The following is a 71,923-nucleotide window of genomic DNA, read 5'->3' as shown; positions in this document are numbered from 1 at the left end:
CACAAGTCCCAGCACCAGGGGCTGCTCTGCTTTGGGACAATCCCAGACTCGAGCATGGATTGGGAGCTGCGAGTTTGCAGCCCCCAAGTTGGGCAACTCCCCGGGGGCTGCCCTGGCAGGGGAGACCCTCCTGGAGCAGTTCTGTGTCAGGAGCCAGAGACGCGTTGGACTTTTTCGGTCTCCAGCTTCTGTTTGTTGTTATCTTATCAAAACTTCAGCGCTGTCTGCACCAGACTCTGCGTGCGGGAAAAGCAGCACAAAAATGGCAACGACCTCGTGCTGCAAGGCCTTTGGAGTCCAATCAAAAACTGAGCTGCCCAATTAAGAAGTGACACCTAAATTATTTCCCTTTCTAACCCAATGACTGACCCCTAAAGATTCACAATGTGGATTTTTCTGCCCAATTACAAGATACCACCCAAAACCAAGAAGAAAGAGGAAGAAGAAGAAAGGAACTCGAGACAACACCCTGTACCCTCCACCTTGAACCCATCTAGAACATCCTAAAAACCCTAAATCCTAAATTTCTCACCCCTGTGACACACTACACTGCTCTCTACAATCCCCACAATCCATTTCACACTTCTGTGGTTTCTGGTTCACCTTGAGGCTTTGGAAGTTTTCTCCATGGATGAGGGTCAGGGTCAGTGCTCCCCTGGGGCTCAGGACACCCCAGAGCAGACAGAGGAATATTCCCGGTGCCCTGGGTTTCCACAGGGAGCAGCTCTGGGGGAAGGACCTGAGGGTTCTGATCTCCAACCCTGCCCTGGGAGCAGCAGGAAAGGGATTGGGACTGGGATTGGGATTGGGATTGGGATTGGGATTGTGCCCCCTCAGGTGAGAGCCCACCTGCAGAGCTGTCCCAGCCCAGGGAGGAGCTGGAGCTGCTGCAGAGAGCCCAGAGGAGGCTCCAGGATGAGCAGAGGGCTGGAGCAGCTCTGCTGGGAGGAAAGGCTGGCACAGCTGGCATTGTTCACCTGCACAGGAGAAGCTTTGGGCTGAGCTCAGGGTCCTTGCAGGGCCTGGAGGAGCCCCAGGAAAGCTGGAGAGAGACAATTTCCAGGGGATGCAGGGACAGGAGCCAGGGAATGGCTCCCAGTGCCAGAGGGCAGGGCTGGATGGGAGATTGGGAATTGGGAATTGTTCCCTGGCAGGGTGGGCAGGGGCTGGGATGGAATTGCCAGAGCAGCTGGGGCTGCCCCTGGATCCCTGGCAGTGCCCAAGGCCAGGCTGGACACTGGCACAGTGGGAGGTGTCCCTGCCCTGGATCTGGATGATTTTTAAGGTCCCTCCCAACCCAAACCATTCCATGATCTGTGCTCCTTCCCTGCCCTGGCGCCACTCCTGCTTTTCCCAAGGGCAGTTTGACCTCTCCAGTCAGTGGCTCCTTCACAGGCTTTGCCTGTTCTTTGCTGCATCCCTCCCGAGGGCCTCATGTCCTGGGATATTTCCCTAAAAATCCTGCCCAGCAAAGTCTCCCCTCTACCTTTCTGAGGTGCTTTTCCCGTGCCAAGCAGCCCCTCTGGGCTCATTTTTCTCAGACAGGTCCTTCCCCCTAAGAGTCTCCCACAGACTGAGGTCTGAGCCTCCCCAGCACAAGCCAGACTTTTAAAGGGAATTTATAAACTCCCCAAAATCCCAGTATTTTAATTTAACCTCACTTGCAGCAAAGCTCCTGCCCTCCAAAAGAAAAGAGACTTAAAGGAAATCCCCGGCCTCATTTAACAGTTTATTCTGATGCTAAATGTTGTTGAAGTTGTGTTTTTATTTCTTGTTTAAATCTGCTTAATCACTGGGGCCATTTGTTCTGTTTAGCTGGAGCCTCTCCTCACTATTCTTTTTGCTCAGCCAAGCACATCCAGCCCTGAAAACATCTCAGGAGTGGTTTGTTGTTTTTTTTTTTTTCCTCTTCAAGCTGCTAAAAGTGGTTTCACACCTGGTCCAAACCTCTCCCCAAGGAAAATGTTCATCTTGCAATAACTCAGGTTTCTTTTTTTTTAAATTATTTTTTAGCTTTTTTTTTTTTTTAATAGATCACTATTTTTTAATAGATCACTATTTTTTAAATTAGATCACTAATTTCTTTTAAATAGATCACTTTTTTTAAAATAGATCACTATTTTTTTAATAGATCGCTTTTTAAAAATAGAACACTATTTTTTTTAATAGATCGCCTTTTTTTTAAAATAGATCACTATTTTTTAAAATAGATCACTAATTTTTTAAAATAAATCACTATTTTTTAAAATAGATCACTATTTGTTTAAATAGATCAGTATTTTTTTAATAGATCACTAATTTTTTTAAATAGATCACTATTTTTAAAAATATTTAAAAATCACTATTTTTAAAAATAGATCACTATTTTTTAATAGATCACTATTTTTTAAATAGATCACTATTTTTAATAGATCATTTTTTAAAAATAGATCACTATTTTTTAAAATAGATCACTATTTTTTTAAATAGATCACTTTTAAAATAGATCACTATTTTAAAAAATAGATCACTATTTTTTTAATAGATCACTATTTTTTAAATAGATCGCTTTTTTAAAAATAGATCACTATTTTTAAAAATAGATCACTATTTTTTAAAAAATCACTTTTTAAAAATAGATCACTATTTTTAAAATACATCCCTATTTTTAAAAAACAGATCACTATTTTTTAAAAATAGATCACTATTTTTTAAATAGATCACTTTTTAAAATAGATCACTTTTTAAACAGATCACTATTTTTAAAAATAGATCACTTTTTAAAAATAGATCACTATTTTTTTAAATAGATCACTTTTTAAAATAGATCACTATTTTTAAAAACAGATCACTATTTTAAAAAATAGATCACTATTTTTTTTAAATAGATCACTATTTTTAAAAAGAGATCACTATTTTTAAATAGATCACTATTTTTTTAACACAGACGACTATTTTAACCTTTTCTGGTGTTTTTCTCGGCAGCATTGAGGGAATTCTCCGTTTGCATTCCCAGTTTCCAGCTGCGCTGGCTGAAAACCCCTCATGACTTTCAAAGCCAGGTGTCTGGAGCAGCACAAGGTGAGGGTTCCGAGTGGATCTCAGGAGGAAATCCTGCACAGAGTGGTCAGGGCTGGCACGAGCGGGCGGCACAGGGGGTTTGGAGCCTGCATCCCCCGGGGCAGGGATTGCTGCGGATGGGAAAGGTCCCTTCCCACCTGGATAGTGCCGGCACTCTGGGATGGATATTCTTTCCCATTGAACGACAACCAGGCCTTTTATTTTATTTTATTTCATTTTATTTTATTTCATTTCATTTTATTTTATATTATTTTATTTTATTTTATTATTTTATTTTATTTTTTATTTTATTTTATCTTATTTTATTTTATTTCATTTCATTTCATTTCATTTCATTTCATTTCATTATTTCATTTTATTTCATTCCATATTTTATCTTTTTTATTTCATTTCCTTTGCTATTTTATTTTATTTCATTTTATATTTTATTTTATTTCACTTTATATTATATTTTATTTCATTTTATTTCATTTCATATTTTACTTCATTTTATATTTCATTTCATTTCATATTTTATTTTATTTCATATTTTATTTTATATTTCATTTCATTTTATATTTTATTTTATTTTATTTTATTTCATTTTATATTTTATTTCATTTCATATTTCATATTTTATTTCATTTTATATTTCATATCATATTTTATTTCATTTTATATTTCATTTCACTTCATATGTTATTTTATATTTAATTTCATTTCATATACTATTTTATATTTCATTCTATTCCATATATTATTTTCTATGTAATTTCATTCCATTCCATGTATTATTTTCTATTTCATTTCATTCCATGTACTACTTTATATTTCATTTCATTCCATGTATTATTTTATATTTCATTTCATGTCATTCCATGTATTATTTTCTATTTCATTCCATTCCATTCCATGTATTATTTTCTATTTCATTTCATTCCATTCCATGTATTATTTTCTATGCCATTTCATTTCATTACATGTATTATTTATATTTTATATTTTATTTCATTTCATATATTATTTTCTATGTAATTTCATTTCATTCCATGTATTATTTTCTATGTAATTTCATTCCATTCCATGTATTATTTTCTATGTCATTCCATTTCATTTCATATGTTATTTTCTATTTCATTTCATTCCATATATTATTTTCTATTTCATTTCATTCCATTCCATGTATTATTTTATATTTCTTTTCATGTCACTCCATGTATTATTTTCTATGTAATTTCATTTCATTCCATGTATTATTTTCTATGTCATTTCATTCCATGTATTATTTTCTATGTAATTTCATTTCATATGTTATTTTATATTTCATTTCATTTCATATATTATTTTCTATTTCATTTCATTCCATATATTATTTTCTATTTCATTTCATTCCATTCCATGTATTATTTTATATTTCTTTTCATGTCACTCCATGTATTATTTTCTATGTAATTCCATTCCATTCCATGTATTATTTTATATTTCATTTCACGTCATTTGATTTGATTTCGTTCCACGCCGGCCCGCGGGAGCAGCCGCCGGCAGGCGCCGCTGCACGGAGGCGGCAGCTGCAGGCGGGGAAATCAATCGCTGCCCTTCATCTCCCGCACTCACAGAGAACTGCTATAAACTGAGCTGAGTAATTACTCAGCCCTTCGAGAGTCAATTAGAAATTTATTGATTACAGCAAGCGATGGCGAGCAAACAGCGCTGGGTGCAGCCGGGGAGTCAGCGCTGCGCTAACTCTTCTCACAGGTTTTTTATACTCACAGATTTTATACTCACAGTTTTTTTATACTCACAGTTTTATACTCACAGATTTTTTATACTCACAGTATTTTTATACTCCCAGTTTTTTTATACTCACAGTTTTTTATACTCACAGGTTTTTTATACTCAGTTTTTTATACTCACGGGTTTTTTATACTCACAGTTTTTTTATACTCACATTTTTTTATACTCACAGATTTTATACTCACAGATTTTTTATACTCACCGGTTTTTTATACTCACCGTTTTTTATACTCACAGTTTTTTTATACTCACAGTTTTCAATAGTCAGTTTTTTAATACTCACAGTTTTTTATACTCACAGTTTTTTATACTCACAGTTTTTTTATACTCACCGTTTTTTATACTCACAGTTTTTTTATACTTACAGTTTTTTTATACTCGCAGTTTTTTTATACTCGCAGTTTTTTTATACTCGCAGTTTTTTATACTCACCGTTTTTTATACTCACGGTTTTTTATACTCACAGATTTTTATACTCACAGTTTTTTTTATACACACAGTTTTTTTATACTCACAATTTTTTTATACTCACAGATTTTTTCATACTCAGTTTTTTTATACTCACAGTTTTTTATACTTACAGTTTTTTTATACACACAGTTTTTTTATACTCACAGTTTTTTTATACTCACAGGTTTTTTATACTCACAGTTTTTTATACTCACAGTTTTTTATCCTCACAGTTTTTTTATACTTACAGGTTTTTTATACTCACAGTTTTTAATACTCACAGTTTTTTTATACTTACAGTTTTTTATATTCACAGTTTTTTTATACTCACAGTTTTTTATCCTCACAGTTTTTTTATAATTACAGTTTTTTTATACTCACAGTTTTTTATACTCACAGTTTTTTTATACTCACAGTTTTTTTATATTCACCATTTTTTATACTCACCGTTTTTATATACTCACTGTTTTATACTCACAGTTTTTTATACTCGCAGTTTTTTATACTCACAGTTTTTTTATACTCACAGTTTCTTTATACTCACCGTTTTTTATACTCACAGTTTTTTTATACTCACATTTTTTTATACTCACAGTTTTTTTATACTCACAGTTTTTTTATACTTACAGTTTTTTTATACTCACAGATTTTATACTCACATGTTTTTTATACTCACAGTTTTTTTATACTCACCGTTTTTTATCCTCACAGTTTTTTTATACTTACAGTTTTTTTATACTCACAGTTTTTAATACTCACAGTTTTTTTATACTCACAGTTTTTTATACTCACAGTTTTTTTATACTCACAGTTTTTTTATATTCACTGTTTTTTATACTCACCGTTTTTATATACTCACCGTTTTATACTCGCAGTTTTTTATACTCGCAGTTTTTTATACTCACAGTTTTTTTATACTCACAGTTTTTTATCCTCACAGTTTTTTTATACTTACAGTTTTTTTATACTCACAGTTTTTAATACTCACAGTTTTTTTATACTCACAGGTTTTAATACTCACAGATTTTTTATACTCACAGTTTTTTATACTCACAGTTTTTTATACTCACAGTTTTTTTATACTCACAGTTTTTTATATTCACCGTTTTTTATACTCACCGTTTTTATATACTCACCGTTTTATACTCGCAGTTTTTTATACTCACAGTTTTTTTATACTCACAGTTTCTTTATACTCACAGTTTTTTATACTCACAGTTTTTTTATACTCACAGTTTTTTTATACTCACAGTTTTTTTATACTCACAGTTTTTTATATTCACAGGTTTTTTATACTCACAGTTTTTTATACTTACAGTTTTTTTATACTCACAGATTTTATACTCACAGGTTTTTTATACTCACAGTTTTTTATACTCACAGTTTTTTTATACTCACAGTTTTTTATACTTACAGTTTTTTTATACACACAGTTTTTTTATACTCACAGTTTTTTTATACTCACAGGTTTTTTATACTCACAGTTTTTTTATACTCACAGGTTTTTTATACTCACAGTTTTTTATACTCACAGTTTTTTATCCTCACAGTTTTTTTATACTTACAGGTTTTTTATACTCACAGTTTTTAATACTCACAGTTTTTTTATACTTACAGTTTTTTATATTCACAGTTTTTTTATACTCACAGTTTTTTATCCTCACAGTTTTTTTATACTTACAGTTTTTTTATACTCACAGTTTTTTATACTCACAGTTTTTTTATACTCACAGTTTTTTTATATTCACCGTTTTTTATACTCACAGTTTTTATATACTCACTGTTTTATACTCACAGTTTTTTATACTCGCAGTTTTTTATACTCACAGTTTTTTTATACTCACAGTTTCTTTATACTCACCGTTTTTTATACTCACAGTTTTTTTATACTCACATTTTTTTATACTCACAGTTTTTTTATACTCACAGTTTTTTTATACTTACAGTTTTTTTATACTCACAGATTTTATACTCACATGTTTTTTATACTCACAGTTTTTTTATACTCACAGTTTTTTATCCTCACAGTTTTTTTATACTTACAGTTTTTTTATACTCACAGTTTTTAATACTCACAGTTTTTTTATACTCACAGTTTTTTATACTCACAGTTTTTTTATACTCACAGTTTTTTTATATTCACTGTTTTTTATACTCACCGTTTTTATATACTCACCGTTTTATACTCGCAGTTTTTTATACTCGCAGTTTTTTATACTCACAGTTTTTTTATACTCACAGTTTTTTATCCTCACAGTTTTTTTATACTTACAGTTTTTTTATACTCACAGTTTTTAATACTCACAGTTTTTTTATACTCACAGGTTTTAATACTCACAGTTTTTTTATACTCACAGTTTTTTATACTCACAGTTTTTTATACTCACAGTTTTTTTATACTCACAGTTTTTTATATTCACCGTTTTTTATACTCACCGTTTTTATATACTCACCGTTTTATACTCGCAGTTTTTTATACTCACAGTTTTTTTATACTCACAGTTTCTTTATACTCACAGTTTTTTATACTCACAGTTTTTTTATACTCACAATTTTTTATACTCACCGTTTTTTTATACTCACCGTTTTTTTATACTCACAGTTTTTTTATACTCACAGTTTTTTATATTCACAGGTTTTTTATACTCACAGTTTTTTATACTTACAGTTTTTTTATACTCACAGATTTTATACTCACAGGTTTTTTATACTCACAGTTTTTTATACTCACAGTTTTTTTATACTCACAGTTTTTTATACTCACAGTTTTTTATACTTACAGTTTTTTTATACTCACAGATTTTATACTCACAGGTTTTTTATACTCACAGTTTTTTTATACTCACAGTTTTTTTATACTTAGAGTTTTTTTATACTCACAGTTTTTTATACTCACAGTTTTTTTATACTCACAGGTTTTTTATACTCACTTTCTTCCGTGTCTGCGCTATCTCTGGGTGTACTCTGCGCTTGTACTCTCTGTTGCTAGGGGGTCTTTTACTCTCTGGTGGTCGTTTGAGGAAGGCTCCTCTCTTCTTTTTCGGTGGAAGTCCACGGCCTTGTAATGGTCTTTTCTATATAATATGCTATATGTGCTTAAGCTCAAGTCTTGTCACCTACACAAGGTTTCTCTTTTGGATGTTTGTTATTTACACAAGGCTTCTTCTGTGGTTTTCTGTTATCGACACAAGGCTTCCTCTTTTTGTCTTGATGAACAAAGAGCCTTTTCTAACTTATCACACGAACGATCGCCCCAAACACTGCGGGGAAAATGCTTTTGTGGTTTTTTTTTCCTCTCTCGCCACCTCTTCCAGTCAAAAGCGGCTGTCGCGTTCCCTTCCTGCGAAAAAAAGAAAGGATTGTGAAAAATGCCAATCACTTGGTTTTTAAAATTTTTAAAGTTTAATAATAATAAAATGGTCATAAAAATAGTAATACGATTAGAGTAATAACAATTTAGAGTTAGGACAATTACAAGACAATAAAAAGCAAAGAATTCCCGACGTCCGGATGCTCTCGGGCACTCAAGCCACGACAAGAATGCCTTGGGAACAAAGGAATCACCTTAATAGCCTGTTGCATATGCAAAACACTTCATGATTATGCAAATATTTTATTTAAAACAAGAACTTTATCTGGTACTTGTCAAAAAGTTTCTGTTAATTCCCAGGTGCCTTTGAGTCTCAGTCAGGCTTGAAGAAGTTTGTTTCTGTTGATAGGGAAAGCCATAAATTCATCTTCTCTGGAAAATTTAGGGGTTTCTGTAATTGTTATCTCTGTGTGAAGAATTCCTTGATTATCTTCTCCTTTTCTAATAAAAATAATATCTCACACACATAGTTTCTATTTTAACTACTAATGCTTAATTTTGATTACAAAACTACATTTACTATATTATTAGAATGTTAATACAGCATAACTTTCAGCATAATACATATAGTAAATATCTGCGTAGAGCCATATAATATGCATTTTTCACAGGATGCACAATTAAATCATCAGATTAGGGAGATTCAGGGTTATTTATTTAATTTTTTTTCCTGACGTCTGCGGCTGAATTAATGCTTAAAACTTTGAAGCTCTTAGGGCAGAGAGGCTCTGGAGCCTTGCAGAGTGATCTCAGCTGCCCTTTTGGCCTCAGTTAATGTGAAAAATGCATATTTTATGATTGGCTTTTTCGCAATAGTTACAATGAATATTGTATGTGTAATGTTGGAGAGTTATGCTGTATTAATTCTCTCAAGTAAGTATTTTTAGATTCTAAATTCTCTAAAATTTTAGATTTTAATTCTCTCAAGAATGTATTTTGAGGTTATAACATGTGAAAAATGCATATTATATGGCTCTACGCAGATATTTACTATATGTATTATGCTGAAAGTTATGCTGTATTAATATTCTAATAATATAGTAAATGTAGTTTTGTAATCAAAATTAAGCTTTAGTAGCTAAAATAGAAACTATGTGTGTGAGATATTCTTTTTATTAGAAAAGGAGAAGATAATCAAGGAATTCTTCGCACAGAGATAACAATTACAGAAACCCCTAAATTTTCCAGAGAAGATGAATTTATGGCTTTCCCTATCAACAGAAATGAACTTCTTCAAGCCTGACTGAGACTTGAAGGTGCCTGGGGATTAACAGAAACTTTTTGACAAGTACCAGATGAATTTCTTGTTTTAAATAAAATACATGCATAATCATGAAGTGTTTTGCATATGCAACAGGTTACCCCTCTTAAGGAGCAAATTCTCTTTTAACGGGGTCCTTTTTCTGGCTCATTTTTGTCCCCCAGCCCGGGCTGTAACTCTTTGCTGTTATTGTCTCATTAATTGTCCTAACTCTAATTGCCTATACTTGTATTATTATTTTTATAACCATTTTCTTTTTATTAAACTTTTATAAATGTTTAAAACAAGTGATTGGCGTTTTTTCACAAGGGAGATTCGGGGTTATTCATTTAATTTTTTTTTTTTTTCCTGACGTCTGCGGCTGAATTAATGCTTAAAACTTTGAAGCTCTTAGGGCAGAGAGGCTCTGGAGCCTTGCAGAGTGATCTCAGCTGCCCTTTTGGCCTCAGTTAATTACATAAAATGGAATTAACGACGCCTTTTCCCCTTCAGCCCCGACAGCTGGGTTGCAACAAGCACCTTGTGCCAGGGAATATTTCCTGCAGCAGGGAGGTGCCAGGCTGCAGGGACAGCTTTTGCTCCTGGAGTTTCTGAGTTCTGGTGGAAAACGTTTCACCAGATTTCTGGTGGAAATCCCTCGGGTGGAATTTCTCCAGGGGGTTGGAGGTGCTGCTGCAGAGAGAGAATCCAGAGATGCTCCTCAGGGAGGAAAGCGTCACCAGCCCTGTCAGGAGGCAGCTCTGGCATCAAAGAATTTGCTTTAAAAATTGATTTATTTTGGCTGGATTCAGCATTAAGCACTCAGGGCTTGCTCAGAGAAGTTCCTTTTCTTTTAAGAGACCATTTGTCTGGATCTGAGAAGGTGAAGATTTTATGTCACTTAGCACAAGTGACAAATTCTTGTATTTTATCATATCCCTCAATGGCTCCAAACCCATTTAGAGAGGCTGAAGGAATTTGGTGTGGGATGTTTGGAGGTGTGTGACTGTCACAAGAACTTCAGGGGAAAAAAAAAAAAAAAAACTTCATAAAAAAAGTCAATGACAATACAATAACTTCATTAAAAATAACTTCACGAAAAGAATACCTTAATAAAAAAAAAAAACCAACAACTTCATAAAATCTCTGTGACCTTTGAAGCTCATTCTTGGGCCTTCCCCTAGAAGGTGGTGCTACGTATATATAAAAATAAATAAGAGCATAATATTATATCCAATATTTTATATAGATACGGCACATATACAATAAAATATTAAAATATAATAAATATATAATCAAATATTTGTCTAGGTTTCTTAGGTCAGACTAAGCACACCAAGGGTGGGTCAGCTTGTCCTCAAGGCAGATAAGAGAATTACAACACAGCTTTCAGCTGATTTGTAAGTCTCTGAGGGAGGAATTTTTATATTCATGTGGCATTTTTATATAAATATTTAATATTTATATTACAGACCATCCAACCTAGCCTTGAACACTTCCAGGGATGGGACATGGAGCTCATGTTTTTCTCTCTCTAGAAATAATATAGCATTAAATACAGCAATTTATATATAAATATATATATATACATACAGTATATTATTATACACAGCGTATTTTATATGTATTATATATACTGCATGTTATAGCTATTGCCACATACACATACATTTGTTTGTGTATGTGTATTTATGTAACATTTATTGTTACAAAAAGCAACTTTTTATATACTATATATTAGATATATACTACACAGACATAGAGCATATTATACACAGGATATTTATATATATATATTACATATAATATATAAAAATAGTGTATATACAGTACACACGCTATAGGGCGCATATATATGTGATGTGTTACAGACGGTATATTTCCATCTATAACACATTATATATAGTGCGTACGTGTAATCCATACACAATACATACTACGTAAACAGTATAGGCGGTAAATCTAGTAAATTTTATACATAAATAGTTTATTTTGTGGGTGGGAGCGCTGCCGCACCCTCACGGCGCTGCCCTCACCCAACATGGCGGACGCGGCCTCGCCCGCCACCTGTTGCCGCGGCGGCGGCGGCGGCTTCCGATTGGCTGACACGGCCGGGAGGGGGCGCGGCGGCGGCTCCCGATTGGCTGCTGCGGGGCGAGGGCGAAGGAAACAAGATGGCGGGCGGGGGGTGGGAGAAGCCGCCTCAGCGACGTCGCCGCGGCCGCCTCCGCTCGCCTCCGGCCATGGAGGAGCCGCCGCTCCGGCAGCCGCTGCCGCCCGGGGAAGACGAGGAGGAAGGGGAGGAGGAGGAGGAAGAGGAGGAGGAGGAGGAGGCGGACGCGGAGTGGAGCTTCGTTGACCGCGAGATGGAGGCGGTGGCGCTGCGCGACCTGCCCACCGCCACCATCGCCTGCAACCTGGACCCGCGCGTCTTCCAGGACGGCCCGTACCGGGTGAGGCGGGCCGGGAGCCGTGAGGGGAGCGCGCCGTGCGGGGCCGGCCGCGGTTCTCTGTGGGAGAGGAGCCTCCGTGGGGGATGAGGGGGCGAGGCTGTGGCTGCGCGTCCCCCTCGGTGCTGCCGGGAGTCCCGTGCCGAGCCGGGGGTGAGGCGAGCCCGCTCCGAGGGTGGAGCCGGGGGGGGGATCGGGCTCTGCTGCCAGAAAACGGGGACAGGAGGAGAGGGAACGGCCTCAGGCTGGGCCAGGGCAGGCTCAGCTTGGCCAGCAGCAGGAATTTCCCCATGGAAAGGCTGCTCAGGCCTTGGCAGGGGCTGCCCAGGGAGCTTTGCAGTGCCCATCCCTGCAGGTGTCCCCTGGAGGTGGCACTCAGAGCTCTGGGCTGGGGACAAGGTGGGCACGGGGCACAGCTGGCACTGCCTGGGCTGGGAGGGCTTTTCCAGCCTCGGGAATTCCATGATTCTGGGGCTTTCAGCACCAACAGCTCTTTTACCTTCACTCCTCTGACTCCTGAGCCTGTAGCCCAGGGTGAAGCTCTGCATGAAAACGAAATAAAATATCCCTCCCTGGACCACCCTCGCCCGAGCTTTGTCCTTAAGGTTTTGTTTGGTGCACCCCATGTTGTTGTTTTGCTTGGGTTTTATTTGTTTATTTTTGTCGTTGGTTTTGCTGTCTAACCCTTTCATACCGAAGGAGGTGCTTAGTTTTTAAACATATTTGAATTGAACTGAATGGACTTGAAAAATTAGGCCGTGGTAACAAATGAATTTGAATTTCATAATCTCAGCATAAACTGTGTTGTCTTCACCATGGATGACATCATCAACAGATACTGCATAAATTCGATTTCTAAGGTAAAGAATGGGAGAACTGTCTTGAACTTGAATAAATATCTGTCTCCAGGAGGGAAGAAAAGTCTCACAGTTGTAGAAATAACACAAAATTAAAAAAAAAAAAGAAAAAGGCAGGTGGAGGTCCTTGGAAGGTAGGCGCACGCAGACTTTTAATGGATGAAAAATCAGTTTAGATGTGTGCTCACTGAATTTCAGCACTGAAATGCATAATTTAGCTTCTTTTAATAAAATTACAGAGCTAGCAAGAGCTGGTAACTCTTTAAAGCTGGAAACGAGTGACATTTTTAGGAACACACATGCACTGGCTACGTTTTAATTTATTTTGTTGGCCCAGTGTCAGGAAGGTGCAGAGAGAGAAAATGGAAGGAGGCCCTAAGGCTGTATCCCAGATTTTGGAGGTGTGAAAGGTGCTCTCAGCATTTGGATGATTTAAGAAAAACAGAGTTCTGTTAGAAATGAGGAAATTACTGCATTGTCCCGTGGTGTATCCAGTTTTCCAGAGCATTTGGTGGTTCTGGTGTCCAAGGAAATGCAGGAGTTTTGTCACTCAGGTGAGTGAGGTGACGTGGGCACACTGAAATTTGCACCACCTGAGGAGGATCCCAAGGTAATTTCAAAAGGCTGCACTTGGTTAGGGGGTGAATTTAAAGAAAATTCTTTGGGTTTGGTGTGGAATGTGCCCAGAAAATTCCAGCTTGTGCAGCAGAGGTGTGGAATTTGGTGCTGATGAGGATCCTCACACACGGTGTTCATAAATCACTCCGAATTTTGCCGTGAACACCGCTTGGTTCTGCTCTCTGAACATTCTGCTTTGCCCAGCAGATGTAGCACTCCTAAAATACCTTTTCTCTCCAGTTAAATGGTTTTTTTTTTTCCCTTCAATGGGCCCCTTAATAATCCTGGATTGCCCTATTTTAGGAGGGTTGATCCAATCAAAGGTGAGACAAGACAGCCACTGAAAATTATTTCTATTCTGTCCCTCCCAAATCATGATTTCTGCTGGAAGTGCTGCTTGAATATTCCTCTTCTTCCTCCTTTCCAGTTTTTGAATGTTTTTTTATTTGAGGTGTTGATAATTTAAAACCACTTTTAAATGGTTTGTGATCAGTCTCTTAAAATCAGACCTTCCTGTGAATTCTGCTTAAATGACAGTTAATTCTCAGAAGAAACAAAAATTCTTCATGACTGTTTTGTTTTTTTTTTTAATATCAGTCCCAAAGTCTTCCAGAGAACATAAATGACAGTTAATTCTCAGAAGAAACAAAAATTCTTCATGACTGTTTTTTTTTTTTTTTAATATCAGTCCCAAAATCTTCCAGAGAACATAAATGACAGTTAATTCTCAGAAGAAACAAAAATTCTTCATGACTGTTTTTTTGAATATCAGTCCCAAAATCTTCCAGAGAACATAAATGACAGTTAATTCTCAGAAGAAACAAAAATTCTTCATGACTGTTTTTTTGAATATCAGTCCCAAAATCTTCCAGAGAACACCTAAGTACTTATTCTCAAATTTTCTACAGCACAGTTCAGGAATTGCTTTAAATTCTGTATTTTCTTATTGAAGTACAGGAAATTACCACAGATAAAATCCTTTTTTCTGATCTTCAGGTTGGCAAATTACCTTGGAAAAATTTGGATTTTGTGAACTGTCTTTTACATTGAATTCTGGCACAAGATAAAAGTTTTAAAACAGAAACTAATCTTTCTTCTTCATAGGTAATATTGTGTAATTAAATAAAAAAATCCACATTATAAACCACAAGTTTATTAACTTTTAACTTATTAAAAGTTAATACTTTTAACTTAAGTTAAAACTTTTAACTTATTAAAAGTTAAAAGTAAAAATAATTTAAGTATCATTTCTTAATTTAAAAAAATTATCCTTAATAAAACCTTACAAGAGTACAACTCCATTTTTAATTTTCTGAAAATAAAATACTACAAAACTCAGAGTTTGTGAAACTGTAATAGAAATAAAAACTAATGAATAAAAAATACCATCTCACACATTTAATCCCACCCTTAACAGAAAAACCCCAAAGCCAGTTTCCATTTCCCCTTCATGTGGGCACCTCTCAGCTGGGCAAAGAGGAGCACCAAGAGCTCCTACAAAGAATTTCATTTCTCAGAAAATCCCTGGGGTTCAGGGCTGGGAGGGGTTTTTGGAGACAACTTTCCCTTAAATTCCTTGAAAATATTTCTGAGATTTTTGAGGTGGTGGAGCCTCTGGGAGTGTTCTGGATGTGGCACTTGGGGGCATTTTAGGTGTTTAAAAGCCATATTTTAAACCTATTTCCATATTTTACACCATGTTTTGTCCTGTTTCCATGATGGTTCTGCTGGGAAAGTCACTTCCACCTTTAATGATTCTGTGATAATTACCATAATCTGCTAATTTTTGCAAATTAATGAACATAGCAGCAAGTTTTCCATAATTAACAACAACTTATATTCATAGAGAAACTGAAAGCAGGCAGTTCTGTCATGGGAACAGCTTTTCTCTGGGAAAACCTCACTGGAAAACTGAATTATTAAAGAAATTCATCTTGCTGGAAGTGCCTGTGTCCTCACATAACCCCCAGAACTGGCTGGAAACAGTCTCTGCAATTATTTATTTAAAAAAAATATATATAAATATTATATTTGTGCTTGAAGAGAAAGCTCAGCAAGGTGAGTTGTGTAACCCAGGAAAAGCAGAATCCTGGGAATTGCAGCTCCCAAATTCTGCTTTTCCTGTGCAGAAAAGCCTTTGGTGAGCTCAGCTGCAAATAAAGCTGTTAAAGGAGCTTTTTTTAATTTTTTTTTTTTTTAATTGCCTTGCAGGCCACTGAACTAATCATGAGGTGGATTTGGGGTTTTTGAGGTATTTACAGAATTATTTGTGCTTTGCAGGAAGTTTAGCAGATTTCTCAGGAGTATTCATAAAAATAATCTCGATTTTCTGGTAATCTCTTCCTGCCTCAGCCACATGCCTTGTAATCCTTTTACTTCACGTTTTTTAAGCCTCTTAGAGCATGTTAAAAAGAAAACATTTTCAAAGTAGATTTCAAAAAAAAAAAAAAAAATAAAGTGGTTTTACACATTTATAGATTCTTGTGACCACAGCTCTGGTTTTGACAAAATATTCCCTGATGGGAATGTAAAACTTAATTATTGGCACCTGCATATATTGTGAAGGTTTTCATTCTTTGCCAAAAAAATATTCTCTTTTTTTTTTGTGACAGTGCTTATAGTTTTTAATGCTTTGGTTTCCAAACAAAGCTCAGGGTTAAGAGTGTGGTTCAAAATCACATCTCAATAATCTGGGTTTACTTTCAACACTAAAACCATTACAAGAAAATGAGAAACCTTCCATTGTGAAAAGTTTTTTAATAGAACTTCTAAAGATACTTAGTTAAGTGGAGGCATTTTGAGCAGCTTCAGGTTTATATCACACTTAGACCTTCTGCAGGTCTCCAAAAGAATGATTTCTGTGTCAAAAATCTATCCTTGAAGTCCCCAAAGTGAGCTGATGCTTCAAGCAAACAATACAAATACTCCTATTGGTAGAAAAAAAAATGGAAATATATAATATTTATATATCTATTTAAATATTCAAATAACTCTTGCTGCACAAAATACTTGTTGGGTGCCTTAAAAATACCTAAAGGTAGAAAGGCCATGTTGTACAATTGTCATGAAGAGCCTCAAAGTTGGAGCTGTTAACAAAAATGACTTTGTTAACAAAAAGTTGGTAACAAAAATTGGATCCGGTGCTCCAGTCTCGAGCTCGGAGTCTGGAACAAGGATCCCACACGAGGTCTGAGCTGTGCCAGGATCAACAATTCCATCCTCCTGGAGAGCCCGAGGGAAACTTAGGGAAACACTGGGGAAATCCCTGGTGGTGCCTTGGGAAGGCTGGGCTAGAGCAGAGGCTGAAGAATAAAGCAGGGATTTATTAAAATAATAAAGGCTAAATAAATAATAATTTAGTAATAAATTATTATTATATAATACATACAACATTATATACTACAATAATATTATAAGAATGATAATAATTTAATAATAAAATTTAATAATTTATTGAAATACATTTTTATAAATATTTATTTAAAGGATCTCCATGGATCCACCTTGGGCAGCAGCAGAGCCCAGCCAGGGCTGCAGCCAAGAGGAACCAAAATGGTCCCAAAATGCACGAGCGCTCCCGGGGGCTCTCACTGGGATCAGCTCTGCTCCATTTGCACCTTGCAGTTCATTGTCCCATTCCAGCTTTAGCCCAGGCACTCCCATCCTGCTTGTTTTTCTCTCTCCAGCCCACGCTGTTTGTGCTCCTGGGCCTGAGCTTTGGATCATTTGTCCTTGGTGCCCAGCTGGAGCAGTAATTGTTTTGTCTCCCTGCTCTGTGAACAGAGCTCACCATCCCATAATATGAAGCTAGACCCACACACTAAAGCAGCACAGAATATGAAAAATAGAAAAACCAAAACCTGAGGCACCACTGGGAACACCAAACCTACATCACAGTGCTGTGGAGAGCTTCTCCTCATTTCCTTGCCTTCTGCCTTTTGTAGGAGCAAGTGGAGCTTTGTCCCCAGGATTATTGTCCCATTCATTAATGAAAAATATGAAAATAAGTGCAGTGGTGCAGGGGTGAGACTGGCTTGAAACCCAGCCCAAGCACCCCTCAATAACATCAGCATTTAATAATTATTAATATCAGCAGTCACTGAGCTGTCCCATGCAGAGCAGGCTTCAATTACAGCACCCAAAGTTTAATTCTCTGGCAGTTTGTTGCTGAAGTAGTTAATTCAGTGTGTTATTCAAGTTTTAATAAGCAGTGTTTATAAATTTATAAATAATATTAGTTAGTAATAAATAGCTTTACTTGGTGTTTTACCAGAAGAACTGAAGATGAGGGAAATAATTAAAAACCAATGATGCAAATTGATATGTTGGTGTTAACCAGAAATTCCAGTGAAGTCTGGAGGTTGTTCTTGTGTGAAAACAGAAAATCCTGGCATGGGTTGGGTTGGAAGGGACCCCAAGGATCATTCAGCCCTGACCTGAGTGGGTTTGGTTCAATTCTGGGGTTTATTAGTGGTATTTAAACACTTTCCTCAGTGGCCATTTGGGGTCGTTTGCATTGGGGTTTTTATCTCTTGTTCTGAGCAGGTCTCTTCTTTTCCTCATAAAATATGGAAATGTGCTGGGGATGATTGAAATATGGGCTGTGTTCAGTGAACCTGAAGTTGGGACTGAGGTCTAAAATACCACTTAATTTTTTTTTTTGTGTGTGGGTGTAATGCATAATTAAACGATGGAAGTCATTGTCCTAAAACGTTTGGGAATCCTGATATTAAAAATGAGGTGGTTGGTGAGTGGTGTCTGCCAAGAACAGGGATTTAGGATGTGACAATATCCTAAATAGAGTCTGTGAGGCTCTGCCAGCTTTAGATGGGAGCAGAATCATCCATAAGTTCCTGCTTTAGACCTTTGGTCTCTTCCTCCCAGCATTTTTTTCCTGCCAGAGGTAGCCAGAATTAATTTCATTAATTGTGGCAGTCAGTGATTGATTACTCACAAAAGCTGAGCTGTCAATACTCAGTGAATTTCATTGATTAAAATGTAACTTCTCTCTTCCCTGGGCAGCTTTTCAGAGGGTCACAAGTGAAGAGCTGGATTTGATTTTGCTTTTTGAGGTTTTCTTTGGAGTTATTTTGGTGCTGGCAAACAGCTCTTGGTTCCTGAGCTCTCAGGAGCTGGATTTGAGTTGCTTTGTGTTGCTGAAATGCAAAAGGCAGCAGGGAAATTGAGAGAGCACCTCTGGTACAGCAGTGCTCTGGGAGTTCAGGGCTTTTTGATAAACTGATTTCTTGATAATGTCTGTATCACACAGCTTGGGAAAAATAATCATTGAAAAACCCATAAATGGAAGCTTTTGGCTTTTAGGTACAGCCAAATACACCAAAATCACTTTATTTTCTTTCATGGACTGAAAACCATTCTGGAAACTTCCCTGAAGGTTTGGTCCTGATTTCAAAACAAGTGGCTGTTTGTGTGGAGGAAGCCTTTTAAAATTCAGGCTGTTTTCCAGGAAGAGCTGGCTGAAAGGCAGGAGAATTGTTCCTTTTTATTCCTAGAGGTGCTGGTTCCTTTCTCTGAAGGTAGGAAGCTGAGCTGGTGAAGAGCCAGAAGAGCCAAGCTGTATTGTTGCAATAAATGGATTTTTTCCTGTTTGTATTTTTTTTTTTGCCATTCATAATCCATATAGTTAAACAAATCACTTCTGTGGGTTTGTAGTTAAAATATCCTCCTCCTTTCTGATAACCCAAGTGAGATATTATTAATCATTAAGAACAACTCCCATCTGTCATTATTTTAGTATAGAATTGTTGATAATTCCTGAAAGCTGCAGTAGGAATATGTCCATACTATGGAAATAGAAGACAAAATAAGAAGATAAAATAGAAGACAAAAAAAAATGTCCATTACTGTGGAAAAAGAAAATAAGAACTAAAATGTCCATTACTATGGAAATAGAAAATAAGAACTAAAATGCCCATTATTGTGGAAAAAGAAAATAAGAACTAAAATGTCCATTACTATGGAAATGGAAAATAAGAACCAAAATGTCCATTACTGTGGAAAAAAAATGATGAAATAAGAACTAAAATGTCTATCACTATGGAAAAAGAAGATTTTTCCATAGTAAGAACTGAAGTAGGAACTAAAATGTCCAATTCTTGCAGGTTGTGGTGTAATCATAAGAAATAATAATAATAAATAATAAGAATAAGAAGAAAGAGTTTCTTGTGGCAGGCAGAACTCGTGCAGGGAGAATCAGTGGGAATTGCTGGGGGTGTTTGCCCAGCTCTGGGCTGTGTGGCCATTCCTTTGCAGGATTCCTTGGCCCTTGGGCCAGGGCCCATCCAGCTGGGAGCCAGCATTGCCTGGCTCATGGAAACTCTGATGAAAGGCTTGAATTTTCCTGAGGCTCCAGGATGAAGCAGCTGCAGGGGCAGGCAGTGGAAAGTATGAACAGCTCCTGCCTGGGGTTGTGCAAGGCAGAGAAAATCAGCTCCGAGCAGGTGAGATCAGCAGGGCCTCTCAAAACCCCACTAAAAACAGCCCACCCCATAAAGGTTCCCATGCCAGTGGGTATTCTCCCCCTGGGAAAGGCTTAGAATCTATATGAGCTATAAATAAACACATTTTGGAAGTTTTTCAGGGATCTGTCCCAACATAAAAGCTCCTCACCTCGCCCAGAGCAGCTGAAGTGCAGGAATTCTTCACAGGAGGTGTTGTCAGGAGAGCTTGTTCCTTAATGAGCATCTGTGTCTTCCTTCCTGAGCTGCCAGAGTGGAATTCTGTTCTTAGCCAGTGCTCTGCAGTGATGTTTTATCTCCCCTGCTGGAAAAAACCAAATCAGACATTTCTCTAGCAAAACTTAGAAGGAGATGCAGAAGCGTGTTGGCTTTCAGCAAGTGGGAGTTCCTAACCCAAAAACCACTGCCTGGAAAATTCAGGCATTTAAAATGCCTTCAAGAATTATTTTCTAGTGCTGACTTTTTTGCCCCTTTAATCAAAACTGGTGGGTTCTTTCCATATGAATAAATAAATAAATAAAATGCATCCTCAAAGCTCTGTTGTTATACACCTTAAATGCCAGTGTGCTCCTGATGTGTCACTAATTAATGTCCAAGATAATTACAATGTATCAGGCATTAACCTCACCAAAAATGCAGGTTATTTGGGATAAATTCCAGACTCTTCTGTGCCTCCTTTTATTATCTTTTATTATTTTATCAAGGGCTTGGATGGGATAGTGGAAGGGGTTTGGAATTAGAGGATCCTTAAAGTCTCTTCCAACCAAACCTTTCCATGATCTTTATTGAGGTTTTTGAAATCCTTTTGAAATTTCCAGGTACACTTAATTTGTTCTTTGAAATGCAGAAACTTCTTGTAATTGCTTTGACTTTTTTCCTACCCTCTCAGAACATTCTTAGAAAATATTTTTGAAGTTTATCTTCCATTCTTCCTTCTGTGACTGCAGTGGAAAATGTCATTCTTTAAAGATCATGGAAATACCAGCCTGCTCTGACCAGCTCCTGTTGTTTTCCAAAGCCTCCTGTGTTAAAGTTTAATTTTTTTGATTTCCTTTTGTTTTTCCCTTAGTCACAGAGGATGTGTCAGAGGATGAACACGTAACTTCTGCTTGCCTGGGATGATATCTTTAATATTTGAGTTAAACAAATCCTGCTGTCATGTTAGGAGGAGCTAGAAATTAAAACAACCCCAAACACCTGCTGTTTTCATCCTTATCTTTGCTCTCCCTCAAGTCATAGTTTTGGCATAATACAGCTGCATTTTTAATGGTAATAAATTGTTAAGTGCAGAAGTCTTTGTCATCCTACTCCATCAGGATTATGGTCATATCTTCACTCAGTGGGACAGTTCTTGGACCTGTCACAGCTGAAAAAAACACCGTAAAAATTTAGAAAAATACTTCAGGGACAACTGCTTTACCTCTTAGATTTTTTTTTTAAACTTTTCAGAACTTGCAGTTAAACAGGAAAAGAAAAAAAAAATCCTAACCCTCTGACCCCACAGATGATACAGTCCTGAAGGTGTGTGGGAAGCACAGAATGGCTGCGAAATGTTAATCAGAGTAAATTAATGAACCAGTATAAAACAATGAGCAGCTGAAGAATTCTTAGGCACTGCTGGGAGTCCCTTCCGTGGTTCACAGGGGTGATGTGGAAATGCTGAGAATGAGGTTTTTATTGAATGGAATCAGAATGGCTTGGGATGGAAGGGAGATCAAAGATGGTCTCATTGCCACCCCTGGCATGGCAGGGACACCTCCCACTGTCCCCAGTGTCCAGCCTGGCCTGGGACACTGCCAGGGATCTGGGGGCAGCCACAGCTGCTCTGGGAATTTCATTCCAGGGCTTTCCTACCCTGCCAGGGAACAATTCCTGATTCCCAAAATCCCATCCCTCCCTGCCCTCTGGCAGCTTCAGGCCACTCTCTGTGTCCTGTCCCTCCATGCCCTTGTGGAAGAGTGGACTTGGGTTAAATTAAGATTATTCTAGTGACTGTCTCTGGCAGATTGCTGTGCAGTCTTCAGTGCAGGAAGTAAATAAAGAGTGAAATCCAGCCCCATTGCACTTTGGAATTCAGGGGATGAGGAGGAGCTGGGACCTGGCTTGGTGCTATTTAGGGACCACTTTGGGCTGGAAACAAATGCTGACAGTGGGGGCTATTTTTGAGAGGTGTTTATTTCTCACTGTTCATCAGCTCTGGAGTTATTTGTAGTAGATCCATCCTTTTCAGTGCCTTGGTGAGTAATGATGCTTTAAAAGGTAAAAATCTAGAAAACTCCTAAAGGAATAAATGTAAAAATTGGTTCTAGAAGGAGCAGATGGCGTTGATCACTTGGTGATTGTAAATTAGAAAGCAGAGTTACTTAAATCCTGCCTCTGTGTCACCCTGTCCTGGACTAAGCCTGGTTTAAACTGCCCCAGTTCAGTGTTTGGTGCTGCTGGTATAGGAGAGCAGTTCCCCCATCATTTTATCCTTAAAAACTGCCCAAGGGAAAGGATCCTGTGAAAGCTGAGTGAGAGGAGAACAAAATCCAGCTGCAGCGTGACAGACCATGAGGATTTGGGGGAAAACAGCTGCATCAATAAATCTAAACACAAACAATCACCATGAGCAAAGAAATGCTGAAAGATTTTAATGTGTCAGCCCAATCAGACCAGCCTGAAAGTGAATCATTTTTATTTTTTAAAGTAGATTGGATGTGGGACACCAAATTCAATAATGAGCAGAGAGCTCTGACTGTATTTATTTCATGTATTTGCAAATTATTGTTTAATCTCTCTCCCCCCCCAGTTATTTGAGTCTCCCTTTGTTGCTGTCTGTCCTGATCAGGGCTTTGCCTTGCAAATGCTCTGATTTGAAGACTCTCTAATTTGGCATTTCAGTCCTTGCTGTAACATTGAGGTTGCAGAGATGGAACTGGAAATGCTGTTTAAGCTCTTTCCTTGCTCTGCTGGGCAGGTTGGAAATGTCAGCTGTGATTTTCTGAGTTGGCTTTAGACACTATCAAGGTAGAGGCTGTTGGATCAGGTCACTTTGAGAAGTGATCCGTTTGTGGTGCTTAAAAATAAAAAATAGAGTTTGTGAAACTGCCTGCTAAAAGGGGCTCTGAATCATGCCCAGGCTGTTTTTATGGAGAGCACTTGAGCACATTTGTGTGCTTTCCTCCAGGAAAACACTCCAAGCCTTTTAGAGGAGTAGTTCATGAGAACCCAGTTCATCTGGGAACAAGATAAGGCTCAGCTGCCCACAGGGGCACAGTCCAGCTGTCGGTGTTTGCTGAAGGGCTGAGCACACAGCAGAAGTTTTTCCTTTGGCTGGGACGTTGCTGTTGGAGGAACTTAATGAGGTTCCTCAGAAATACCTTGGAGAGTGGCACCAGCTGCAAACACAGCAGGAACAGCTCAGGGCAGAGCCCTCCGGGGAGCTTCGGGCCCTGTCTGCCTCCATGGGGAAAGGAGTGTTTCCAAAACAGGGCTTGGGGCTGAGAGAAGCAATAAACAGAAATTCTGAAACAGTCTGGGGGCCCAGCCCAGGGAGGAGCTGGAGCTGCTGCAGAGAGCCCAGAGGAGGCTCCAGGATGAGCAGAGGGCTGGAGCAGCTCTGCTGGGAGGAAAGGCTGGCACAGCTGGCATTGTTCACCTGCACAGGAGAAGCTTTGGGCTGAGCTCAGGGTGGCCTTGCAGGGCCTGGAGGAGCCCCAGGAAAGCTGGAGAGAGACAATTTCCAGGGGATGCAGGGACAGGACACAGGGAATGGCTCCCAGTGCCAGAGGGCAGGGCTGGATGGGAGATTGGGAATTGGGAATTGTTCCCTGGCAGGCTGGGCAGGGGCTGGGATGGAATTCCCAGAGCAGCTGGGGCTGCCCCTGGATCCCTGGCAGTGCCCAAGGCCAGGTTGGACACTGGGGCTGGAGCAGCCTGGGGCAGTGGGAGGTGTCCCCATGGCAGGGGTGGCACTGGGTGGGATTTAGGGTGCCTTCCAACTCAAACCAATCTGGGATTCTTTGAAACCTTAAGAATTCCCTCCAAGTGTGTTATCACCCTCAGATTTATTATTTGACCTTCACTTGGAACATTTTACAACACTGAAAACCTGTTTTGGTCCTGGGATGAATCACAGAATCATGGAATGGTTTGGGATGGAAGGGACATCAAAGATCACCCATTCCCACCCCTGCCATGGCAGGGACACCTCCCACTGTGCCAGGCTGCTCCAGCCCCAGTGTCCAACCTGGCCTTGGGCACTGCCAGGGATCCAGGGGCAGCCCCAGCTGCTCTGGGCAGTGAGAGCAGGACTTGTTTCCTGTGGAGTTGCACAGAGGCAGCAGCCCAGGTATAAATAGTGTGGAAAATGTCCCAGGGAGCTTTGGTATCCCCACGACTGCTCTGCGTGGGAATCAAAGTTCCCCTGAATTTCTTATGGCAAGTGGGAGGAGATGAGGGGCCTGGGAAGTGCTTTGAAGATGAATTTAAGCAGCACCCTCCAGACTCAGCTGGATCAGAGGCTGAGCAGGACTTTGGGCAGGTCTGAGTTGGTCTCACTGCTGTGTCTTGGGTTCAAGTGACACCTGAGGGATTTTAGGAGCCAGTCAGCCATGGAGTCTCAGAAACTTGTAATTATTTCACAGTCCCTCTAGGTAAAAGAACTCTTTGTAGTGTTGTGACTTCCAAGAAAAGAACAAAATGTAACAGGTGATACAAGTGTTCAGGGAGGCTCTGTCTAAATTTCCTTTAAATAAAAGTAAAATAATTGAAAAAGGCACCTGGTTTTTAGGCTTCTAAGGCTAGAATTCTAAGAAATCAGGATATGCAGGGAATAGGGTGAAAGATATGTGTAAGTTTTATTTTCTTCTGATATTTAGGGAAGAAATAATTAAATCAGAGTTGATAGAATGAAGTTATTAAAACTGCTGTTTGTCTCTAAAGATAGAAAGACACAAAGATTCCCAGTTGAAGCCAGCCCAGGAGAATATCCTGCTTTCCATACCTTGCAGACTTTGAGAAATGTTTTCCAGGAAAGCTGAGTACAGCCATGAATCACTTGTGGAAAACCCAGTGGAAGGAATTAGTCAAAGAAATGCTGCAGTGGCCACCCTTTGCCTATCAGGAAATGGGGCAGCTTTCCATGATTTTATACAAATCATGGGACATCCATTTTCAAAAGCTCTCATGAAAAGAGCACGTGAAAAATTGCTGCTCATTGACTTTCAAAAAATGCTTGTTTTGAAATAAATATGACTTTTAATATCAGCCAGGAGGGCTTTTCTCTGAATTTCCCTTTTCTCCCTGGATTTTCCTGCTGGCATAATCAAGGGAGTTGGGGAGGAACTGGCAGTGAATGGTGTCCTCACAGGCAGTAAATTGGCCAAATATTTCTTTCCTGGTTGATAATGAATTCATTATTTCATGTTGTCAGTGTAATTATCAGCCAAGTTCTCCAGTCTCTGCTTTGCCCCTGCAAGTGCCTGGCACTGTGGGAACCTCCATGGTTTTCCCACTCCTTTCCCATGGTTTTAACATGATCTGTGCTCATTATTCTGCTGTTACAGGGCTAAAAGAAACCAGAAATGCCACCAGAAAAAGTGGGGAGGGTGAGAGATTGCAGCTTTCAGCGTTCTTGGAGTGAATCCTGGGGGAATTTTTGGGAGTGGGCTGTGGATCCAAATGTCTGGGGCAGCTCCTGGGCTTTGGGAAGAGCTGCTTTGGAAAGAGCTGCTTCTGTCCTGTCAGAGATGTGAAGCTGAACATTGAATGCCTGACAAATCCCACTTGCTGCAGCTCCCACGTCCTTGCCAAGAGCTGCCTCTGCCAAAGGAGATGCAGCCAGGATTTTTAGGGAGCTGCAGAGGAAGCTGGGTTGTGTTTGGGTTTTTTTTTTGGTTTGTTGTGTGTTGGGTTTGGTGGTGGTGGTTTCTTTTCCTGTGGGAACAGCTCGTGCATGGAGATATTCTAGATTAAACCAGCCAGGCCAGGGGGAATAGGTGGAACTTTTGTTGTTAATAAATGAAAGCTGCTGCTTTTTATTTTGTGCTCAGCTGTTCTGAGCTGCCCTGCTCAGTTCCTGGGCTCTTTTGGGAAGAGGGCAAAGTGAAGGAATGGTGCTTAAACACCTTGAATTTCCTGGGAACGTGGGTGATGCCTCACTTCCAGTTAAATCCACCTGAAGACATTTTTGACCACCTTTTGACATTTTAAAAGTTCAGCCATTCAAGGTCCCACAGAACCGAGCTTGACCTCTCACTGCACCTCTCCATCCATTGGAATTTTTATCTCTCCACAATTTGTGTCCACTTTCCAGTGCCTCAGAGAGCCATTTGGAATTCTCCCTGTCGCTTTTGGCCTTTGATTATTAAAACCCAAAAGCCTGCATCCTCTGCCAAGTACTTTTCATTTCTCCCTTGTCCTTTAACCCTTTTTCCTTTTGGGAATTTTCTAAGAGGCTCCAGACATTCCAATATTTGGCTGCTCTCTGATGATTTGGGGAAATGTCTCTCAAGATGACTTGGAGAAAGCTCTTAAAGGTTTGGGTGGATTAGGGATAAATGAACATCATAATTCCTCAGCTCACATTCCTTAGATCCAAAATACCAATTTTTGAGCAAAGCAGAGAGATTTCTGGATTTTCTTTAGAGGGTTTTGTTCTTCCCTCAGCAGGTTTGGTTGGAAATCCTGGATGGCACAGATGTTGGAATGTTTTTCCAAATTGAATGATTTTTTTTTTTTTAGATGAATAGAAAAATAATTGTCATGAAATACTGTCTGAAAGTGTTTATTTCCTTTTGAGTACCCAAATGAGGGCAAAATCATCATTAATTTACTCTGGATCGTTTGAGTGTATTCCCAGCAGGAGTGGAAACATGTTGGAAAAAGCCTTTACATTTTGGAATATATTTCCCACATTCAAAAGTTTTCTAAACGAGGCTGGTGGTTACTCAGCTACTCTGTAGTGGAATTTCCAAGTGCCCACTTTTGTGTTCCCACTCAGTGAACAGGAATTCAGTGTTTAATGCTTGGAAATGGAAGTGTAAATCATAGATTTTTCCAAGGATGGAAGAAGCACACTGCAGGTATTTATTTTTTCAGATGGGTGGCTGGAAAACTGTGGCCCATGGAATCTGTAAATGGCCCTTGTGTGACAGAGCACAACTCTGGATATTTTATTTGAATATATTTGGATCTCCTAATGCAAAAAATGACACCACCTCATACATTTGGAGCTATTCAAATGTATCCTGTAAGTCTTCAGGAAAAACAGCTCCTTCTTGGAACTGCAGTTGGAATTTGCATTAAAAAATCATCAGGGGGTTATTTGAATCTTTTTTTAATCCCTCAGTGGAGTCATTGTGGAGTGGCTGCAGTTTGGGAATCCAGGAATTGGCTTCCCAGGAGCCTCCCTGGCATCCAGAGGTGCTGCCCACCCCCACTTCCATGGGGCTCCCCCAGCATGGCAGCTTTCTGCTGGGGGGACACACAGCCCCAGGGCATGGCCCTGCAGAGAAATGTAGGAATTAATTGGAGTAGGAATTCTGCCCAGGGAATGGGCACGGCCCCGAGGCTGCCAGAGCTCCAGGAGCCTTTGGACAGCGCTGCCAGGGATGCCCAGGCTGGGCTTGGTGGGGCTCTGGGCAGGGCCAGGGCTTGGATCAATGATCCTGTGGGTCCCTTCCACTCAGGATATTCCAGGATTCTTCTTTATTCTCCTTTTGAAATAATAGCAATAGATGCAGGAAACCTTCTGGAAGATTTTCTTTAAGATCCAGAAAATTAGGAAGTGAAATGGGAGCAGGCCTGGGTTGGCAACTCACAGCCCTGGAATAGGTGAGAATTTAAAGTGAAGGAGGAAGAAATAAGGTTGGAACTTTCAAGAGGTTTTTACAACAGTTTGTGGTGACAAGACAAGAGGTGATGGCTGCAAACTGATGGAGGGAAAGTTTAGAATGGAATTAGGAAAAAATCTTTCCCTGGGAGGGTGGGGAGGTTGTCCCTGGATCCCTGGCAGGTTGGACAGTGGGAGCAGCCTGGCACAGTGGGAGGTGTCCCTGCCGTGGCAGGGCTGGCACTGGGTGGGCTCTGAGGTCCCTTCCAAGCCAAACCAGTCTGGGATTAAATGGTAAACAAAATTGTCTCTGAGGTTTTGGAGATCCTCTGAGGGAAAACTGCCTGTTCCAAACCATTCTCCACAGCTTTGCTTGCTGCACAGGGACCAGACTTGTTCCTTCAGATGTCATCAGGGAGCAGTAACAGCTCTGGGAGGGCTTGGATCAGCTGGAGCCCATGGAATGACACCTGTGGGTTATCCTGGCTTGGATCAGCTGGAGCCCATGGAATGACACCTGTGGGTTATCCTGGCTTGGATCAGCTGGAGCCCATGGAATGACACCTGTGGGTTATCCTGGCTTGGATCAGCTGGAGCCCATGGAATGACATCTGTGGGTTATCCTGGCTTGGATCAGCTGGAGCCCATGGAATGACACCTGTAGGTTATCCTGGCTCTAAGGCTACACCAAATTCCCAAAAGCCATCTGGAACATCTGAGGAGCAGCCTCAGAGCAGGGACCACCAAGACACTCCTCTGGGTAAAGGTGGCATTTGGCTGTTCTTGGGGGGAGTGAATGCAGGCTTCAGGGCAGTGATGCCTGGTTTATTTCCATGAGCCTTGAGGGATGAGCAGCTCTGCTGGAGAAACTCCAACCTGCACAATCTGAAGGCCTTCCAGTGGGAGAGTGCAGGTGAAACTAAGAAGGGAAAACTCCCCTGGCCCAGCCTGGGGCTGTTCCCTCTCCTCCTGTCCCTGTTCCCTGCGAGCAGAGCCCGACCCCCCCAGCTGTGACAGCTCCTGAGAGAGAATGGGGTGAAAGGGACAGGAACAAAGCTCAGGGAATGCCAGAATTCCTGAGGCTGGAAAAGCCCTCCCAGCCCATGCAGTGCCAGCTTGTCCCCAGCCCAGAGCTCTGAGTGCCACCTCCAGGGGACACCTGCAGGGATGGGCACTGCAAAGCTCCCTGGGCAGCCCCTGCCAAGGCCTGAGCAGCCTTTCCATGGGGAAATTCCTGCTGCTGGCCAAGCTGAGCCTGCCCTGGCCCAGCCTGAGGCCGTTCCCTCTCCTCCTGTCCCTTTTTCTGAGCCCTGTCCCGGCTGTCCCCTCCTGGCAGGAGCTGTGCAGAGCCACAAGGTCCCCCCTGAGCCTCCTTTGCTCCAGGCTCAGCCCCTTCCCAGCTCCCTCAGGAATTCTCCAGCCCCTTCCCAGCTCCCTTCCCTGCCCTGGACACGCTCCAGCCCCTTTGACTTTCAGAACAGATTTGGAAGCAAAGCCTTGGTTGCTCAAAGAAGTAATTTGGTTTCTTTAATTGCTTTACCTGAACCTTTAATAGGCACTGATTGACTCTTGATTGAGATGTTGAGTAGGGAATACAGACAGGCTGACACATATTCATTCCTTTTGCTTTTTTTTCCTCTGTACTGACCTTTTATCTTTACCTCCTTCATTATCTGGAATGTACAAAGTGAGGTAAAAATATCTTGACTTCTTTGGTCTTCTCAGAAAAGTTTCAGTGAAGATGGAACCATACTCAACTAGAATTTCCACCTGCCTTTTGGTGCTGCTGTGATGATCAGTGTGTGTGTGTGATCAAGCCAGGGAGCCAAAGAAATAGCTTTTTTCCTCAGGGAATATTTAAAAGATTGGGATGCTGACATCAGGCTCTTACTCTAACATTATAAAGTAGATATATGTTGTAGTTGAGACAGTCACAATACAAAGCAACATTCCATTTTCAGAAGACTTCAAACTCTTTATTAATGCATGCTTTTTATACATTGTTACAAAACTCAGAAGTTTACACTTTACTCATTGGTCACCAGAGACAAACCAAGTGCTCATTGGAACAGGCAGTTCAGGTTTCTCTTATTTACCCTTCTTTCTTTCTTGGTTTCTGTGTCAATGACCTTGGTAGAAAATTCTTTCAGGGGTGAACATGGATCCTCTGATCTGACTTCTCTCTGGCTCACAGGAGTCGCTGTAAAACCTCTTGCACAGATACATATTTTGAAGTCATAATGTGTTATGCAGATTGGAATTATGGGATGGTTTGAGTTGGGCCTCAAATCCCACCCAGTGTCACCCCTGCCATGGCAGGGACACCTCCCACTGTGCCAGGCTGCTCCAGCCCCAGTGTCCAACCTGGCCTGGGACACTGCCAGGGATCCAGGGGCAGCCCCAGCTGCTCTGGCAATTCCATCCCAGCCCCTGCCCACCCTGCCAGGGAACAATTCCCAATTCCCAATCTCCCATCCAGCCCTGCCCTCTGATAGTTTCCTGTTCAAGTTAGGTCTTATGAGCTCTCAGAGAACCTATCACACCTGAGATAGCTCAGCTAGCTCAAATAGCATAAAATTAACAGAATAGCTTCTGAGGTTGTGGCCAGCAGCAGGAATTTCCCCACTTCCCCCAGGGGCTGCCCAGGGAGCTTTGCAGTGCCCATCCCTGCAGGTGTCCCCTGGAGGTGGCACTCAGAGCTCTGGGCTGGGGACAAGGTGGGCATGGGGCACAGCTGGCACTGCATGGGCTGGGAGGGCTTTTCCAGCCCCAGGAATTCTGGCATTCCCTGAGCTTTGTTCCTGTCCCTTTCACCCCCATCCTCTCTCAGGAGCTGTCACAGCCTGGCTGTTTTTCTGTGGGTGCTTCCATTCCCCATCCCTGCATGTTTGGGCTGCTCAGGGTTGTTCTCCCTGTGGCCCTGTCACCATTTCAGCAGACCTGGGTTCAATTCCTGTGACATGTGGTCCCTGCTGAGTCCCCAGACGTGGCACTCGGAGGGAGCCCTGTGCCAGCCCCAGCACTGGTGCCCCCAGGCCTGGGGATGTGCAGGGCTCCAGCTGTGCTCGCTGGCAGAGCACGCAGGACACGCTCCAGGAATGCAGGAATGCCACTGGGAGCGTGTGCCCCGTTCCCTGCACCTCTCCCTCTGCTCAGTCTCACTTATAAATAACTTTACAGCTGCTCCCTCCTCATAAAACAGCGAGATCTCCCTGCAGAAGGTGCCCCCTCACTCAAGAAATAATGATCCAAAGCCCCTTTTTCCTTCAGGAGTGATGTGTTTGAACATGTCCCTTCTTTCTAACTTGAATTATTTCATCTTGCAGCTCCACAGATCTGTTAATTACTGTCTAGATGGGTTTTTTTCCCCTTTGAGCTATTAATTCAAATAAATAACCTTGAAAAGGTCAGATTGGAGCTGATTTTTCCTGGTTGCAGTGGTAAGAATCTCTCATGCTTCCTTTATTTCATTGTTACCCAGTGCTTGGGAGAAACCTCTTTTTGTCCTGGGGGGCTGCAGGAGCATTTTTAACAAATCACTTCCTTCAATTCTGCTGTAAATAGTTTTTCTCCAGTATGAAAAATGCCCTATTAACCCATTTTGTTTTCAAAGTCCTTGTCCTTTTTTAGTTCCTGACAGATAGAGGTGATCTTTGGAGAATTTCCACCTCTTCCCCCATTTTTAACCTCCCCTCTGAGGGAAGGATTTATATAGACAGCTATATTTAGAGAAGCCTTCAGCAAGCTGGAGAGGAGTTGTTTGAGGATTTCCTGCCCTTCCCTTTCCAGAGTTAGCTTTTCCTGGGGTGGCCTGTGCACGGGTTCCATGGTGAGCTGGACGCTGGGCTCTTGTCCCTGTCACCTTCTTTCCTCCTTTCTGCCAGAAATAGAAATAAAAATCAACACTGCAACTGCAGCTGGCCATGGGAATGCTCTTGATTACTTCTGTCGTGGTTTCTTGTCATTTTGGCTTTTTCTTTTGTCTTTGGCTGTTTATTTTCTCTCACCCCAACATAACAGGGATTAATTATATTATTGCTGGACAGTTCTCCTCAGGAATTTTCATAGACTTTTAAAAAGCATCTTCTTGAAGGCTGTTTTGATGATCTGGACCCAAATTCTCTCTCTGTGGTGAAGGAAATGTTTCTTGGATTGACTTTGCAAGAACTTTCTCCTTCCCTTTTCTAATCTCCCAACCCAATTACTGCAAAAGGTGTTTCATAATGTGCTTTTTCTACTATAAATACATTGCCTGTAGATAATTTTGGAATGAGAGTAAAGCAGTTAATGAGTTTAAACAGAAATAAAGACAGTAGAAATAGGCAGAGGTTTTTTTACAAACTCATTGGCATTTATCCCTCTGTAACTTCAGGTGTAGAAAAGTGTCTGAGTCTTGAGTTTGTATTTGAGTCTTGTTGTCTTAAGGTGCAGAATCCTCACAACTTTTCCACTGGCTTTCCTATGGGCTTGCCTGACATCTCAGAAAATGGGCTTTGTGTTTGGAACAGGAGGAGATTCTCCTGGAATAGGTGGAAGTCTAAAACAGAGGTGACACTGCACCCCAGACATGAGGTTTTCAGTTTTTATTGTCAGCTGAGTTTATCCTTTGTTCTCTGTTACCATACAGAGCATGCCAGTGCTAATTGTGCTGAATTAATGCTCTGATAGACATTTCTAGCGCTCTTTCTTTCTGAAAAGATCTCAGAATTGCTCAGTGCTGGAGTTTAGAGCCATGGACTCCTCCTTTGAGAGGAGCACTCAGCATAATTGGGTGGAGCCCAGCCAGGTTGTGGGGAACACAGTAAAGGTAAGAAGACTTTTCAGGAAGCTGTGAAAGCAACACAGAAACAGAAAGAGCAGAAAACTTAGAGCTAGCTGCAAAGCTGAAAGTCTGAAAGTAGAAAAGTTACAATAGTGCAGCAAGCAAGGACATGAAACAATAGCTTGAGTTTTAGGCTTGGCTAAGATAGACCTTAAGACTGCAGAAAAATATGCTTAGCAAGAGAGTAGAAGGTTTTAAATTAATAATGGAGTATTGTGTGTTGTTAATGAAGTCAAGCCAGCATTGTGTGCAGCAGGTGTAGGTGTGCTTTTAGTGACTGGTTAGAAGAACTGTCTGTGAGCTTTGGCAATGTGCTACTGGCTGGAAAGTTTTTAAAATGCTCTGAAACAGAAATCTTTGGCTGCTGCTGGGTGTGCGTGAGCTTTGCCATCTTCCAGTTGTCTCAGCCATGTCATGGGGCTGATGCTGCAGTAAAGCTCAAGGGATGTACCCCAGCAGTCCCTGCCTTTGTGCCCCATTCCATGGAATCAGATCCTAAAAGTTGCTCAAACCTGCCCAAACGTTGGGCTCTGTCTGCCTGGGCATTCAGGGGGTGAAATACTGCAGGGCTGTGCAGCACTGAGCCCTTGTGTTTGCTGGGGCACACGTGGGGACAGGAGCTGCTGCTGCTGCCCCTTTTCCATGGAGTGTGGCATTCCTTGGCTCCATCCAGGGCATGGTGTCATGTGGAAAACCACTCTGTGGGCTTGTGTTGCTGTGCTCTGATTTCTTTACTGTAAATAAGTCTGCACATGCTCCTTGTGCAGTTCATTCTGTGACCCCACAGACTTCTGTGCTCGTTAACAAATTGGTTTGTGCAGATCATTTCCCTGCTGGAGGATTGGATTTATTTCACTTACATCTTCTTGAGGAATGCAGAGAATATAACATAGAATAGGTAACTTTAAAACACAGCTTTTTATAACCACAAAGCAGAAGTTGTCACAGAATTACAGAATGGTTTAAGTTGGAAGGGACCTTAAAGGTGATTTAGTTTCACCCTCCTGCCATGGCAGGGACAGCTCCCACTGTGCCAGGCTGCTCCAGCCCCAGTGTCCAGCTTGGCCTTGGGCACTGCCAGGGATCCAGGGGCAGCCACAGCTGCTCTGGGAAAGGTGTCTGAAAGGAAACCTGGGCATGATTTCCTTCTGCAAGTCTGACAGGATTTCTGATGAAGGAAAACAGACCAATCCTGCTTTGGAACACCTTTCTCCCCAGATTCCTCCAGCAGCCTGGGCACTGGGAGCCTGGCACCGGCCATGCCTGGCATGGCACCACACCCCCTCATGCCTCCGACTTTGCCCTATAAATTTTTCCAGTGCCAAGCACACCCAGGTCACAAACACAGGGAGGAGAAGGGAGGCAGAATTACCACCCAGTATTAATGTTAAAGAAATTTTAGGAAGAAATTCTTTACTCAGAGAGCAGTGAGGCCCTGGCACAGGGTGCCCAGAGCAGCTGGGGCTGCCCCTGGATCCCTGGCAGTGCCCAAGGCCAGGTTGGACACTGGGGCTGGAGCAGCCTGGCACAGTGGGAGGTGTCCCTGCCATGGCAGGGCTGGCACTGGGTGGGCTTTGAGCTCTCTCCCAACCCAAACCAGTCTGGGAATTGATGATTTTTGTTTTGGGGGATTTTTCTTTGTGGGGAGCAAGGGAGTGGTTGGGAATGTGGAGTCATTTTTGGCCAGTAAAATGAGAGCAAGGCTGTGCCAGGAAAATGAAACCAGTGTGATTTTCATTGTAGATAACTTCAAGGTGTTTATCCCTGTCCTGAGGAAGGGCTGAGGCAGGATAATTAACATGGAGACAGGAATAGAAGCTGTGTGTTGATAGGAAAAGAGCAGCAGGTCTGGAGTGGGAGTGCAGGGATTACACAAAGAGCACCTCCAAGGGCAGCTGTAAAACCTGCCAGGGAGGAGAATGGACTGGATTGTTCTGGTTTATGGCTCTTGGGGGGTAATTTTATCAACTTAGAGAATTCCCAACATATTTAACTTCACATTCATTTCCCTTCTCTGGTTGTTCACTTTGCTGTTGTAGTTATTGGCACTTTTGGTGACTTGCCTGATTTCTGCTTCTGCGACCTCACTTCCTTCTCTTCTGTGCCTTGCCTATTCCACTGCATGTGGAGATGAAATTGTGGGGCTAATGATGGCATTCAATCATTCTGTGTTCCCACTATTTAATATATTTATTGGACTCTGTAATTGCCCTGCCAGCCCCCCAAAATGTTCCAAAAAAGGTCTCTGTCACATTTCTGTCCTTGGGCAGTGCTGGAGGATCTCTCAAGTGCTTTTGGTGTTTGGGAGCACTTTAGATTTTGATTGAGCACCTTGTCTGCAATTTTAGATCTCAATTTCCAGAATGTGAGCCCTGGAATGTGCAGCTTCCAAGGGAAAGGTGAGAGCTGAGGAAGTGGAGCTGACCCTGCTCTCCTGTCCTGCTGCTCTGAGCCCTTTGCTTTCATTCCCAAAGTGCAGCTGCACCAGGGAACCCTGGAATGGTTTGGATGGGAAGGGACCTCAGAGCCCACCCAGTGCCAGCCCTGCCATGGCAGGGACAGCTCCCACTGTGCCAGGCTGCTCCAGCCCCAGTGTCCAACCTGGCCTTGGGCACTGCCAGGGATCCAGGGGCAGCCCCAGCTGCTCTGGCAATTCCATCCCAGCCCCTGCCCACCCTCACAGGGAACAATTCCCAATTCTCAAAATCCAGCCCTGCCCTCTGGCACTGGGAGCCATTCCCTGGCTCCTGTCCCTGCATCCCCTGGAAATTGTCTCTCTCCAGCTTTCCTGGGGCTCCTCCAGGCCCTGCAAGGCCACCCTGAGCTCAGCCCAAAGCTTCTCCTGTGCAGGTGAACAATGCCAGCTGTGCCAGCCTTTCCTCCCAGCAGAGCTGCTCCAGCCCTCTGCTCATCCTGGAGCCTCCTCTGGGCTCTCTGCAGCAGCTCCATGTCCCTCCTCTGCAGGTGATTTTGCCCTTGTTCTGTCTGCAGCTCACGAGGATGTCTCAAAGAGAGGACAGGAAGCAGCAAACTCTCCAAAGGGAGATAAGGGAGCAGGAAAGCTGCCCTCTGATAATATCAGAACATCAAATCCAGGACTCCTGAGGTGTTGCAATGTTCCTGTCCCAGCCATGGTTGTTTGCACGTGGGTACCAAATCTTCCAGGAGGGAACATTGCAACACTCGGGGTTCGGCAGTGGGGCTTTTGTAACTTTGCCTCGTGGTTTCCACATCATCTCAGGGCTCTCCACACAAAGCCCTGCCTTAAGCAGCTCTTCATTACCTGCTCCAGGGGCACTGGGAACTGGGGCTTTTTCTTTTGACAGAGTGCTCGAGTTTGGTGTTAATAACTCAAAGTGGTTTATTTAATACACTGAGAGACCCGGCCTGAGCTGGAGGAGGGCAGGGCTAGATGGGATTTTGGGAATTGGGATTTGTTCCCTGGCAGGGTGGGCAGGGGCTGGGATGGAATTGCCAGAGCAGCTGTGGCTGCCCCTGGATCCCTGGCAGTGCCCAAGGCCAGGTTGGACACTGGGGCTGGAGCAGCCTGGCACAGTGGGAGGTGTCCCTGCCATGGCAGGGCTGGCACTGCAGGGGCTCTGAGGTCCCTTCCAGCCCAAACCCTTTTGTGATTCCATGATTTGGTACAGAACCATGTTAAAGAATCATGATGATAGTGACAAAGTGGAACATACTATGAGTGATTTCTTTGGGGTTTTAAAAAGCCAAGTTAAAAACATTGTGTGTATCAATAGGACTTAAATGTTTCTTTTAAATCTGTAGAACACTGTGAAAAAATTCTTTTGTGAGGTGTTGAATTTCTCAGACCCACTTGGTTTGTTCCTAGCCAGGCTCTAGTCCTGGATTAGATGACAAAGTTCTGTTTGAGGGGTGGCTTCTGAAGTCCTTTTCCCTGGCTCTCAGTAATGTGCAGGTGGCCTTGAGGATGGCAGTCAGAGAGATTTTTTCTCTTTTACTCCTCATGAGCTCCAGGGACAGAAATGTCCCCGGGAGGTGCTGCAGTGACTCGAGACTGGGCCAGCTTAGAGCAGGAGCCTGCTCTGCTCTCTTACCTGGAGCTGCAGTTCCCTTTGCCTTTGTGCTCAGGTGAGTCATGGCCATTCTTTCCAGGTGAGCATCCCGACCTCTGCTCTATGGAGTCACACCTGCTCCTTCCACATCCGGAGGTGTGAGGGTACCTGACAGAAATTCCAGGTCAGGGCCAGGATTTAGGATGTGCTCGCTGTGCTTTCTGCCCTCAGGGCTGCCTGTGAATCCTGAATTTCTGTGTGTGCCCAGTGCAGACCTCTCATCCCATCCTCACTGAAGGAATTCATCCCATTCTTCCCAGAAAAGGTGCTCAGGCCTTGGAAGGGGCTCCCCAGGGGGGTTTGGGGTCCCCATCCCTGCAGGTGTCCAAGGAATGTCTGGATGTGGCACTCAGGGTTGGGGACAAGGTGGGTGATGATTCAGTCACAGGTGGGACTCTTGAAGTGCTTTTCCAGCTTCAGTGATCCTGGGATTTTTAAGTGAGGACTTAAAAAAGGTTCTAAGAAATTGTATTAAGTATTCTTTTCATGCTGTGTTAACTTTTACACTGAGGTAACCTGAGAACAGCAGAGAGTTTGACTTTAAATGGGGATTTAGGAAGTAGACCCCCTAAAAATGGAGACTAGTCTTCATGTGGAAAGTTTTGTGTAGTTAAATATTGATGAAATCAGGTTTTAAACTTAGCACTGTGCACTGTTTGCAGGTATTCCCTAAAACTTGCTGCTTCTGTCATAGCCATGTGTTAAAACAGAATTAACTAAAGGCACTTAAGATTTTGACTGTGTTATAATTTTGGAGCTGCGTGTGCGTGGGAGAGAGTTCCAAATAGCTTGTGAAAGCTTCAGTTTAAACTTCATTAATTACTAGAAATGGTGATGAGCTTTTTTTAGTGGTTCTTGTTTAAAGAAAAAAAAAAACAACAAACACACTAAGCAAAAAAAACTCAAAAAAAAAAAAAATCCACAAGAGAAGACCACAAAAACCTGTGTTCTGTGCTGCTTTTTGGGAAATGCTTTGGGATCCAGGTGTCCCAGAAAATGTCAGGAATTCAGGCTGCACAGCTGCTCCGTGCTGCTGTGTCTCAGGTTCTGGTAGAACCCTGCCAGCAGATTGCTGAGCAGCTCCTGCTAGGAAAAAGAAGCACAAACCAGCCCCTGACAAAACCCTCGCTGCTCCATGAGGCTGGGAAAGTTTTTAATGAGGCGAGAACCGTAATTAACCCACAGAGCTGCTTTGAAGAAGCTTCCAAACGACTCCTCCTTGTGATGGCAGGAAAATCATTTCCCCAATTCAATCTCTAAATTTCAACCTGCGGCTGTTTAGTGGAACGAGAACCGAGCTGAGGGATTTGTTTTCCATCCCCAGAGCATCAGGAATTCAGGAATTAGGCATTTTCCCTGCTGCCTTCGCTGCAGCCCATTCCCGGAGCGTTCTGCCGAGGCAGGAACATTTTCCATCCGCGGCACTCGGAGTGGGAGCTGCATGGAATTACTGCCAGTGGAAACTATGCTGCAAGAGGCTGGGCAGCAGCTGCCCCGCTCAGCTCAGCTGGATTTTCCATGCTCCCGGTAATTAGCAGAGGGAAGCTGACTAATTACTGACGTCACCTCTTTCCAGTCCCGCTTACATTTTGTTCCCGACTCCCTCCAAGCACGCGGGACTCTGCTCAGGAATTCGCTGTCACCCACAGGATGCTCGGGGAGCTTTTTTTCACCAGGGGCTGGGCTGGCTGTGCCTTATAAACGCTGTGAGCAGCGGCCAGGGCTGCCCAAAGCGCCGGGATTTTCTGCGGGCAGCGCCGGGGCTCGGCCCCGAAATGCATTTCCGAAATTTCCATTACACCTTCGGCTCGCTCATCGCCTGCCTGCCAGATGGGGAGGTCTTCACGCAGCCAGAAACAAGGGTAGGTTGTTTTGGGGTTATTTCTGGGAGCTGCACTCCGGAGGTGATGCTCCCAACAGGCTTTGGACCTGGAAGGGAATTCCAGTTTGCCATAAAAGTCTTGGAGCTTGGGAGTCTGCAGCAGCCTGCTCTGGTGGGAATGATTCCAACCCTGGGAATTATTCAGTTTTACCTCTGTGTGGCTGGGAAAATCATCTCAAGTTTTCCCTCCAGGCTATCTTCGACTGTGTGGTGTATTCTGAATTATCAGCAAATATTTCATTCGGATTTTGGTAGCAAGATGCACAAATTTGTCATTATCAGCAAATATTTCATTCGGATTTTGGTAGCAAGTTGCATAAATTTGTCATGATCAGCAAATATTTCATTCTGATTTTGGTAGCAAGTTGCATAAATTTGTCATGATCAGCAAATATTTCATTCTGATTTTGGTAGCCAGATCCATGAATTTGTAATGATCAGCAAATATTTCATTCTGATTTTGGTAGCAAGATGCACAAATTTTGTAATTATCAGCAAATATTTCATTCTGATTTTGGTAGCCAGATCCATGAATTTGTAATTATCAGCAAATATTTCATTCTAATTTTGGTAGCAAGATCCACAAATTTGTAATCCATTTGATACTTCTGGGAGTTTGTTTTTTTTTGGTTTTTTTTGTTTTGGTTTGGTTTTTTTGGGGTTTTTTTGGGTTTTTTTTGCTGGTAAAAATATAAGAAATCCTCTTGGGTCTGTATTTAGCTGGTTGGCAATATAAAATAAATAATAATGTAAATATAAAAGAATATAAAATATTTATCAGTCCTGATACAGTGAGCTGTTACTGCTAAGATACCTGAAGGACAAAAATAACTTTTTTTTTTTTTTAGTGTCATAGTGATAAAGTGACATTTCTGATCTCTATAATCACATATTTAAATAAATAAATATTTTTTAAAAACCAACCCAGATGTCTCTGTCTTTAAATACAGTATGGGCACTCTGAAGTGCAATTTTTTGGTGTATTTTCCACGGTTCCACCTCAGCTTTGAGATACACCAGAGGTATCCCAAATTTTGAGGTATTTTGAGGTATCCCAAATACCAGCTCTGTGTGGGGAGGGTCCTGCTCCTGTTTCAGAGCTCATTCTGAAGAAGTTGCAGCAGCAGAACAGCTCTGATTTGAAAATCTCTTTGAAATAAAATTATTTTATACCCAGCTGTGGCGAGTGTGTGAAGTGCAGCTTCTCAGGGAGGAAAATGAAATTGTGAATTAATTTCTGCCTTCTTACGTAATTTCCCTGCTTTTTTCCCCCCTACTAATTCAAAATATTGTAGTAAAAAAGCCTTCAGTGGAGTAATGTTTATTGTGGCTTTATCCTGAGTTTCTAGGAAGCTTTTAGGGAGAGAAAATATCTGGAAATTCCTCCAGTTTGAATCCTGAACTCGTTGGAATAAATCACTTGGGAAGGGCCTGGCAGCTCCAGAGCCTCCTCTTGTGTCTCTCCTTGGCCTGGGATCCTGCAGGGAGAGTGGAAGCACTTTCCATAAATGAAATTAAAAATAGCAGCAAAGCAGGAGATGCTCAGGGACTTCATTCTTTGTGCTGAGCCACTGAAGAAAATCACATTTAGCTTGAAAATCAGGATTTTTTTCATTTTTCTCTATTGAAACTTGTGTTGGTTCCATTGAAATGTGCACATTTGGGCAAAAGGCTTGGCAGACTTTTTTCTCAAGGTTTTTGGGTATTAATTTTCTAAGAACCATTTCAATATCTTCTGTAGCTAAATTAGAATGTCTTGTATCACTTAATAATAATAATTATTATTTTAATGATGCAGAGAAATAAGAGACAAGGTAGAAAACTTCATTCTAGAAAGAAAAAGGAAAATAAACGAAGCTGTTACAATAATCAATATTCAGGAGTGGTAGTTTGCCCTTATTAGTAACTTCTCATTTTTAATTAATTCCTTTATTAGTGTTTAATGCTGATTTTCTCCTCTGCTCCTTTCTCTCCAGGCCAAATTTGAATCCCTGTTCCGACCCTACGACAGGGACCTCACCTTTCAGTATTTCAAGAGCTTCAAAAGAGTGAGAATAAACTTCAGCAACCCTTTGTCTGCAGCAGATGCCAGGATCCAGCTGGACAAGACAGAATTCCTTGGGAAAGAACTCAAACTCTATTTTGCTCAGGTAAAAAAAAAAACTTATTGGGATTATCCTAGGGGGGATTAAAGCTTTCCTTGTTCTGACTCCCAAAAATCCTCCAGCTGATGGCTGTTTGGAAAACCTTGGGGTAACAGGGTTGGAAAGATGATGGGAATTTTGGGAATTTTTTTCTTAACACTGGGTTTTGTGCATGTTTCTTCTTGGTCTTCTCAAGTAATTTGCTTTCTTTTCTAGAGTTTCTCCCGAGTTTCTGGAAAGCTGGGAATTGTTTCAAGTGTTTATTATCTCAGCATCCCAGAATTCCTTCATGGTCATTTTTTGTCAGATTACGTAGAGAATCCAAGGTTGTTCCAGAGCTCCATGGGTTTGGAGGCTGTTGGTGTTTCCCATTTTTTGGATAACCTTGGATGGGAATGAGCACATTCCAAGAATTTAAAGGGCTGGGGGAGGCTGGGGGGCTCTGACAGCACCCAGGGGGTCCCTGGGGGATCCAAAGTGTGGAGCTGCATATTCCAGGCTGGAGCTGCACGTTCCAGGCTGGAGCTGCACATTCCAGTCTTGGAGCTGCGCATTCCAGTCTTGGAGCTGCACGTTCCAGGCTGGAGCTGCACATTCCAGGCTCTGGAGCTGCACATTCCAGGCTCAGAGCTGCACATTCCAGGCTCTGCAGCTGCACATTCCAGGCTGGAGCTGCACATCCCAGTCTTGGAGCTGCGCATTCCAGTCTTGGAGCTGCACGTTCCAGGCTGGAGCTGCACATTCCAGGCTGGAGCTGCACATTCCAGGCTCTGGAGCTGCACATTCCCAGGCTGGAGCTGCACATTCCAGGCTCAGAGCTGCACATTCCAGGCTCTGCAGCTGCACATTCCAGGCTGGAGCTGCACATTCCAGTCTTGGAGCTGCGCATTCCAGTCTTGGAGCTGCACGTTCCAGGCTGGAGCTGCACATTCCAGGCTGGAGCTGCACATTCCAGGCTGGAGTTGCACATTCCAGTCTTGGAGCTGCGCATTCCAGTCTTGGAGCTGCACGTTCCAGGCTGGAGCTGCACATTCCAGGCTGGAGCTGCACATTCCAGGCTCAGAGCTGCACATTCCAGGCTCTGCAGCTGCACATTCCAGGCTGGAGCTGCACATTCCAGTCTTGGAGCTGCACATTCCAGGCTGGAGCTGCACATTCCAGGCTGGAGCTGCACATTCCAGGCTCAGAGCTGCACATTCCAGGCTCTGCAGCTGCACATTCCAGGCTCAGAGCTGCACATTCCAGGCTGGAGCTGCACATTCCAGGCTCTCCCTGCCCATCCCAGTGTTGGGGATCTCCCCCAGAGCAGCTCTGGAGCTCCCTGCTCTCTGCTCCTGCCCAAACTCGGGCTCTTGCACTCAGGCTGCTTTTCCAGGTGCTTTTCCCTCTGAAAATGGAGTGGGAAAACAAATCCCGAAGTGTTGGAAACCCCCATGATCCAGGTTATTTTTATCCCTGCTGGAATTCCCTGCACTCTCACTTTTGGGGATGACTCCCAGCACCATTTGTCATGAGGCCTTAGAGGCCCTGTCCTGCTGCTGGAGGTCTGGAAGGGCAGATGTTTGATTTTTTAGGGAAGAACATCCCGTTGGAATTTCCCTTGGAGCTGGATCCTGGCTGGTGCTGCCACCCTGAGTGCAGGGCAGGGCACGACATCCCCGGGATGCAGGAATTGAGGGATGCAGGAATTGAGGGATGCAGGGATTTTGGGGGGCAGGGATTCAGGCATTGAGGGATGCACGGATTTAGGGATGCAGGGATTCAGGCACTGAGGGATGTGGGGATGCAGGCATACAGGGATGCAGGCATTTAGGGATGCAAGGATGCAGGAATTCAGGAATGCCGGGACTCAGGGATGCAGGAATGCAGGCATCCAGAGATGCAGGCATTCAGGGATACAGAGATGCAGGCATGCAGGGATTCAGGGTTGCAGGAATTCAGGGATGCAGGAATGCATGCATCCAGAGATGCAGGCATTCAGGAATGCAGGCATTAAGGGATTCAGGGTTGCAGGCATGCAGGGACACAGGGATGCAGAAATTGAGGGATGCAGGCATTCAGGGATGCAGAAATACAGAGATGCAGGAATGCAGGGACTCAGGGATGCAGGAATGCAGACATGCAGGGATTCAGGGATGCAGGCATTCAGGCATGCAGGGATGCAGGGACACAGGGATGCAGGAATTGAGGGATGCAGGGATTCAGGGATGCAGGCATCCACAGATGTAGGCATGCAGGAATGCAGGTATTAAGGGATACAGGGATGCAGGGTCACAGGGATGCAGGGTCACAGGGACACAGGCATGCAGGGACACAGGGATGCAGGGACATAGGGACACAGGGACATAGGGACACAGGGATGCAGGGACACAGGGATGCAGGGACACAGGGACACAGGAATGCAGGGACACAGGGATGCAGGGACACAGGGATGCAGGCATGAAGGGATGCAGGGACACAGGGATGCAGGGACACAGGCATGCAGGGACACAGGGATGCAGGGTCACAGGGATGCAGGGACATAGGGACACAAGGACATAGGGACACAGGGATACAGGGTCACAGGGATGCAGGGACACAGGGATTCAAGCATGCAGGGCTGCAGGCATGCAGGGACACTTTGGGATTCCCTGCTCTCTCCTGCAGACGTTGCACATCGGGAGCTCCCACCTGGCCCCCCCAAATCCAGACAAGCAGTTCCTGATCTCCCCTCCTGCCTCCCCTCCCGTGGACTGGAAACAAGTGGAGGATGCCACTCCAGTCATCAACTACGACCTTCTGTACGCAATTTCCAAGCTAGGACCAGGTAAGAAGGGGGAAAAGCAGAGTTTGGGTTGAGGAAAACACCTCTGAACTTCCTGGATTTCTAAAACTTTTCCAGGAAATTTTTATTTCTGTTTATTTTTATTTATATTTTTTAATTTCTATTTTCTGTTTATTTTTATTTCTATTTCTATTTTGCTTTTATTTTTATTTCTATTTATTTTTATTTATATTTTCTTTCTGTTTATTTTTCTTTATATTTTAATTCTGTTTATATTTTCTATTTATATTTTGGTTTTATTTTTTATTACTATTTATTTTTATTTCAATTTTCTTTCTGTTTATTTTTCTTTCTATTTATATTTTAGTTCTATTTATTTTTATTTCCATTTATATTTTATCTATTTATTTTTATTCCTATTTATTTTTATTTCTATTTATATTTCCTTTCTATATTTATTTTCTGTCTATATCTATTTATTAATTTCTAATTCTATTTTTCTATTTCTATTTATTTTTATTTCTATTTATATTTTCTACTTATTTTTATTTCTATTAATTTTTTTCCTATATATTTTTATTTCTGTTTGCCTCAGAGGAGGAAACTGCACTGAGTGTAGGAGGAACAATCAGTATGAACCTAAAATTGCTTGGAATTTTAGAGGGATAAATTCCTGCCACTCCTTTTTCCAGAGATTAATGATCACATCCCTCAAGTTCCATTTTTCCCATATTTTATACAACTTTCCCATGAAAATTGGTGCAAATTAATCTTTCCTTAAATCCAGCTCGGATTTAACCTGTTTGGGGCCGTATTGTTAATTTTAAGGGAGAGAAAAATAACATTAAAGAGAATTAAATTGTCCTTATTATATAAGAATAATTACTCTCATTAATAAGATCAAAGAGAATAAAAACTGTGTCAGATTCATTTTACAGGAGGATTTAAAAAATTCCCATTCACCTCCAAAATTCAGGAATTGTAAAGGATGGAGAAAAGGGCAGGGCACAGCTTGGAGCACGTTGGGATTTACAACTTCCCATCAAGAATCCTCCTAATTAAATAGGAGGATTCTTATTAATATTAATATTAATATTAATATTAATAATATTATAGTGTCATATATATTATATATTATATAATATTAATATTATTATTAATATTAATATTAATAATTAGTCAGGAAGTACTTTAATATATTTTTATATTTTATATATATATTATAATAATCTAATTAAATGAGTATATTTATATAAATGAGTGAGTAAAAAATGACAGAGCAGCCTCAGCCTGTGTGGGAGTTCAGAGCTGCTTTCCTTTACTCCAAGATTTCCTCCCAAATTTTAGGAAAACCAAAAAAGAGCCTTTAAAAGAAATATTTGAGGCCTTTCCAAGCATTACAAATTGGTCATTTCCTCTGTTACTGAGCTCCAAAATTCAGGAATGGAGAAAAGGCCAGGGCACAACTTGGAGCAAGAACTTCCCATCAAGAATCCTCCTAATTAAATAGTCTTAATAATTAGTCAGGAAGGATTTTAATATATTTTTATATTTTATATATATATATATATATATATATATATATATATATATATATATATATATAAAATATAAAATATATATTATATTTTTTATATATTATATTTTATATTTTATATATTATATATTATATATTTATATTTATATTATATATTTATATTATAATATAATATAAGATAATATAATTAAATGTGTATATTTGTATGAATGAATGAGGAAATAAATAAATGACACAGCAGCCTCAGCCTGTGTGGGAGTTCAGAGCTGCTTTCCTTTACTCCAAGATTTCCTCCCAAATTTTAGGAAAACCAAAAAAGAGCCTTTAAAAGAAATATTTGAGGCCTTTCCAAGCATTACAAATTGGTCATTTCCTCTGTTACTGAGGAACAGTACTAATTAGGAATCCTCCTAATTAAATATTCTTAATAATTAGTCAGGATATATTATATAATATATATCATATATATTAAAAATATATATAATATAATATATAATACTATATTATATAATATATTATATAATAATATAATAATATATAATATAATATATAATATATATAAAATTATATATATATATATATATATATATATATATATATATATATATATATATATATAAAAATGAGTATATTTATATAAATGAGTGAGTAAATAAATAAATGACACAGCAGCCTCAGCCTGCTGCTCCTTTACTCCAAATTTTCCTCCCAAATTTTAGGAAAACCAAAAAAAGAAACTTTAAAATAAATATGAAGGGAAGACGGGCAGGGAAAAGATGGAAAGGAACAATTTGTTCTTTCCTTGCTGTCATTTAAAATTATTATTTAATGTCTAGTCTTATTATTTTATTTTTATTTTTATATGATTTATTTTCTGTTTTATATGATTTGGTTTTATTTAGTTTATTAATTGTGTTATTATTTAGTTAGTAATAATAATTATTCAATAGATACATGATATATGTTGTATATTTATATACATTTTTATATAAATTTTCTAGATTATAATTTATATCTACATTTTTATATATATATTCTCTATATTATAATTTATATCTACATTTTCTATCTTACAATTTTTATACATACATTTTCTAGTTATAATTTTTACTTAAAAATTTTTCTATTATAATTTTCTATATTTAAATATAACATAAAAATGTATATGTAAAAACTATAACAAATTTTTTTACATATTTTAATATAATTTATAATATTAATTATAAGGGCATATAGAAATATAATACAAATTATATACAAATGTAATACAATTAATATATACAAATATCTTAATAAACACAAAATTATATAATAAATATTTAATTATATATATATTAAAGTATACACATTTTATATATTATAATTTGTCTATATGTTCTATATTATATTTTAAATATAAATAGAAGAAATTATAAAACACAAACCCTAAATTTTATGTTATAATTTTTAAACATAATTTTATATACAATTCCATAAATAACTTTATATATTATAATTTTAAATAAAATGTTATATATTATAGATTTTATATATACATTTGGTTATGATTTTAATATAAATAGAAGAAATTATAACCTATAAGGCATAATTTATTTATTTTATAATTTTAAAATTAATTTTAAATATAATATAATATAATATAATATAATATAATATAATATAATATAATATAATATAATATAATATAATATAATATAATATAATATAATATAATATAATATAATATAATATAATATAATATAATATAATATAATATAATATAATATAAATTATATCATATAATAGATATATATTATATATCTTATATAATATAGATATATGTTATATATCTTATATAATATAGATATATGTTATATATTTATAGATATTACATTATAGATTTTATATATAATTTTATCTATAATTTTATATTCATTATAATTTTTATATATTATAGTTTTTATAAATTATAAATTTTCTGTACATTATATTTTTAAATTCTGGACAGTCCAGCTCTCAGGCCAGTGCTCCACCAGGATTCACCTTGGCACTCCCCATTTCCCACCTGAAAACCCCATTAAAAATTAACCATGGTGCATTTCCTAAAAACCCCACTGAAAAGTTACCATATCACATTCCCTAAGGAATTTCCCACCTAAAAACCCCATTAAAAATTCACTGTATCACATTTCCTAAAAGGCCTATTAACAATTCACTATGTCCCATTTCCTAAAAATCCCATTAAAAACTCCCCATGTCCCATTTCCTAAGGAACCCCCCACCCAAAAACCCCATGGAAAAGCCATCCCATGACATTTCCTAAGGAATTCCCCACCTAAAAACCCCATTACAAATTCACCATATCACATTTCCTAAAAAAACCCATGGAAAAGCCGTCCCATGACATTTCCTAAGGAATCCCCCACTCAAAAACCCCATGGAAAAGCTGCCCCGTGACAACTCCTGAGGAATTCCCCACCAAAAACCCCATGGAAAAGCTGCCCCGTGATAACTCCTGAAGAACTCCCCACCCAAAAACCCCATGGAAAAGCCGTCCCATGACATTTCCTAAGGAACTCTTCACCCAAAAACCCCATGGAAAAGCCACCCCATGACATTTCCTGAGGAACTCCCCACCCAAAAACCCCATGGAAAAGCTGTCCCATGACATTTCCTAAGGAATCCCCCACCAAAAACCCCATGGAAAAGCCACCCCATGACATTCCTAAGGAATCCCCACCCAAAAAACCCATGGAAAAGCTGCCCCATGACAACTCCTGAGGAATCCCCCACCCAAAACCCCATGGAAAAGCCACCCTGTGACATTTCCTAAGGAATCCCCCGCCAAAAACCCCATGGAAAAGCCACCCCATGACATTTCCTAAGGAATCCCCCTCCCAAAAACCCCATGGAAAAGCCACCCCATGGCATCTCCTGAGGAACTCCCCACTCAAAAACCCCATGGAAAAGCCACCCCATGACATTTCCTAAGGAATCCCCTACCAAAAACCCCATGGAAAAGCCTCCCCGTGACATCTCCTGAGGAATCCCCCACCCAAAACCCCATGGAAAAGCTGCCCCATGACATTCCTAAGGAATCCCCCACCCAAAAACCCCATGGAAAAGCCTCCCCGTGACATCTCCTGAGGAATTCCCCCTTTTTCCCTGCCAGGGGACAAGTACGAGCTGCACGCGGCCACGGCCACCACTCCCAGCGTGGTCGTCCACGTGTGCGAGAGCGACCGGGAGAGCGACGCCGAGGAGGAGCCCAAAAAACCCAAACCCAAAATCATCCAGACCCGCCGGCCCGATTACACCCCAGCCCACCTCAGCTGAGCCGAGCTTTTCCCAAAAGGAAATCCAAAATTCCAAGGGTTTGCAGTGCAAAACTGCCCGGGAACAGCAGCTCCCAGCAGCTGCAGGAGGAGAATTCCAAGTTTGCTCCAGAGGAGGGAATTCCGCGCTCGGTTTGGAGTTGATGCCATGTGCCGCGTGAATTCCTGGATCCTGGGAACAAAGGATGGGACAAGGGGACATCCTGGGACATGACTGGGCTTATTCTGGCGGAAAACTCCTCGTGACACCCGTGATGGCTGTTTGGAAAACCTTGGGATAACAGGGTTGGAAAGATGATGGGAATTTTGGGAACTTAACCCTTTTTCTTACACTAGGTTTTGTGCATGTTTCTTCTTGGTCTTCACAAGTAATTTGCTTTCTTTTCTAGAGTTTCTCCCAAGTTTCTGGAAAGCTGGGAATTGTTTCAAAGTATTTATTATCTCAGCATCCCAGAATTCCTCCTGGATGTGTACATACATGATATATTTATATTTGGTTTTATTGGCACTCGTTTTCCAGCAGGATCCAATTCCTCCAGCACCTGCTTTGGGTGCTCTGGAAGTTGTGCTTTTTAAAATTTTAACTTTTGTGGAATTCCTGCAGAGGGTTTTTACCTGGCAAAGCAGTGGAAAAACGTGCAATAGGAGAGTTGTTGGAATACGTGGATTTTAAATTATTTAAGTTCAGGTAATTTATATCTTCAGTAGGATTTGTTTGGGAGCTTTGACTCGAGGGGGGAAAAACAGACTCACATAATGCTGATGGTGCATATTCAGAGCAGGGGGATTTTTCCAGTGGAGAAAAAAAAAAAAAAAAAAAAAAAAACTATGGAGAAACTTGAATCTGCATTTTTGGTGAGTAAAGATTTGATTGGGATTGGAAAATTCCACCCAGGAAGCAGTGAGGAGAGCTGGAGTGCCTTTTCCTTGTCCATTCCTACTCCAAGCTGCACACTTGGATCTTTTTCTACTGGCTTTGGATATCCAAAAATCCAAACTTTCTGAGCTTTGCTTCCAAACTCAGCTGGGATGAAATGCTTAATGCCAAGGAATGCTGATTTAAGCAGTGGGGATATGTGGGAGAAGCTTTAGGGCTTTTTTTTTTTTTATGGCAGTGTTTAAAGGCTCCTAAATGCAAATTTCAAAGAAGAAAAGATGGCAGAAATATTTTAATAGTGTTTTTTAAACTGGAGATCCTCGCCTTGAAAGGATCAGGATTTTTTTTGGGAAGAGACAGGAATTGCTATCCACAGAAAATACCACTTGGGGTCTTGGAAAAGGGATGTTGGAGCCTCTCATTGTGTTTTTAGGAATCAAACTGTGGCTCTCTCTTGGTTTGCTCTTGCCACAGTTGGCCTGAGAAGAGATTGAAGCAAATGTTGACTGAAATTCCTGGCTGACACCTTGGTTTTTTAAATAATATTTGCTTTAAAAAGAGTGGAGCCATTCCAGGCCATGGTGCAGGGAAGCAGCTTGTTCTGGAAGGCCTGGAATTCCTGACTGGAACAGAAATCTGGGCCTAGAGACCAGGAATATACGGAATTTCCTGCTCTAGCTTGGATTGTTATTCCCTGGAAACCGGAACAAAGCCTGGTTCCGGTGTCTGAGTGGCCGTGGCTCCATGGGAGCTGTTGAGAAGAGCTGATTCCGTGGATGGCTGGAGCTGGACACAGGAAAATCAGATGATTTATTTTGGGGTACCCACGTGCTGCACTCAACGCCCAAAATAAAGGAATTAAGTGGAGGAAAACTTCGTAGTTTTGCCACAACTGCCTTGAAGCCTTTCCAAGACCTTTCCATGTTTCTCAAAGGACTGCTGGACTTTGTGTCTCACCACATTCAGTTCCAGACACTGGGAATAATTCCTGTCCTCTCCTTTTTCCATGAAAAATCAAAGCATGAGTTTGGCAGTAGAAACCTGCTGCTGTGTTCCCTACAGCTGCTTTTCAATTCAAACCATCGATAAATCTGATTTTTGTCATTTTAATGCCTGACCCCTGCCTGAGGTGGGAGCCATGGAAATCTTGGAACGCTCTCGGTGTGTTCCTGGTTGGATCTGCCACCTCCTGTCCTCATGACTCCAGTGTGCTGCTTGCTTTTTCTGCTTATTTTTGTAATGTTCCAATGGATGCTTAGTTGGTATTTTATATACTTGTATAGCACGGGGCAGATTGGAATTAAAATATTTTGTTGTCTTCTTGTAAACGTCCTGGTGTTTTCTGCACAGAACCACTCAAAGTTCAGCACCAAAATGGGAATTTTCAGCTTCCAGAGGGGCAGAATGTTGTGCCAGGCCCTCATAAATGGATGCCTTGAAAAGGTTTCCAACCTTCAGAGAATTGCATGACCTCCACATTTACTGCTCATGAGTAAAACCCAGTGGGGGATGTTCCAGTGAAAACCTGATTCTTCTGAGCCTCGAGTTCCTAATAAAGGTGTCAGCATCTTCCTGCTCCAGAATAATCCCTGAGCTTTCATAATACATGAAATATTTCTGTTTAAAAATGAATAATTCGGGGGTTTTTCCAGAGAGGTTCTGGATTCCCCATCCCTGGAAGTGTCCGGGGTCAGGTTGGATGGGGCTTGGAGCAACCTGGGATAGTGGAAAGTGGAGTGAGATGAGCTTTAAGGTCCCTTCATGCCAAACCATTCCACGATCCCATGATGTTTGAAGCTCCTGGAATACGAAAATACATCATTTAAATGATGTATTTAAATGATTTTACCTGATAAATGTAAGTATTTAAATGGCTTTACCTGATAACTTTAAGTATTAAAGCATTTAATGCTTTATTTAAATGTATTTAAATGGCTTTACCTGATAATTTTAAGTATTAAAGCATTTAATGCTTTATTTAAATGGCTTTACCGTAAGTATTAAAGCATTTAATGCTTTATTTAAATGTATTTAAATGGCTTTACCTGATAACTTTAAGTCCTTTTGTTGCAGAAGAAATGAAGAAAAACCACGAAGGTTTTGCCGTGGGTAGGGATGGAAGTCCTGTGATGGCAAAAAGGAATTTCTGGTACCCAATTAAAGCCTCTCCTCGTTATCAAGGTGAAGGCAACGCCCTCGAAAGGCCCAAAGTTGGTTTTTAATCAGTTTTGTTTTCCAGAGCAGCAGCAATTTGAACCATTTTGGAACCGTCTTTGAACAATTCCAGCAGGGATTTTGCCCGTGGCATCATCACCTGCCTGCTCAACTTCTGCTTCTGGCTTGTCTTGGGGAACACAAGTTTTTCATTTTTGCTTTTATCCTGCCTTGCCCAACACACTTCAGAAGCTTCTTCCAGAGAATTATTCCTTGCTGATGCTTTGAATAATTCATAATTGGATCTGGAAAGACAAAACCATGATGCAGACATTCCCCAAGACACTGGTGAAGAACATTTTGACACTAAGCTTGCAAATAATGCCAGATTTTCAGGGCTACAGGGAGTGAGGCAGGAGCACAGAGGTGACTCCAGTGACAGTGGGCAGGATGGAGCTGGCAGGGCTGGGCTTATCTTCCCTGGTAAAATTTCCATTGATAACGGGGGACTGTCACATTCCAGACTTTGTCCTGCTGAGCGTTGTGTGTGTTTTCCTGCCAGGAATTCCTTTGGTTTGGAGTTCTTTGGAGCATGGCTGGAAAACACAGGGAGGAGCAGCTGGAGGGGTTTGGAATGGACAAGAGGAGGCTCGGGGGGGACCTCACTGCCCCCCAAAACTCCCTGACAGGAGGGGCAGGCAAAGGAGGAGAGGAAATGGGCTGGAATTGCACCAGGAGCTCAGGTTGGAGATGGGAAACAAAAATTCCCTTCACTGGAATGAGCTCAGAGCACGGGGTTGGTTCCAGGTGGCTCTGGAATATCTCTGGAGGAGAGCCCAGAGCCTCTCTGGTCCCTGCTCAGGGCTGGGCACTGCCCAGGGCAGAAGTTGTGCCTCCTGTGCAGGGGAATTCCTGGACAATTCCACAATTCCCATGGCTCTTGTCCCATTGCTTGGCACCACTAAGAAGAGCCTGGTGCCTCCTCTTGGCACGCTGTTGGATGCCCGGTGCTAGAGATCAAAGCTTCCCAACACCACTTAAGGTAAATCAAGTGAATCATTTTTCTTTTGTGAGAGTTTCTGAAAGGAATTCCCTTTTTTTCATGCCCCTCTGAAAATCTGTGGGATGTTTGGCTCAGAGCTGCCCAGGGAGGGTTGGAGTCACCGGAATGTCCAGGGAGAGTCTGGATGTGGCCCTTGGGGTGGGACTGGATGCTCCTGAAGGCTCTTCCCACCTTGAACACTCTGGGATTGGAGCCTTAAATCGGGACTAAATCGCTGAATCTGAAGGATTTCCAGAGGCACCAGGAGGTGCCCGTAGGTGGAGCTACATATCCAACAATGGCTTTATCCTGAATAAAACCAGCTCCACGCTCAGCCTCCAGCTCTGGCTCCCATCCCCACAGCAGATGCTGGAAAAGATCTTTGACATCCCTGCCAGCCCTCAGCGTTCCATGACTTTAGGATCCCACCTTTACAAACTGCTGCTCTGCGTTTCTCGTTGTAAATCTCCTCGCTTTGAAAGGAGCACGTGGGGCCACCCACAGAGAAAAGTGCCTGGTTCCAGATGGAAAAGGTAAATTTCGGGTGCCACTTGTGGCTCTGTAGAAGTGATCCTGATCCCCAGGGTGTGGGGGATTTACAGAGCAGTTCACCCAAACGATTCCCTGGTGGGAGTCACGGTCAGGCTGATGGGAAGAGCTCCTGGAGAACTCAGAGCCCATTCCAGAGCCTGAAGGGGGCTCTGAAAAGGAGGGAGAGGGTTTTTTTACATGGGCAGAGAGTGCCAGGGCACAGGGAATGGTTTTAAATTGAAGGAGGGCAGGACTAGATGGGATTTGGGGCAGGAATTGTTCCCTGGGAGGGTGGGCAGGCCCTGGATCCCTGGCAGTGCCCAAGGCCAGGTTGGGCACTGGGGCTTGGAGCAGCCTGGGACAGTGGGAATTGTCCCTGCCTGTGGCACATGACCCTGAAAATCCCTTCCAGCCCAATTCTGGGATTCTCTTAATCCCTTCTTTAACAGCAGCATGGATTTTTTTGACCTTTTCTAGGAGCTGAACTGTGCTGAGCCTTTGTGAGTAAAGTAATGATCCATTTATTGATGTTTTTCGAGTGGGAAAATGCAGGACTTGCCATAAAAAGCAGCATTTCCTTCTCAGTAGCACAAAACCCTGCCAGTGCCTTCCCTGGAAGGCTGTGGGAGCCTGGATGGCTCCACGTGCTGCCAAGGCATGGAAAGTTCTTGCTGAATGCCTCTCCCACACAGCCCAATTTGGCAGAAGGGATTACCACGTGCTGCACCTGCTTTTTAATCTGCTGGACAAATTCGGGCTGCTGAAGCTCTCTCCTGAATCAGCAGGAGCTGTTGGGGCTGGGACGTGCAGGAATGCTGGGCTGGGAGCTGCCACGGCAGCGCTGCCCTGTCATTAAAGCCGTGTCAGAGCTTCCATCCTGCTGCCCTGCCAGGAGAGAGCTCCCAGGGCTGAGCTCCTGCAGAAGGGAGGGTTACCCAGCAAACTGCCCGGGGCTTTTCTTGGGTGCATTTTAATTAGGATTTTAATATAATGTGGATTTTTTTTTTTTTTTTTTTTTTTTTTTTTTTAGTGTTGTCTGAGACTTCAGAGTGAAGAGCTGGGGCTCATCCAAAAGGATTCCAGACTTTCCTGGTGGGTATGGCAGCCCTGTGTTCCTTCTGGAAGATTCCCCGAGGGAACGGCCTCAGGCTGGGCCAGGGCAGGCTCAGCTTGGCCAGCAGCAGGAATTTCCCCATGGAAAGGCTGCTCAGGCCTTGACAGGGGCTGCCCAGGGAGCTTTGCAGTGCCCATCCCTGCAGGTGTCCCCTGGAGGTGGCACTCAGAGCTCTGGGCTGGGGACAAGGTGGGCACGGGGCACAGCTGGCACTCCATGACCTTGGAAATCTTTTCCAGCCCCAGGGATTTGGGGATTCTGTGATCCAAGAAACACAGGATGGGACACCTTGGGCAGTGCTTTGTTCAGCCAGAGCTGCTTTACACAGACTGGAAATGCAATCCAGAAAATCTGGATCTGGAAATCCAGATTTTTCCCTGTGGCTTTTTTCCTCTCTAACAAGAAGTAAAACTCCTTCCAAGTGTCCTTCACCACAACTGCCCCGTTTGCCTCCCTGTCCTGCTCTGACCTTCAGTGTGAGGACAGGAGGATCCTGCCATTCCCTCCCCCGGGAATTCTGTTCCCTGTGCGTGCTCCTCGCATCCCCCACCTGCTCTCAAGGCACAGGGTTCACACACAGCCTCTCAAATTTTAGGAAAACCAAAAAAAAAGAGCCTTTAAAATAAATATTTTAGGCCTTTCCAAGCATTACAAATTGGTCATTTCCTCTGTTACTGAGCTCCAAAATTAAGGAATTGTAAAGGATGGAGAAAAGGAGAAAATACACATTTGGAGAAAATACACATTTGAGAAATTACTGGGCTGGGCAGAACTTCCCTTGCAGCTTCTTGAGTTCCCTGCTTGTTTCTGCAGCTCCTGAGATCAGGAAGAGCAGCTGAGGAAGCGTTGGAATGGGAGAGATGATTCCAGGGGGGGCTGGAGGAGGAGGAGGGAAGGGCTAATCAAACACTGTGATTAATTGTCCACCAAAGCTCACAGTGATGCTTTTCCTTGGCTCCAGAAAAAACCTGCCTCAAGGGCTGCAGGGTGAGCAGGGACACTCAGCTGGGGGAGGTAAAGAGGCCAGGAAGGACAAATCCCTGAGCACCAGCGGGGAGCCACAGGCACAACCCCAACCCACGGCTCAGCTCCCGGCTCCCTGGCACAGGGACAGCTCTCGGAGCTCTTTAGCAGAACCCTTTGGACACGAAATCCTACTGGAAATCCATTTCTTATAGCCCAGGGCAGCCAGGATTGATGTGAGTTCTGGGAAGTCCTTTCCGGGGGCAGCGAGCGGGAACAGGGACGGAGTGGGCAGCAGTGCCAGCGTGTCCTCGGCCCTGAACGCCTTCCTTTGTCCTGCTGAGTCACCCAGGGCTGCTCCAGCACGGCCCAGCCTGGCTGCTGGGGACCAGGAGAGGCACACGAGGGCTGGATTTGCTCCATTCCCGCGGGAGAACTCCTGACATCCCAAGGACACTCCAGGGAGCGGCCGCCTCCTGCCCAGGGGGGATTCGGCGCCGTTTTGGTGCCATTTCCAGCCTCAGCATCAGTCACCACAAAGCCCAGTGCTGCTCCAGCTGGCCCTGCAAAATCCTGGCTCTGGGAATGCCAGACTCCTGATGATCCCAGCCTGGCTGCCACCAGGGCTCTGCCCTCTGCAGGTGCTGCTTCCTTTGCTTCCAAACGTCTCCCGGGGGATGAGTGGCTGCCAGAGGGAGCAGCAAATCCTGCACCAGCAATCCCTCAAAACCTGCACCAGCAATCCCTCAAATCCTGAACCAGCAATCCCTCAAATCCTGAACCAGAAATCCCTCAAATCCTGCACCAGCAATCCCTCAAATCCTGCACCAGCAATCCTCAAATCCTGCACCAGCAATCCCTCAAATCCTGCACCAGCAATCCTCAAATCCTGCACCAGCAATCCCTCAAATCCTGAACCACCAATCCTTCAAATCCTGAACCACCAATCCCTCAAATCCTGCACCACCAATCCCTCAAATCCTGCACCAGATATCCCTCAAATCCTGCACCACCAATCCCTCAAAACCTGCACCACCAATCCCTCAAATCCTGAACCGGCAATCCCTCAAATCCTGCACCAGCAATTCCTCAAATCCTGAACCACCAATCCCTCAAATCCTACACCACCAATCCCTCAAATCCTGAACCACCAATCCCTCAAATCCTACACAACCAATCCCTCAATTCCTGCACCACCAATCCCCCAAATCCTGAGCCAGCAAGCCCTCAAATCCTGAACCACCAATCCCGCAAATCCTACACCAGCAATCCCTCAAATCCTACACCAGCAATCCCTCAAATCCTACAGCAGCAATCCCTCAAATCCTGCATCAGCAATCCCTCAAATCCTACACCAGAAATCCCCCAAATCCTGCACCAGCAAAGCAGCTCCACTCAGAGGGACTGGGACAGAAACCACGGGGTGAGGTCCCACTGCAGGGGATCTCAGCATTGAGCCAGTGACAAGTGTGGAATCATGGAATGGTTTGGGTTGGAAGGGACCCTAAATCCCACCCAGTGCCAGCCCTGCTATGGCAGGGACACCTCCCACTGTCCCAGTGTCCAGCCTGGCCTTGGGCACTGCCAGGGATCCAGGGGCAGCCCCAGCTGCTCTGGCAATTCCATCCCAGCCCCTGCCCACCCTGCCAGGGAACAATTCCCAATTCCCAATCTCCCATCCAGCCCTGCCCTCTGGCACTTTGAGGCCATTCCCTGTGTCCTGTCCCTGCATCCCCTGGAAATTGTCTCTCTCCAGCTTTCCTGGGGCTCCTCCAGGCCCTGCAAGGCCACCCTGAGCTCAGCCCAAAGCTTCTCCTGTGCAGGTGAACAATGCCAGCTGTGCCAGCCTTTCCTCCCAGCAGAGCTGCTCCAGCCCTCTGCTCATCCTGGAGCCTCCTCTGGGCTCTCTGCAGCAGCTCCAGCTCCTCCCTGGGCTGATCCCAGGGTCCCTGTGCACGGGCAGCCCCAGGAATGGGGTCGGATCCATTTTGGAGTCCCTGCGTTCCAACCCAACACACTCACTGGGTTCCTGCCTCACTTTATTGCCTATCATCAATCAAAGGGAAATGCCAGGGGGTTTTTCTTTGGGAGACAGAACAGAAGCCTTTTGTGCTGGGTTTGCTGTGGGTGGAGCTGGGGAGGAAGCAATCCTCCTCCTTTTGACCTGGAGAAAACTCCCCAATCATTTGCACTGCCTTTGCCCTGAGTGCATTTGCTTTGTTGGCCAGCGGCTGTTTGGGGCATGGAGGGAAATCCTGGCACACCCTGAAAGGAAAACCAGCCTTGGATTTGACGCCCCTGGCCAGGGGGGGCTGCTGGAGGCCTGGCCCGGCCACCACGGGCTGGATCCGTGCTCTCCAGAGTGGTGCTGGGCGGTCACAGAGGCGCAGATTGCATCTTACAGGATATTTTTTCCCTGGCAGAGTGGTCAGCCTTGGGATGAGCTGCCCGGGGAGGTGGTGGAGTCTCTGGGAGCCCCCGGGAGTGTTCAGGAGTCTGGACGTGGCCCTTGGGCTGCTGCTGGGGGATCTTGAAGGTCTCTTCCAACCCTGATGATTCTTTGACCCTGTAAAAGCCACATTTGCAGATAATTTGGTTTTGATCTCAGTTCTTTAAAAAAAACCAACCCCAAACCCAACCCAACCCATTCTGTGATCCAAACCCACTGGAGAGAGTTTGGATGTGGCAGCTTTAATTAAATGGAAGTGTTGATACCTTGATTACTTGTTTCTTGGTATTTTAAGCAGTTTTGTGTCCTGGTTTATTGAGTGATGTGACGAGCAGCACCCAGATCATGGACACCTCTGCCAGGCTGGACTGGACAGGGATTGGAACAAGCTGGCAGAGTGCCATGGCAGGGGTGGAATGGGATGGGAATTAAGGCCCCTCTCACACCAAACACGAATTTTGGGGTGACATTCAAAAGAAAAAAAAAAAAATCCCATGGAATGTTTTTCTGTTGTGTGGAAAAATAAGGGGTGAATTTCGAACTTCGAGTGCAGTAGAGCAAACAAAGGTTTTGTTTTCCAGCCACTGCTTTGCCCTAGGAAGCTTCACTTTGAGGGACACCTCTCTTTGACTCTTTCCAAGAGGTTCCCTCATCCCCCGCAATTAAATCTCGGCTGTCAACGTGTTTAATTAATTTGCCATCAGAAACTTTATTACATTTAGTGAAGGATGGGAAGCAGTGAAGATGTTAAAGCTCAGCTTTGCTAGGGCAGAGCTGAGAGGAGGAGAACTCCAAACAAAGGATTAAAGTGTTCCCCCAGCCCCTCATCATTCCCAGTGCTCCTCACTGTCCAGAGCACTCCTGTGATGGTCACAGGTGGTTAAAACCCCTCAATGGACAAGAATCCCACTTATTTGTTTTCATTTGGGATAAAAGGTGATGCCATGCTGGGCTTTTTGATGGGAGCGGAGCTGGTCATAACACCAGGGTAAAAAACACCCCCTCGGTGAGATCTGATGGAAAATATTTGGATGTTAAAAGTGCTGCATTAATGGGCTTTGATTAATGGATGGGGTTTGGAAACGAAACTTTCCAAACAAAAGGAATAATGTGCTGTATCTGGCAGAGGGGTTGATCGACAGGAATTCACTTTTTCCATTTCCTTGTGTGGAACAAACAAAGGAGGCTTAAAATTAGTAAATCCTTTAGTCATGGCATTAGGAATGGCACGGTGGAGTAATCACAGAGCTATGGAATGGCTGAGTTGGAAGGGACATTAAAATCATCCAGTGCCAGCCCTGCCATGGCAGGGACACCTCCCACTGTGCCAGGCTGCTCCAGCCCCAGTGTCCAACCTGGAACTGAACATTCCAGGATCCAGGAGCATCCACAGCTGCTCTGTGCCAGGGCCTCTTCACCTTCACAGGCAAGATTCCACCCCAATTTCTAATCCAAAACTACTCTCAGCTTGGCCAGCAGCAGGAATTTCCCCATGGAAAGGCTGCTCAGGCCTTGGCAGGGGCTGCCCAGGGAGCTTTGCAGTGCCCATCCCTGCAGGTGTCCCCTGGAGGTGGCACTCAGAGCTCTGGGCTGGGGACAAGGTGGGCACAGGGCACAGCTGGCACTGCCTGGGCTGGGAGGGCTTTTCCAGCCCCAGGGATTTGGGATTCTGTGAAATCCAGTGTGCTTTGTAGCAGTTTGGGATTTCCATGGAAGAACCGCTCTCCCACGGTGAATTTGGGTGTTCCAAAGTGTCTTTGTGTGGATCTGAAGGTATTTGCACCTCAGCCTCTCCTTTACCTGCACCCTGTTCTCTGAGGGTGTTTCCCTTTTCAGTCATGAGGCAGCAGAGGTTTGGGAATTTTTAGAAGGAGGGAACCAGAGTAGTTCATTAAAACACCTCAGTAATGAAGTCCAACTCTTTGACGAACCTTGTGATTAAGGTCAGCTCAAGCTACGACAGGGGAGGTACAGGTTGGATATTAGGAAAAAAAAAAATCACCGAAAGAATAATAAAGTACTGGAATTGTCTTCCCAGGGAGGTGGTGGAATCACCATCCCTGGATGTGTTTAAAAAAAGACTGGACGTGGCACTTGGTCTGGTTGAGGTGTCAGGGCGTGGGTTGGACTCGATGATCCTGGAGGTCTCTCCCAACCTCATTGTTCTGTGATCCTGTGATCCCTTGCGTGTGCTGGTGTTATCCCCGGATTGTGAGTGAGGCAACAAACACAGGCATGGGCAACACCAGAGGCTTTTTCAGTCCTCTCTGAGATCCAGAAGAGGATTCAGCCTTTCCTGCTGGCCAGGGAAGAATGAGAATCCCGAGTTTAGCACTAGCCCCTTACTGAAAGCAGGAGGAATGTGTGGCAGCCTGGCTTAAGGAGGGACAGTTTCACTCCTGTGCCTGGCCTATTGTTTTGAGTGGGAGGGAATTCAAAAAAAAACTGGGATGACTTGTTTGCCCAGGAGGAAAAGAAATGCCTGAAGTAAGGAAAATATGGGGGGTGAGAGGAAAAAGTCCCTGTGGGGATAAATGTGCACCTGAGAAGCGCAGGGGAAGGGCAGGAGCAGAGCAGGAAGGACCTGGGTGAGATTTGGGGCTGGGGAATGGGGTGGGAGGGACTTTGGGGGCAGTGCCTGGTCCTGACCATCCATGAGGGCACGGAATCCCAGACTGGGTTGGGTTGGGAGGACCTCAGAGCCCACCCAGTGCCAGCCCTGCCATGGCAGGGACACCTCCCACTGTGCCAGGCTGCTCCAGCCCCAGTGTCCAGCCTGGCCTTGGGCACTGCCAGGGATCCAGGGGCAGCCCCAGCTGCTCTGGCAATTCCATCCCAGCCCCTGCCCACCCTGCCAGGGAACAATTTCTCCCTAATACTGAATTCCTTCTCCTGTCACTTCATCTCCTTGTAAAAAATCCCTCTCCAGCCTTCCTGAAGCCCCTTCAGGTACTGGAAATCTGTAAGTTCCCCCTGGAGCGCTGATGATCCACAACATTTCCAGCAGAGCCCTAAACCCCAGCCCCTCCCTAAACTGTCCTTTCTTTTTCTCTTCAGACATAAAAGAAAGAAAGGAAAACACATTTATCGGTCATGCAAAGTGCAGCAGAAAGCTCAGGAGAAGGAAGGAGCTCTGAAGTTCAGAGAGCTTAGAAAGGCTGTGGTTGCCCCATTCTTGGCAGCGCCCAAGGCCAGGTTGGGCACTGGGGCTTGGAGCAGCCTGGGACAGTGGAAGGTGTCCCTGCCATGGCAGGGGTGGATGAGATGAATTTTAAGCTAAAAAATTCCCTTTGAGCAGTGCCAGGATGTTGGCAGGGGCAGCTGCAGCCTCGGGCACTTCGGGGAGCTCTGTCTCTGTCCCTGCTCAGACACTGAGGGCAGATGAGCACTCCAAAAACCAATTTATTGCCACCAGCAGCACTTCCTCCACCTCTCGCACGCCTCGGCTCTGGGAGAGTTTGTGGTGAAGCAGGAGCTGAGGAGGAGCAGCCCTGGGCAGTGCTGGGCTCAGCCCTGGAGGTCTGCTCCAACCTTGGTGATCCCACGGTGCTGACCTGGGATAGGAAGAGAAGGATTTGCCTGGAAGAAGGGGCTGGGTGTTCTCCTCCTCGGGCAGGTGCTGCTCCCAGGGAAGGATTTCAGTGCTGATTGGATTTGCACCAGCTCAGCCCACACAGGTGAGCAGAGAGGCCACATGAACTTTATTGTAAAATGCAGGTGAACCCAGTGGGAAGAAATGTTGATGTGTGGCTCCAGCTCAGAAGGCTGAATGATTTCTTTATTATAACTACACTACAATACATTAATATACTGTTTAAAGGAGATACTAAAACTACAAACCTACTTTTCTCACTACCAAATCTAATCCACAACTGGTGCCCCTCTCTGAGAGCCCAGCCACAGGTGGGTTGGATTGGCCACCAGGCTCAAACAATCCTCACCAGAATCCAACCAAGCAATCACCCCAGGGAAACAATTCTCCAAACACATTCCACATGGGAAAAACAAGGAGCAGAAATAGAAATTGTTTTCTCTTTCTTTCTCTCTGTGCTGCTCTATGAAAAAAATCCTGAGAGAGAGAGAAATGTGCTGGCACAGAACCCTGCCCTGACCCCGTGTGCTGACCAGGGAATGGCCATGGAATTCCAGGATGGAAATCCTGGGAGGGACCTTACAGTCCATCCAGCAGCCATGGTGGACACCTTCCAAAAGTCCAGGAGAAGCTGTGGCTGTCTCGTCCCTGGAAGTGTCCAAGGCCAGGCTGGAACAAGCTGAGACAGTGGAAATCCTACCCATGGAATTGGATGATCCTTAAGTCCCTCCCAACCCAAACCATTCCCGATTCCATGACCTGGCTCCTCTGCTGCTGCTCGGGAAGGTATTTTGGGAGCAATTCCAACAGTTCTGGCTCTGCCTGAAGACCATGAATGAGCTTTGACTTCGCTCACACCACACTCGGAATGAATTTGCTCCTCCTGACACGGTGAAATCCATGGAAAATTGGGGTAAGGAGGGATGATCAGCTCAGGACAGAGCAAATCCACGCCAGTTCTCCAGTGAAGGCTGCAGGGGTGTAGCTGCACATCCAGGGGCACTCCCGACCCTCTTTCTCCACTGGGAATCCGTGGAGCAGGAGCTGAGACTGCCGAGGTTTGGGAAGGGTGGGAATCAGCTGGCGCTGCCCCACCTGGGTGTGCTCGGGGGGAAAACCAGCCCAGCAGGAAGACACGCGGGGGCTGCCTGGAGAGAAAAGCTTACCTGGGCCTCACACCACAACACAGGCACTTGTAAAGAAGAGGAAATGAGATAAAGAAATTACTCAGGGCTGCTGCTGCCTCTGAAAAGCTTCCTTGATAAGGGAGGCAAGACTGGGGCTCAAGTGCTGCGGGTGGCGTGGGCAGAAAGCTCCAGCTCAGTTGACAGAAAGGCCTTTTCCAGTTCTGCCTCTCAGGACAGAAGGTTCCCCTGCCCCTGTGATTTTGCTCTTTTCCTGAATTGGGTTTTTTTTTTTAGGTCCTTCCTTGTGCATGGAGGACCCTCCTCTCCTGACATTCCCCAGCGATTTGGTGCAAATTCCTGGGAGCTTGGAGAGGATGCTTGGACAGATCCTTTTTCCTTGCACCACTGGGGCATCTTTGATCTTTCGTTCTTCTGACAATGCCACCGTGAAAATTGGTTTCTGGGCATAAAACGTCTCTGCTTCCCAGTGTGCTGGCAGGAATTTCCCCATGGAAAGGCTGCTCAGGCCTTGGCAGGGGCTGCCCAGGGAGCTTTGCAGTGCCCATCCCTGCAGGTGTCCCCTGGAGGTGGCACTCAGAGCTCTGGGCTGGGGACAAGGTGGGCACAGCTGGCACTGCATGGGCTGGGAGGGCTTTTCCAGCCCCAGGGATTTTGGGGATTCTGGGATCTGCTGATAAAAATGGGGGTACAAAATGCCCTCGGAGGTGGTCGGATTCTGTGGAGGAAAATCCAAAGGTTCAGTGACATTTTTGCTGAAGGATCCCCCTGTCAAAGGAGATGGAGCAGGTCAGGTTTTCAGCGCTGGAAATGCTGGGAGGATGAACCAACCTCCAGTGATGTGGAGATGAGGTTGGACACTGGGGCTGGAGCAGCCTGGGACAGTGGGAGGTGTCCCTGCCCTGGCAGGGGTGGGACAAAATGAGCTTTAAGGTCCCTTCCAACACAAACCATTCTGGGTGCTCCTGGGAAGTTTGTTGGAGCTTGGGATCCAGTGTCTCACCTTCCTCCCTCTGCCTAGATCCCAGAGGGTTCTGCTCAGCCTGTGGGAGCTGATAACCCCAACTTTCTCTCAGGGGATCCCAGAATCCCAGATTCGGTTGGGAAGGACCCTAAATCCCACCCAGTGCCAGCCCTGCCATGGCAGGGACACCTCCCACTGTCCCAGGCTGCTCCTCAGTGTCCAGCCTGGCCTTGGGCACTGCCAGGGATCCAGGGGCAGCCCCAGCTGCTCTGGGAATTCCACCCTGTGCCAGTGGAGATGAGTTTGTAGCTGAGGGGAGGATCCTTGCCAGGAACCCTGGGAACAATAAACTCCAACTTTGGCCAGCACTAATCCAAATTTCCTCTGTCTGGTCCTTAAAGCCGTGAGTGGTGATGGGTGGTGACCCATCTGAATCCTCCTCACCAAAATCAACTCTCCGGTCCCCGTGCCTCAGCTGAGGGCTCAGAATTCCTCTGCAGGACGGGAATTCCATTTCATGGAATTAAATGGCTCTGGGGGTCGGAAGCCTCCCCCGTCCAGCCCCTTCCAAAGCTGCAGCTGTCAGCACGTTTTTAATTTAACGCTGCCTTGGTTTGGTTTTTTCCACTCTAAACTGCATTTCAGTGGCAGGCTGCAGAGGGCAGGAAATCCCACAGCTCCAGTGCATTTCCTGCATTTCCTGCATTTCCCAGCCACAGGAAATCCCACAGCTCCCATGCATTTGCTGCATTTCCCTGGTCAGGAAATCCCACAGCTCCAGTGCATTTGTTGCATTTCCCTGGTCAGGAAATCCCACAGCTCCAGTGCATTTCCTGCATTTTCCCAGCCACAGGAAATCCCACAGCTCCAGTGCATTCGCTGCATTTCCCTGGTCAGGAAACCCCACAGCTCCAGTGCATTTCCTGCACTTCCCAGCTGCAGCAAATCCCACAGCTCCAGCTGCATCCCTGAGCTGTGGCCTCGCTGCTGCTGCCAAGGGAAGCTCTGGATCCTGGCAGAGATTGTGCAAAGTGGGAGGACTGGGTGCTCCAACCTGGTTTTTAGGGCTTTGGGGTTGTAATTCATTAATTAATTGCGTTAATGCTGGGACAGCAGCCGGTGAATTATGTCCCCCTCTTGGCCAGGCTTTTCCTGGAAGCCCGTCCTCTGCAGGGTGACTTGGAAAACCTCAATCCAAAATTCTCTCTGCAGGGTTTGGGCTGCACTGGAGGTGCCATCCCAAAGGGGCTGGCCAAGCCCTTTGGCAGCAGAGCTCCTTGGTGGGGGGACACCCTTGGGGTGGGGGACGGAGCTGCAGAAGGGCCCGGCCACCTCCTGTCCCCTGGGCTCGGCCAGAGGGAGCAGAGCTGGGACCTGGGGCCTGCCAGGAGCCGTGGGGGCAGAAACCAAACGATTTCTGAATTAATTCTGAAATATTGAATGAATTCTGAATTATTTCTCCCTCCCTCTTGCTCAGTCTCGGGGTCTGGGGTGTGGGGATGACCCCAAGAGTGTAAAATTCCTCATTTCCCAGCCCATGCAGCCAAAGAAGGAATCTGAATGCACAGGGTCAGTTTCTCAAGGTTGTTCATTTTCCCTTCTCTAGAACATTCTCTCTCTGCCCTGCTGAGCTCTGTCCAGCAGCTCGGCCATGGCATTCTGTCTGCCCTCAGGGCAGTGTTCACATTTTATACCAAAAACTCCGTGTGCCGTGGTTACAATAACGTGCCAATGTCTGTCATTGATGTTGGGCAGTGTGTCTGTGCCTGAAACCAACAGAAAAGTGTCACCAGCACAGCAAGACATGGAGGGCAAGGAGAAGGAGAAGAAGGTCAGGACATGCCCAAATCCCTCCATTTTGTCCCCTTGGACCCCATTCTAAAAAGCCACAAAATTCCACTTTTCCACCCTGTGTTAATCCAAATATCACACTACTCAAACCCTTGTGGCTTGTAATTCCTCACACAAAATTGACAGCTTTTTCCACAGGCTAAAATGGAAGCCACAGGTGTTTTTGACTTCATGCCAAGGGTCCCCGAGCCCCCTGCCAGGGTCTGGAGCCAGCCAGGGCAGCCAGAGGGATGTGCTGGACTCCGACACCTCAGGAGCCCAGAGAGCTCTGCCAGTGAGGGTTTGTACAATTCTGGTCCTTCCCCCTGGTTTTCAGGGGTTACCATGCCACAGATAAAGACCTGGGCAGAAATACTGAAATTATAATAGCTGTTAGACCTCATCTATTCCTGTACGAGGGCCGCAGCAGCAGCTTTTCAAGGAAAAAGGAAAAATTCGTTGAAAGAATAGAGTGTATTTTCTGCTCCCCATCCTTATTTCAGTATTTCTTTCCTCAAAACAAAAATGAGGCCGATTTAAAACCAAAAGGCTTCCAGGAATGCAGTTTCAAGAGATCTGCAAGACCCCGTGCTGGGAAATGTCCTTTGTCACCTTCCAGAGAAAACTTCCTGAGGGATCCCATCACTCCACAGGTCATCATTGACCTGGGGAAAATGAAATCTGTGGCTACTGACAGATCCAGGAGGGCAAAGAGAATTCCTACACCGAGTTGGAGCTCTTTAAAAATATATTAAATAATAATCTCCCACTCACAGGCGCTCTCAAGTGCCCCCAAAGTCAAATAGAAGTTACAGATTTGCTTGTGGAACAATGGATCTGCTCTGGTGGAGACACAACGTTCCCTGGGCTGGAAGTGGCACTGGTGGGACTGGGAGGGGAGTGGGGCCCACACAGACTCTGAGATCTCAGAGAATGAATCCTGAAATGGCCTAAAAGATTTGGAAGGGACCTTAAAGATGATCCCCTGCCATGGGGACACCTCCCACTGTGCCAGGCTGCTCCAGCCCCAGTGTCCAACCTGGCCTGGGGCACTGCCAGGGATCCAGGGGCAGCCCCAGCTGCTCTGGCAATTCCATCCCAGCCCCTGCCCACCCTGCCACGGAGGAAATTCTTCCTAATATCTGATCTGAACCTGTAATTTTTCACTTTGAGGCCATTCCCTGTGTCCTGTCCCTGCATCCCCTGGAAATTGTCTCTCTCCAGCTTTCCTGGGGCTCCTCCAGGCCCTGCAAGGCCACCCTGAGCTCAGCCCAAAGCTTCTCCTGTGCAGGTGAACAATGCCAGCTGTGCCAGCCTTTCCTCCCAGCAGAGCTGCTCCAGCCCTCTGCTCATCCTGGAGCCTCCTCTGGGCTCCCTGCAGCAGCTCCAGCTCCTCCCTGGGCTGGCAATTCCCGAGCTGGCCCCAGCAGGGAGCTGGGATGTCACCGGGGCTCAGCAGAGCCCCCCTGTCCCCTCAGAGGGGGTTCCCTCCCCTCCAGGCACCCTGTGCCCCCTCGGTGACCCCACAGCAGGCTGGGGGACACCAGAGCCTGTCAGGGTCAGCTTGTCGGGACCCCGACAGTGTGAAATTCCTCTGCCCAGCCCGTGCAGCCAAAGGAGCCTGGAATGCTCCGATTGTGCTCTCAAGGTTGTTTATTTCTCCTTATCTAAACATTCTCTCTCTGACCTGCTGAGCTCTGCCTAGCAAGGAGGCCATGGCATTCTGCCCTCGAGCCTCGGGTGGCTCCCACCTTATACACTCAAAATTACGTGTGCATGTTTACAGTTTGTTACCAATTCCCATCATCTATGTTAGACTGTGAATCTCTGCCTTAAACCAACAGAAAAGTGTCACCATCACAGCGAGACAGGGAGGGCAAGGAGAAGGAGGAGATGGTCAGACATGCCCAAATCCCTCCATCTTGACCCCCTGAATTATATTCTAAAAAAACCCAAAATTCTACTTTTCCACCCTGTGTTAATTCAACTACCACACTGCTCAAACCCTTGTGGCTTGTAATTCCTCACACAGAGTTGGCAGCTTTTTCCACGGGCTAAAATTGAAGCCCCTTCTAAAAAACCCAAAATTCTACTTTTCCACCCTGTGTTAATTCAACCACCACACTGCTCAAACCCTTGTGGTTTGTAATTCCTCACACAGAGTTGGCAGCTTTTTCCACAGGCCAAAATGGAAGCCACAGGTGTTTTTGACTTCGTGCCAGGGTCCCCGAGCCCCCTGCCAGGGTCTGGAGCCAGCCAGGGCACCCAGAGGGATTCCTGGGCTCTGACAAGAGCCCTGCCCTGGGACCAGGGGACGAGGAATGGCTCCAGTGCCCTCCCTGGGCCCATCCAGTGGCCACCCCAGAGGGAACCTTTGCTGCCCTAACCCCATTTCTGAGCCAGGGTCTGGACAACTTCTGCACTGCTGATTTAACCCAGTTATTTCATCTAAATGTGAAAAACACCAATCCCTTGGGTTTTAAAACTTTAAAGGTTCGTTAGTAATAAAGTAGTTATAAAAAAAATAGTAATAAAATTAGAGTAATAAAAATTTGGGCAATGAGGATTAGGACACTACGAGACAATAAAAAGCAAAGAATTACGGACATCCAGATGTTTTTGGACACTAAACTACCAAAAACACGCCTTGTGAACAAAGGAATAACCCTTAAAAGCAACAGCCTATTACATATTCATACATCTCATATGTGATGCATAAATTCCTTGCTAATTAAGAATTTTTCTGGTTTTTGTCAACTTCTTCCCCTTAATCCTGGTGGCTCTGTAAGGATGGAGAGAAGGTGGAAGAGCGTTTGTCTTTTCTGATAAGGAGGCTGTAACTCTTTAGATTTCCTGTTGCTGTGAAGATTTTCTTGATTATCTCATCTCTTTCTTGAGCTAGTAAAAAAATATCTTCCATCGCAGAGTTCCTATTTTAACACTATGTTATAACCTAAAGCTACATTTAACACACTGCTTAAAAAGGATGAATACAGTATTACAAAATAACCCTCCACAACACACATAGTATTCGATTTAATATTTGCCAAGAGCCGACCATAAAATACGCATTTTTCACAAAATGGATTTATCCACAAGTGCTATAACCTAAAACTTATAACCTAAAACTGTATTTAACACACTGCTTAAAAAGGATGAACACACTATTACAAAATAACCCTCCACAACACACATAGTGTTCGATTTAATATGTGCCAAGAGCCGACCATAAAATACGCATTTTTCACAAAATGGATTTATCCACAAGTGCGCTTTCCCGAGTCAGCCCCGGCCCAGCAGCTGCTCCTGGTGATGCTCCCGGGCTGGAGAAACTCTGGGGCACCCTTCAGCCATCTGGGGAGTTCACACACTCAGGAACAACATTTATTCTTCACACCCCAGGGTTTTGGTGGCCGTGCTTGGCCCCAAACTGGTGCCACTGGTCTGGGGAAGGGGATCACCTCCCCCTGTGACTCCTCCTGAAGCCCTTCAGCTTCTCCCTCTTCCTTGCCCCCCACCAGCTTCCGTGCCAGGCTTTAAAATTCACCTAGAAAGGGGAATTCCCTGGGGGCTGTGGAAACAGGAGGGTCAGATCCTGCTCCAGGCTTCCCGGGGGCAAAGGGGAACTGAACCGGGCTGCCCTGGAGGGGAGAATCTGAGCAGGCAGAAAGCCAGGTTTTACCAGAGATTTGGGCCAGCGTGGGAAAGGAATCCCACAGGCTGCTCCTTCACTGAGATGCAGCGACAGCTCAGGCAAGGGAAGCAGGGGCTGCATCCTCACCCCGAGGGAAAAATGCAGCAAAGCTCTGGAGAAGTGGGCAGCGAGAAAACGCGGAGGTATTTTCATCCGTTTGTTTAAATGCCTCCATCACCCCCTCGATTCCTCTCTCCAGCTGCTGCCCAGGCAACAGCAGCTGGCAAAGAGTGTCAGGCAAGGAGACACTTATTATCCCATTATCCCATTATCCCATCCCATTAATCCTATCCCATTATCCCATCTCATCCCATCATCCCATCCCAATCCCATGCATCCCAATCTCTCCCATCCCATCCCAATCTGAATATTAATCCAATCCCATCCCATTTTATCCCATCCCATCCTATCAATCCCGTCCCATGGATCCTGTCCCATCCCATCCCAACCCATCCCATTATCACATCCCTTCCCATTATCCCATCATCCCATCCCATTCCATTATCCCATTATCCCATTCCATTATCCCATTATCCCATCCCATCAATCCCATCCTATTACCCCATCCCATCCAATTATCCCATCCCATCCCATCCCATTATCCCATCCCAATCCCAATCTCAATCCAATCCCATCCATCCCAATCTCTTCCATCCCATCCCAATCTGAATATGAATCCCATCCCATTCCATCCCATTTTATCCCATCCCACTATCCCATCCCATCCCACTATCCCATCCCATCCCTACCCATCCCATCCCATCCCATTATCACATCCCTTCATCACATCCCTTCCCATTATCCCATTATCCCATTATCCCGTTATCCCATTATCCCATCCCAATCCCAAACTCAATCCAATCCCATCAATCCCAAGCTCAATCCAGTCCCATCCCTCCCAATCTCTCCCATCCCATCCCAATCTGAATATGAATCCAATCCCATCCCATCCCATTTTATCCCATCACATTTTATCCCATCCCATCAATCCCATCCCATCCCAACCCATCCCATCCCATTATCACATCCCTTCATCACATCCCTTCCCATTATCCCATTATCCCATTATCCCATTATCCCATTATCCCATCCCATCCCATTATCCCATTATCCCATCCCATTATCCCATCCCATCAATCCCATCCTATTATCCCATCCCATCCCATTATCCCATCCCAATCCCAAACTCAATCCAATCCCATCCATCCCAAACTCAATCCAGACCCATCTATCCCAATCTCTCCCATCCCATCCCATCCCAATCTGAATATGAATCCAATCCCATCCCATCCCATTTTATCCCATCCCATCAATCCCATCCAATTATCCCATCCCAACCCATCCCATGATCCCATCCCAGTCCCAATCTCAATCCAATCCCATCCCATTATCCCATCCCATCCCCTCTGACTGCAGCTGCTGAGAGTGGCACTGTCCCTGCCAGGGGCCACAGGATGGATCTGCCCTGACCCGGGAATGCTGAGGGGATGTCACCCCTTGGGATGGATGTGCCCTGACCCGGGAATGCTGAGGGGATGTCACCCCTTGGGATGGATGTGCCCTACCCGGGAATGCTGAGGGGATGTCACTCTATGGGAGGGATGTGCCCTGACCCGGGAATGCTGAGGGGATGTCACTCTATGGGATGGATCTACCCTGACCCGGGAATGCTGAGGGGATGTCACCCCACACCAGCAGCATCCTCTGAAGGAGCTGAAATGCCTCTTTCGACGCTGATAAATTCATTTTGCAGCTTCCAGGTGGGCATTGCTGACGCCCCCTGTGGCTCAGCGGTAGCCACAGACGCTTCTCCCTCCCCTGGGAAGCAGAGGGTGAGATTTGGGGTGGGGGTTTTTAAGGTTTTGGTGGTGGCTGCAGGGAGCCAGTGCTCCCTTCACTGAAGTGTTTGAGGGGAGCCCTGAAATGACCTCCCCTTCCTCCCCACGGCCCAAAATGTGCAATATCCCTGGAGGATGGAGCTCCAGGAGTGCCAGGGGGCCAGGGCAGCATCCCTGGGAATGTCCCAACCCCTGGAGCCTTCCTGGAGCAGAGGAGCCCGAGCTCAGAGCTCGGGGGCTGCAGGACCCAGGGAGGGGTTGGAGCTGGGCCAGGAGGGATTTAGGGTGGATTTTAGGGAAAGGCTCTTCTTCCCCAGAGGCTGCTGGCACTGCCCAGGCTCCCCAGGGAATGGGCACGGCCCCGAGGCTGCCAGAGCTCCAGGAGCCTTTGGACAGCGCTGCCAGGGATGCCCAGGCTGGGCTTGGTGGGGGTCTGGCACTGGGTGATCCCTGTGGGTTTATTCCCACTCAGGATATTCCACGATTCCCTCTCTCCTGAGCTGCTCTGGCTGCACAGTTCCCGCGCCAGGAGCTGCGGTGCCCCCCCAGCACCTCCCACCTGGGCACCTGCAGCCGGGCACGGCTCTGCTGCCCTCCCTCCCTCGCTCCCTCCCTCGCTCCCTCCTCCCGACCCGGCTGTTTCCCTGCTGGCCTCTCACAGGACGGGACAGTGACAGCCGGGCTGGTGGCCCTGCAGCAGCCAGAGCCACCTCAGCCCCCCAGAGCCATCACCCAGCGCTGGCATCTCCGCCCAGGAGGGGCCGGAGCCCCGCAGGTGTGTCCGGGCACGCCGGGATGGGAGCGGGGCTGGCGGAAAAATGGGAATGTCCAGGAGCCCGGAGCTCAGCGGAGCTGAACTGATGGAGGAGCAGGAGCTGGGGCTCCGCTGCCAGGGTTTGTTTGCTGTTCCAGCCCTGCCAGGCTTTGCTCCTTGGGGTTGGGAGCAGCCCCAAGGCAGCTGCATCCCCCCGGACGCACCGGGCTGGATTTTAGGGAGGGTTCCACTTTGGAATAGCGGGATAGCTGTAGGCTGGGTGCAGGAAAAGTGGATTTCTGGCTGGTG

The 71,923-nt window shown here is 44.2% G+C and overlaps 1 protein-coding gene across 3 annotated transcripts; it reads left to right on the top strand.

Moving 5' to 3' along the window:
- The first annotated feature begins 12,088 nt into the window (after positions 1 to 12,088).
- On the top strand, positions 12,089 to 50,872 carry RCAN1 (regulator of calcineurin 1). Of its 3 annotated transcripts, none has more exons than XM_053970453.1 (4): positions 12,089 to 12,346; positions 40,885 to 41,058; positions 43,699 to 43,858; positions 48,505 to 50,872. In XM_053970453.1, exons 1-4 carry the CDS (start codon positions 12,137 to 12,139, stop codon positions 48,666 to 48,668), a joined length of 708 nt encoding a protein of 235 aa, XP_053826428.1. In that variant the 5' UTR covers positions 12,089 to 12,136; the 3' UTR covers positions 48,669 to 50,872. The 3 variants fall into 3 exon arrangements, with proteins under 3 accessions (XP_053826428.1, XP_053826429.1, XP_053826430.1); XM_053970454.1 differs by lacking the exon at positions 48,505 to 50,872 and adding an exon at positions 47,341 to 47,547; XM_053970455.1 differs by lacking the exon at positions 12,089 to 12,346 and adding an exon at positions 37,987 to 38,888.
- Positions 50,873 to 71,923: the final 21,051 nt, after the last annotated feature.

The sequence above is a fragment of the Vidua macroura genome, chromosome 2 (assembly GCF_024509145.1).
Source record: "Vidua macroura isolate BioBank_ID:100142 chromosome 2, ASM2450914v1, whole genome shotgun sequence".
Classification (NCBI taxonomy): domain Eukaryota; kingdom Metazoa; phylum Chordata; class Aves; order Passeriformes; family Viduidae; genus Vidua; species Vidua macroura.
The sequence above is the reverse complement of the archived record's forward strand: the minus strand, read 5'-3'. Positions and strand labels throughout refer to the sequence as shown.

Bases quoted from the DNA above. Each gene is read 5' to 3' on its own strand.
- RCAN1 (XM_053970453.1), top strand. From the start codon at position 12,137: ATGGAGGAGCCGCCGCTCCGGCAGCCGCTGCCGCCCGGGGAAGACGAG. The intron at 41,059-43,698 runs GTAAAAAAAAAA...TCTCTCCTGCAG, and splicing joins TCAAACTCTATTTTGCTCAG to ACGTTGCACATCGGGAGCTC. The intron at 43,859-48,504 runs GTAAGAAGGGGG...TTTCCCTGCCAG, and splicing joins AATTTCCAAGCTAGGACCAG to GGGACAAGTACGAGCTGCAC.